This window comes from Embiotoca jacksoni, unplaced genomic scaffold (genome assembly GCF_022577435.1).
Source record: "Embiotoca jacksoni isolate LCO1_2020_lvr unplaced genomic scaffold, fEmbJac1.0.p SCAF_16, whole genome shotgun sequence".
NCBI classification, from domain to species: Eukaryota; Metazoa; Chordata; class Actinopteri; family Embiotocidae; genus Embiotoca; species Embiotoca jacksoni.
In genome coordinates this window covers 10,965,131-11,037,219 of record NW_027185296.1, presented here as the reverse complement: position 1 = coordinate 11,037,219, position 72,089 = coordinate 10,965,131, and the positions used below count along the sequence as shown (strand labels likewise).

Here is a 72,089-nt window from a genome sequence, read left to right as displayed (position 1 = left end):
TAAAATTACCCCACAACAATGATTTCTGCAACACAGTCCATTAAAAATGCCTCTCTACATCAGCAGCCAAAGCACCTTAAAAGCACTAGGCCATATTGATACTGAAGCGGGGCTTTGCATAATGGCAAGAGCTGCATTAGAGAAAAGGGTGGAGGGGACGGGGCGAGGTGGAGAGATTGCGAGGACGAGGGAGGGTTCGCGAGGATCTGTGTTGTGTATGTGAGTGTGTTTTGGGAGGGAGGGGGATGGGGAGGTGTGTGTGAGCAGGGGTGGAGGCTGGGTGGTGGTGGTGGTGGTGGCGGCGGCGGCGGTGGGGGATCAGCCAAATTACACTTGGTTAATTCAGAGTAACAGATCTGGCCCCAAGTGAATTGAAGGCCTTGAATTAATTCTGTTATGACAAATCAAGATAAACGTTTCCCCTAAATTGCATGCGATTTAATTAATTTCTGAGATCCCGTTTTTTTTTCCTGCCCTAATAGTTCATATTCTCTTGTGCTGTCATAGTGCTTGAGTGGGCAGACTTCAAAGTGATATTAAATAACCAACTATTAGATTTACCTCACACGTTCTATTGGAAAAGTGCCATTTAATTACCTAGGCTTATTCAATTAAGGGGACAGCATTCTCCCTGAATCCAGCAGCCACAAGTAAATTAATTCTCCCTCTACGAGACGCCCACAGAAATAATATCACCTCCAGCCTAAAACAACATGATCCCCACAGTAAACGCAACTTTGGCGGCTGCAAGTTAGAGCTTGTGGTGACGGCGCAGCGTGAGAAACAGAGAGGGTAATGATCTGTTCCTACGTGACGGAGGGTAGATGGGTGTCATCTCAGCCTCGACATACACTCCACTCAGCGTTCAATCAGAGGAGCGTTTTCATATCAGCTGAATTAATATAAAACTGGAGTTACAGCTGAAAATGGGCTGTTTGACAGTCTGTTACAAATATGAGTCTACCCCTTTAAAATGAAGGGGGAGGGGGGTGGGGGGGTCGGCAAATGGCCTTCACAATAATCCCTCTTCTCTATCTGTCTTTCTCTCTTGCTCTCTCTCAAAAGCCAATTTGGTTAATTAAATGTTTTGTTTGCAGTGTGGCTCTCATTCATTTCGGACACGTCATTGGGAGCGGATACAAGCCAGGGACCAGATCTCATTAGATAAAACCCATCAGGACTAAAGGAAATGGAGGGGGACTATAATTAAAGCATTTAATTGTGTAGACTCACTGTCAGATGTTTTTTCACCGCTCCAATCTTTATCTCTACAGAGATCTCATGGTTCCATAATATGCGTTTTAGCTCTTCCACCACCAAGCATGCTCTCATTACAAGTGGAAAGGTGTATCCACATTTCCCCCCCTTCCAATTTTAATTACGTTATAGTCCCATTATAAATGAAGTACCCCATTGACTTCCCCATCCTTTTTATGAGGTGGGTTTGAGAGCGCACAGGCGCACTTCAGATTTGGAATTATCCGGGCAGATTTGATAGCACTGTTGCATGTTGACTGTAGCGCAGTTCCATCTTTTACAATATGAATGCACAGCAACATAAATCCACTTGTATTTCAACTCAGAACAACAGGAAAATTATACTTTAAAACCTGTGTTGCATGAAGTCTTTGAGCGTAATAGTCCAAACAGCTAATGGATAGACTTAAAATCAATACCATTCTTGCACCCCAGAGTGAGTGAAGAAAGCGTTTGAACTTTCAGTAAACTGTGCCTTGTCTCGTCACATCAGACTGCTCTACATTACCAGAATGAGTGTCATCAACAAGCTCTGGTTGGGTGTCTGGCACACCTACTAGAATATTTAAAAAGGCTCTCTTTGCTAATTAAATGGCGCTTTTCCATTATATATGAAAAGACAAAAAAAAATTTTTTAAAAAGACAATCTGTGCCCAAACACTGTACACGCACGCCACGCAGAGCTAACGCAAGTCATTTCACTGATCATGAAAACAGACAGGCAGCGAGGTGACCTGCAGAAAAACTCCTGTTTTGTTATGTACCAACACGGCACTTTGTTAAGCGGGTGGGGGAGACTTCAACCAGGATGCTCTAAAGAGCACTGATCATGGTAAGACAATTAGAGACACATGTTCCGCAGAAATACACCCCCAACTTTGCCGATCATTGCACGACCAGCAAACATCTACGTTAATTCAACCCTGCTTTTAACTTGATTCAATATCTCTGCTTAATATAATCCAGAACTTTTACAAGACTTCTGTGGTTTATGAGAAATGCAATTTTCTTAAAAACTCATGCAAGATGTTAAATATATTTAACTTGTTCAGTAACATCAGAACCGGGATTCCTTCAGACAATCTGTGATAATAAAAGTCGATGATAATTTCCGGAAAAATGGGACTAATCAAAATAACACATGAAATCATAACAATGTCTTTTTCTCACCTGATATAGTCATTTCTACAGAGGATCATGCCACTTTTTGTGTAGCACGACGTGCCGATTTCGCCCAGCTGGGCCTGGCAGCAGGAGCACTTGAGGCATCGGCTGTGCCAGTAGCTGTCCATGGTGTAAAGGAGGAAACGGTCTGCAATTTTGCCCCCGCAGCCTGCACACCGCTTCCAGGACAGAGAACCTGTGCCCACCGGTGGTGGCTGGCTGCTGCCTCCGGGATTCACCATTGTCCCTGAAAACACACACAAGAGAAGAAGACGTTAGGTTGCACACGTCACACCCAGAAGGTTGCTGTTCCTACTTTTAACAGGTAAGTATTGTTTTGTACACAAAGGTTACCGGACATGTGATGGGTCACAGCGCTACGTTGAGTTCATGTGATCACGTTAACCACACACAACACAAGTGCAATAATGAATCAAGTTATCAAATTGAAAAAAAATCCAGCTTCTTGAACATATCGTTGCATCTGAAGCTGCAGACTGGAAATAATACCGAGGCACAATAACTGGTCTCACAGAGGGAACAGTTCAAAGTCCTGGTCTGCTGTGAGACAGCTCCGAGTCATTTAGTGAATTAATCTGCCCTTGATCTCTGTCTCGTCCCTGCACTGTTGCTTCATTGGACCTCTCATGATGAATGTCTGTTAACTGATAACATTGGGGGCCAAAGGAACAATTGTGCAGCACCGACCTTTGTTGAGCCGTCCTAAGAATTTCTAAATAGCACAAGACTTCACCAGAACAATTCTTCACTCTGTTGCAGTTTGAACGGCTGTATAGAGGTGGCGGTTATTGTAAAACACAAAGGGAGCGTGTATGAATGGGCTGAAACAGAAATGACTTGACACTGACATGTGAAACAGTTTGGCATGTTGGTTCTGTGTTTACCAACACTGGATGCTGTCTTGGCCTTTGACCTGGTTAATGAATATAATGTGACTATAAAGAGACATTTGCCCTCCAGCATCGCCCTGATATACCACAGACTTGTAATGCTGTTAAGTGTTCTAATCTAATGAAATGCAGGTATTTGTTTCAGTCGCAAAATTAATGTGCGCTCTTTCAAATGTAATCCTCTCCAATTTGGTCAGGCAGACTTGCCTGGATGAAGCCAAATCTTTGTTGAAAGGCAGGTAGGCTAATTAGAGTTGGGAAGAGGGAGGGTGTGGGGGGGTAAACAGAGAAAAGCATTCAGTAAGCCCATTAGCGATGGCTCTTAGGGACAAACCACAGCGTACCTTAGTGCTGATTAAATCTAAAAGGAGATGAATCAAAAAGCCGACCTGAAAGTGACTCCCTGGATAAACAAGACGGGCCATCGTCAAGTTTCATTCAGAGAGGAGTTTCTTTCTTTTTTTTTTCCGCTGAGGGATGGAAGGGACAGGAGGGGAAGGGGAGAGGGGTGGCTTTTAACTTAAATGGGCTAACTCAAGTAATTACACGGGCAGGCAATTTGGGCGCAGAGACCAAGTCATGGAAAGAGAAGAGAGAGAGAGACAGAGACAGAGACATAGAGAGAGAGAGGGGGGGGGGGGGGGGAACATATCAGGCAGCCATGTGCTAAAATGTCCTGTCTGCTGCTTTTTAATGGAAAATAAATGAAATGGAGCTTTGCATTGGTGTTATTCCGGGCTAAGTGGTTGGTAAGGAAAAGGAGGAGGGAAATAATGTCGGCTATATATATATATATAGATATATATATATATATAGATATATATATATATATATAGATATAGATATAGATATATATATATATATCACCGCAAGCATTCTTAAAAGAAACACACCAAAAGGACGCAACTAGACTCGCCCAGGCTAGTTTACAGTCTTAACCAGCTATAATTGCAAATAATAAAGTAGCCTACATGCTCACGAGTTACCGTGTACCGCCGCTGAATAAACAAACACCCACCTCGTTTGTCTCTTTTAAGTGTAATGGCTGTAAAGTTGACGGGTCGAAGGCTGGAAAGGTAAACAGGTAGGCTACAACAGTCCCAAAAAGTACCGGCGAAAAGCGGACGCACGACCGCGCGCGGTCGGCCTCCGAGCTCCGCGCGACAGCGGACCCTCAGCGAGGTCTCGAGCTCGGCTGTTCAGTGGCAAGGAGCGGAGCGCCGAGCAAATGGAGTTATCAGATAGTATTTCCACTGGAGGGTTCCCGTTTTACTGTGGCCGCTTTAGTGCTCTTTTTTTCGCTGCAACAAAAGGAGTCCATTGCAAGACGTGATTACAGGTCTGTGCGTGCAGTAATTTCCTCAAAGCCGAGAAGTGCGTGCTTTGGCAAAAAGAAAGGAGAAAAAGAAATGACGAGGCAGGCAGAGAGGCTGTAATTGACTGTCCTCTGGTCTGATGTCTGAGTCCCGTTAGCTGCTTGTTCTACATGTGTCGCTGACAGGAAGAAACCTCCAGTAAAAAACCCCTTTAGCCGCGTGACGAAAGTGCCACCGCAGCCAATCCCTGCGCAGTTCATTTAGGAGGAATAACAATTCCAGCCAATCAGAAGGAGGGGAGATTGACTTGGACACGCAGACACAGAAGGATGGAAACGGAGGTGCGATGGAGACAGCACTCAAAAACACGAACGGGGACAGCTTAGAGGGACTTAAACACATCAAGTAAACACCTATAAAAAAAATAAAAAAAAACTATGTTGTCCAATTAATGAGCTTCAATAGTCATTATCTTAATAATTAAGTGTAATAATGTACAATCTTTTTTTAATAGTCTATAATATTCATAACGGGAGTTATTGGCTGGGATGGCTGAATATAATCGTTCCAAAACGATCCCTGTCTGAAGTCTGAATAGTTTCCGACAAGGTCAGACAAGTTTAAGTTGAAAACAAGCTGCATGGCAACATCCAGTCTGCACATTCATCTCACGTCTGAGTTGAATTAGTTGATATTCAATAACTACTTCGTCTACCAAGGGTGACTCCAACCTCTGGGAAATATCAAGGCCTAATAGCTGCGTGGTGGCGCCATCGTCTGTCACTGAAAATAATGGCAGCGAGGCCTGTTGTCGTTTACAACCTCATTAAGCCTCAGGTCATTGGTTTCAACACCTATTAAGGCTAATCTGCAAGACGTCGATTTGGCTGAGCTCCTTTAATTCATTCAGTCTTACAGTTTGAGTTTTTCCACATCACGTGAAACATCAAAGACAAGATAAACTGGAAGCAACAGCACCACCTTTTAATGAAAATATACTGTGGTGCAGACATGTTTCCGAACATGATGTTGAAAGAGAGTAGTTTTGATGAAAAAAAACAAAAAAAAACTGAAGTCCTGCAAACAAGTGACGTCTTCAGCCAAAAATGGGTTGCTATTGGAGAAAAGTTGTCTGAAAGAAAAGTTGTTTGAGATTCACCAGGTTGAGTGGTTTTACATGACAAAACGGCTTTCTTACAAGATGCCCCCGGCTTCATTAGAAAGACGTCAGATGTACAAAGATGATCTTTTTCTTGACTTTAATTGTGTAATTATTCCTGCTGCTCCAAAGAGATTGTGATGCATCAAGCTGATTTCCCTTTGGCAAAGCCAGTGCTACTCCACCTTGGTTTGAGCCACATTCTCTTGACATTCTCATCAAGCACCTCAGTCACTAGAACAAAAAAACCCACAGAAGATTGCAAAGAATATCGTTTCCACCAAGGAATGATTAATTGATATAAATGATTAAAACAGAGGGAAATTATGAAATGAATTTGAAAAGAGGCCTCACAGGAAAAGCTTTGTTTGTTCCAGGCCTGCTTTAATGAGCTTTTCATGACTGGGCAAGAGAAATTACTCTGCGTGTTCTTTTTCTGAAGCTCCTTTGCAAAATAATTATGGCTAGCTGAAGTGAAGAGGAGGCGGTGGAGGGGTCAATGAGATGAGGAGGAGGGTGAGCGGAGGGGTTCCCTCAGAAATTGATCACCTCTTTTCTCCGCTGAGATCTTTCAGTCATGTGGAAGTTTCCAAGCAGCTGCATTGTGGAGGGAAAAAAGCGGCACACAACAATATGGAGGAACACTATTTCAATGTTTAAACAGGGACAAGAGAGCGTCAGATGTGGCTCGCAGTGTTGATACTCCCCGCGGGGGTGATCTGAGATGAAAAGGAGACCACGGTGCTTCATAATGAAGCTCCCTGTCCTGTGGGAAAAAAGCAGGAGAGACACAATCAACATGGCGGCTAGCTTCAGATCGGGATTGGCTCGGTGTTGTTCTGTTGACATGGCACTGAGTCACAGAGAGACCGGTTTTAGCCTGCAAGTTTACACACCTCAGGTAGTCTTCAAATTAAGCAATATGCAGGTCTCTATAATTTTCTCTCACGCTCACATTCAAAGATGGCATTGGATTGTTTACAACAGCTACTTGTGGCCTTGTCGGTGTCTCCGTATAGCTTCACCACATCTACAGTGTGTGTGTGTGTGTCTGTTAGCGGTAATGATATTCAGTTAGCTGAGTCGACTGATAAGGGAAGATTAGAGTTCAGATTATCCACAGATAGACAGGACCTGCTCGAAATTGCAGAGGATGGCAGGAAGATCTCTGAGTGAAATCTGCTAAATGAGTAAAAGGCTACTTACCTAAAATCATAGTTTCCAAAAGCTCCCTTTCAATCAAAAATGTGTTTTGGCCTGTGATACTTTTCTATTCCGCAGAAGGAAGTATGACACTAAATTCTACTCCTGAATGTGTCATGACAGTTCCTCAAATAGGATTTGTGACATCATAACTAGTCTGGAAGCCAATCCTGCAACTTTGTGTGTGATGAGAAAGCCTACATTGCACCTAAATTTGAAAAGGTCTTCGAGTGATGTAGGAGACATTTTATTTCTGGTACTTTTGACCTGTAAACTTTTGAAATAAGGAATATTTGCATTTTCATTCTGGATTTTTCAAAGAGCAACAAGATGTACATTTTAAGAAATTCCGCCATGTGATTAAACTTTTTAATGGGAAATAGCATCACATGCATTGGAGTATTTTTACATATCATCCAACATATTTGGGGGGTGACTTTAAAGATTTTGGGAAATATACTCATTTACCAAGAGTTGGATTAGAAGTTTGATACCACTCCTGTTTGTCCCAGCTGAAGCCAGCAGGCAGTTAGCTTATCGTAAAGAATGTAAATCATAGACGGCTGACATGATGGAAGTTAAAATATCGTCATTGTCCCCTGGTGGCTGGTTGCAGTACTCACGTTAGCGGATGCAACATGAACCCAAGAACCTAGAAATAAAGAGAACAGCTCAGATAACACTTTATGTCACATAAAGTGCTACTTATGTATATGTGAAGTTTTTCTAATGTTTGTTCAAGAGTAAATTTTTCTGATGAATCTGTTATAGATCAGTTATTTGATGCTTTAAAAAAAGGTGTACATCGTCACAACTGAGAGCTGCTCCCTTTCCACAACTGCTGACGTCAGCCTTGAAATAGTTAAAATAATTTATGTAATTATACGTAATTATTCTAGAATAATTCCAGGGTTCTTCTGAACGTTTATAATGTCACTGAAATAAATGGATCGAATTCTGATAGTGGGGAAAAATACTTTTTGGGCCAGTGTCCATCACATGGTGAATACAAACGTGTCGGCCATCCTTATATAATGTCTGTTGAGGAAACAGCTAGCTTGGCTTTGTCTAAATGTATAAAACTCTGCCAACCAGATCCTCTAAAATTATAATTTTATCTTGTTTGTTTAATCCGTACCAAAAAAAAAGTGCAAAACGACATGTTTTTCGCTGACCTGATTCGGGTCTGGTAAAGTAACATTTCCTGGAGACTTCTTGTCGCTGTGAGGTTGTTTGGCCAAGAAATGGGACTTTTCAGCTACATTTCATTTTCCTCCTTTTCTGGGAGGCCAATTGCGTTGCCTTTGGACAGAGCCAAGCCCCCTTTCTAGATCCTTTATGCTAAGCTAAGTTAACAGGCTGCTGTCTGTACTTTCATATTTAGCGTATGTATGAATCCTTTTATCTAAATCTCATTAAATACAAAAGAATAATCACCTTATATTATATATCACAAGTTTATTGAACTCCTCAAACAGTAGCACTTACAGGCTGGTGGTAAATTAGAAAACAAACATAAATCACACTCCAAATCCATCCAATCCTTTTCAAGGTTATGGGAGACTACAGTCATGCAATGTGTTGCATAAATGGCATGAAAATAATCACATTCAGAATGACTCAATTTGTGTAATTAGCCCCTTCAATCTGAGTTCCTGACTGTGTTGCTTTGTTTTGTGGTATGTTCTCCGTACTCCCTCCCAACTCGACTTGGGTCATGAAACAGTGAAACAGCCGGAAGTGTTTTGGTTGATATTCCCCCCTCACAATACATCTCACTTAATTTATTTAGTGGCACTCATCTCATTCATTTAGCGCTTTGTAATTAAACAGAGAACAAGTGAACTTAAGTAAACAGAAATCAACAACTCTGAATAAATGCCTCATCTGTGTTAGAGGATTTTCTTAAAGCCTGTTCTTTTGCTTCCTGATTTGATCAGCTCCGGGCACAATCTGAATAATGTGTCAGGACCAATACAGTGGGCTGAAGATTAAGAGATAAAATTAATTGTGTAATCACATATCACTTACAATAATGTTGTACTCCAAATGATCTGTGAATCTAACACAGCCTATTGTGCTTTGCGTTTTAGACATACAATATAGTCACATACACACAATCAAAATGAGTCAGCAGAATTCACAATCCAAACTCCAGTGTTGCCAGTGTTACCAGTATTTCTTTTCTTTGAAGGTATAACTCAACATTTTGCAAAGTATATTTTCCAAGAATGACATTAAATGACTTAAACATGGAGCTGTAGTCAGGATGTCCTTAACGAAATTTATCATGGGACAGAAAACAGGAAAGAGCTACTCAAGTTATACCTCGTTGAAAAATAATAGTGAATCACCTCAAAAAGGGTTGTATTCGGTGTATTTCAGTTGTTAAACCTGTAATAGAAATGTTCTAAAGTTCATAAGCAGAAGTTCGGTGCTAAAAGTGTGTCTTGACAAACAACAATAACTAATGAGCATAGATATGACTATCGTAATGTTCTGCCAGATGCATTTGGTGAGCACAGGGTTTGTTGTTGGTTATCCTTGCAGGCACAATGAGATCAAACCTGGCAACCTCACTGGGGTGACAAAACTTAAAGGATACTTGTGGATACTCTAGTAGTGCTATGGAGATGGTATTCAATGAGTTTTGTTTATAGCTTGTACATCAATGATGTTTAAGCATTAGATACAGGACTGAGTGACAACACCCATTCTTTTGGATGAAAATTGCTCGCCCGGTGCACAAGCCAAAACGTTTTGCTCTTTTGTTTGCTTCCCCCGTTACAGCACATGTGCATTAGACTGGACATTAGAGTGCATTAGGGACTTTCTTTCTCTGCTTTAATCTCATGTCTACAGGATTTGGGTTTCGGAAGGAGTCTTTTTTGTGTGAAGTTATATAATGAAACCATCTTGTATGTCATGACATTTTCTCATAATTGTAATGAATTTTGTAGGTTTTTGGTAGATCATAGTGTGCATTTCTAAACACAACAGAAGCCCTTGACAGTAATGAATGTGCACAATAGAGCCAGAAAACATTTCAGCGAGGGCGGACAAAAAAAAAACAAACGATGTGAAATGACAGAATTCAGAAACTAAATGACAGAGGAGCAGAAACAGCCCTCCCTTTAAGTACTTTAATCGTTGGATAATTGCTTCTACACACTATTTCAGACTCTCTGCATGCGCACACGTACAATCACAAACAGAACACCATGTGCTGCCTCTAACAACGTTGCTTTAATGAAATGTCGCAAATCCTTAATGAGTCTCAATGTCTTGTGATAAATTTCCTAATTATTCAACCCCACACAACTGGAGCGGGAAATTCATCAGTCAAAGCAAATTAGTTGGGATCCATTAGGGTTCAGTGTCTTGTAGGGACATTCACTTTATTAGCTCCTTACACCCATTGCCATAATTGGGAGCATATTTCATTTGGCTTTAACCCCACTTTATTGAATGACTGCTCTTTCCCTTTTTATTTACAGCGACATGCTCTGTAGCTACTGTATACTTTGCATGCAGAGCAGTGGGAGATGATTCTGTTTGCTGTTTAAACTGATTTCAGGAGTTAAATTTCTTCAACTTCGTCTCCTCAAATTGTTTCTCTCAATGAAGCATGAAGCTGAGTCTACCAGCTCGGTCTTTACCGATTCATCTTAAACTTCAAATGAAAGTAGTGGAAAGAAGCAGTGATTTCTGCTCTCTTTAATGAAGATTAGAACAAGCCAATAATGAAAGAGGGTTTTGTCTTGTTGCAGTCGGGCTGTAGTCGGAGCACACAGCTCCTTGTTGATCAGTGGCACACAGCGGAGGGGATAATTTCTTTAGGATGACTGACGATGGCTTCCACTCACAGATGCCTCTCTTGTTTGTCTTGGGGCTGCCTTGCGGTTCGCCTTACCCTCACTCCTCTGTCTCTTGCTCTGACAACCTGCAGACATCTCAGATGAGTGGCATTCTTCCCGCAGAAACACCAAGTACCAGACATGAAGGAATGAACAGGAAAAGGCTCAGTATCGAGGCCATGAGAAAATGATGGTGGAGAAAGACACTGATGGTTCAGGAGTTGGTTGAGTTTAAACAATTACAGACTAAGAAAAAATGTGAGTCAAACTGTTGGGCTCATTTGAACTTTAATTTGAAAGATCTTAACTTGCATTAAATTGCAATTAATGACTTTACACTTGGTAATCAATTTCAGCCGGGTGATGCATTTCTCCAAAAATGTAACACTTTTTTTTTTTTTGTGCACACATTTGTGCATTATTTATTTATTTTTTGGGAAAAATTACTGCATTGGTTGTTTGTTAAAATGCTTGAAAAAACAACCTATGTTCACCTGTCAGGGGTCTTTAGTGGCTGTTTGAATTATGACTGCAGTCTTTTAGGAGTAAAGGTAAACGTTACAGCACTGCAGAACCTAATTAGGAGGTCAATGTGATTATAACACAGGAAACAGGTTTTCTGCCTTTTTTTTAACCATGCCCACAAACTATTTTAGCCAAGTAGTTTTTTTTTTTTTAGTTTTTTTTTTTTTTAACTCAAATAATTTTTTTTCCCTAAACCGATACATGGTTTTAAATGATATAGTGTTTTCCGTAGTGCGGCACCTGTAACCAACTGTTTTTGACCTCGTTTGCCCTAAACTGAACCAAACTTGATCTTTATCTTTAATATAAATCATTCATTTATATTGCAGGACGTGTTGGTATTTGTGTGCTGGTAAAAATGAAAATCTCATCAGGCTGACAGCTACTCTATTAATTTGGTATTTTCATAGCTTCATACAAACCTGTTTGCATCATGGATGAGTGGGCAGGAGCAGCAGAGGTTGGGTTTTCACAAGTCCAGGTCAAAACCAAGTACAAGTCTGAACCATGCATAAAAGGCTGGTGACAGATTGGATCAGCGGTAGGGAGGCTCTGCCTGTGATTGGTTGTTACGTTGTGGTAGGGTTAATGTCAGGGTTAGGATTAGGGATAGGGTTCAGGATCAACAGTGAAATAATCAGTCACAGCAGCGTAGAGTTTAGAGTGCACTTTCCCCTGGCTGATCCAATCTAGCATCAACTTGTATGAACCGCCCGAGGTCTTTATTTAAAACAAAAAAAAGCCTTTTAATTTGAAACGGATGGAAGCCGCTGTATTCATCTGATCAATGACAAATTCATCCGTTTTATCATATGAACTGCCAACAATTTCCAGGGAATTACACAATGCCCTTTTATACATCTAGCACACAACAGTAGATTGTCCGTGTCAGACGCATTCTCACCAAATACTCAACAATGTTTGGCTTTGGCGAAGGTTGCACCGAGGTGGAGCATGCAGGAGTGCATGATAGAAACATGATCAATACGCTCACTCTTAAATTTACTGTTGGTTAAACCTAATACCAAAAACTAATCACATCGAAGATCTGCGAAAATAATGTTTAGTTATTGATTAAACATATATCTTCATTAGTTTCATAATTAAGTACAATAAAGAACATTTCCAAGTATATCTGGACATTAAGTTAGCGTGTCTGTCTACTTATTATGTGAACCAGTAATGTTGGCAGTTCCACACTGACATCATGTGGATATATTTTTCATTTAAGTAAAAAGGATTGTCGGACAAGACGCTGCTCAAAGTTGAAGGGCAAACTCATTTTAATCCTGAAGCATTTCCTGACTTATCAGGGGACGCTGAGTTTTCCACAGCAGAAGAAGGCTTTTCACTGAGGCCTTGCTGTAGTGTCTTAATCTCATTCTACCCACATCATGGCCATGTTTGTCCAAAAAGCCTCTGCTGTGGTGCTGACCTGATTGGAAGGTAATAAAAATCTAAGTTGAACAAAGGAAAGAAATAAGCTACATTCAAGCACGCATGCACACACACACATAAAATGGCACCCTTATCATCCCTGTTTCATTTAGAGTTGATTGCTGTCGGATTATAATGCAATCACCACGCTGTGCGAGCCGTAACTATGGGAACTGGTTTTAACTGTTTATCTTGCCAGACATCTTAATTTAAGTTTGAACACTCTGGATCACTTAGATGTGAGAGACATGGGAAATTGACAAAAAAAGAGGGCAACAAAGAGAAGGGAGGGAACGGGAGCTGTGGAAGAAAAGGGAGAAACAGACTCTTTCTTGTTCTTTCTGTTGTATTTCATATGCAATTTAATTTGTCTTTGAGAGAAAATCAATTTATGATGACAATCCGCAGGGCAGTAATGAAAGCAGCAGAGTTCCTTTGCCATGGGAAAGTTTCTGCTGGAGAATGCCACTAATCTTGGCAAAATGAATCATTCACACTTTATTTGGACATCTGTGTTAACCCCACTCCCCCTCCTCTGCACCCTCCCTCCTCCCTCTCCTGACTTTCATTCATTTGTGACAGTTTTATTACAAGTTGTGCAGGTGGCGGGAGGCTCAGGAGTCGGAAAAGAATGCCGCATGGAGATGGTCCAAAATGTTAAGGAGTCAATATTCTTTGAAAAGGCACACCGGACCAAAAACAAGCAGAATTTTTCTCCTTGCCTCCAACTTTGCTGCAAACCACTAACAAAGATGTCTGTTCTTTAAGGTGTGAACAAACTCAGATTAAAGGATCTGAGGGTATGACTTTATGTAAGCCTGAACTAACTCCATCCTAAATCCAGGAAATTGCACATTCTGCCATAGTATCCACAGTGTAGTTTGGCTTAGAGCTGGCAGAGCTATCACCTTTTTGGCATTCCAAGAATTTCTATTGAAACAAGCAAGACCATAGCTCAGTAATTATTCAGCAGGTGTCATCTTAAGTTATCATCTTAAATCGGCACTTCTTGATATTTTTATCCTTACCAAGGATCAAATAAATATGTTTAATGTAAAAGTGGTCAATCATAGTGGAAAATCTACAAATAATTATTACTGGACTCCTGCCATCGCCCTCAGCTTTATAAATATTTTTGATTCGCTCGTAACTTCATTAGTTTGGTCCTCCCTGTTTCAGCAGCAACGGCCAGCAGTTTTTATTGAAAAAGGCCTGATAAACTAACTTTATGACCACCACCCAATCCCAGACACTAGATTATACTGCCATGAACAATGTCAGAATCAATCGTTTCAGGTAATGTACAAAAACAAAGTATGTTTTCGTTTAAAAGGGACTTTTCATGGTTTTGTGACATTTTGTCTTTTACTGTTGTGAAATCAGAAGTCTGTGGTATACATCGTCTAAGTTTCACTTTTTATTGACAGTTCATATGCCCATTGAACTGATGTAAGATGCTTCACACATGCCCAAAAAAAATTTCAAAAAATAATCAACTTTGTTGCTAAGGTTCTTCAGTGGGTTGTTGCCGTTGCCCACTTATATGTTAAATTCACTCCCACTACTCCGCTCCTCCGCTCCCTTCACTGGTTACCAGTAGCTGCCCGCACCTGTTTCAAAACATTGGTATTTGCGTACCGCGCTGCGAACAGATCGGGTCCAGTCTACATCCAGGACATGGTCCAACCCTACATCCCAGCCCGCTCACTCCGCTCTGTATCTGCCAATCTGCTGGACGCTCCCTCACTGCGAGCTAAACACTCTACAAAATCACGACTGTTTGCTGTCCTGGCTCCTAAATGGTGGAATGACCTCCCCAACGACATCAGGACAGCAGAAAGTCTGTACATCTTCCGCATCTTCAAACTAAAAATACACCTCTTCCGACTTTACCTTGAATAGGTAGCACTTTAGTAGCGCTTAAAATGGCACTTATTGAAAGCACTTTGTAGTTTGGCTTTCTTGAAGAAATTGTATTTTCTTGATTCTTGTTGTTCTGGCTTTGTACCCTCATGGTTGAAATGCACTTATTGTAAGTCGCTTTGGATAAAAGCGTCAGCTAAATGAAATGAAATGTAATGTAATATACCAGATGTGAGCTGAGTGATGTCATAGAGCGAAAAAGTCCACATATGGAATAAGTCATTGTGAATGGATGAGTCAACAAAACATCCAAAGACCACTGCTTGTTTCCCGCTTCCTAACCCTTTATTACTGTAACCTAACATTAACCAAGTAGTCATTTTAACCTAAAACATGGTGTTTCCTGAACCTTAAAAATGTTCTAGTCTGACCCAAACACCAATAAAACTTGTGAGTGTCAGATACAAAAAAAAAGAAATGATGTGTCCCTCTAGAGGACATGGACAGTACAATTTGTCAGGAAACACAACTTCCAACATTATCAATGCTAATGCAGTCTGGTAACCCATTGGCTTTTGGTCTGATGATGATCTAGCCTCTGACAGCAACAGACAATTTTTCCGGGATTCCAGTGTAGCCAGGCCAAGACTTCCTCTTCCATGTGCTGATTAGAAAAATCGAGACATGTAATTGAAGTTTGATTTGAGAGAGGACGTCATTTAACATTTTAACATGATATTTTGTCACCACATGATAGCTGATGGATTTGGAGATTGCATTTTGGCCTCCTCTGCCCTCCACATACATAGAATGTTTACCTGCATCATGCAACTTACAATACATTGTTTTCCAAAATATGTGCAGAATGTGCTTGCGATTATTTCTGTGAAGCCCTCGTGTATGGTGGCCCGTAGAATTAAAACAAAACATTTTATAAAAACACAACAACATTTCACAAAATATAACAGTTTAGATTATTTTAGATTACAGAAAAAGGTGGGACAACACCTGGTGGGTTTGTGGTTGTGATCTCCAGTTTCCTTGCTCACATTTTAAATTGAGTTTCAAATGGAAGAGGAGGTTGAGATCGTAAAGGAATATTTTAACATAAGCCAAACATATGATGTGATACTCGATATGCTTTGAACATATCTTGATATTAAAATGGCCCTGAAATCACTCTTGAAAGAGTTAGGACTGAGGAGACGGCACGGCTACTCTTCAAGAAGTGACATTAGAAGGGCCATTGGCTAGCTGTGGCTGAGATGGTACAGTGGGTTGCCCACAAGTCAAGAGGTTGGCGATGTGATACCCGGGTCCTCCTGTATCGATGGGAACACACTAAACCAAGTTGCTCCCGATGGCAGTCGAGCACCTCGCATGGCAGCTCTGTCGCCATTAGTGTGTGAATGGGAGAGTGGGTGAATAGGAGGCAAACTGGGAAGCTCTTCAAGACCGTTAAATTAAAAAAAAAAAAAAAAAAAAAAAGCGCAACAGAAGTGCAGACTATTTAGCATTTAAGGGATTTCAGTGTCTAGTTAACTTGATCCAATCGCTAGATCCAATCCACTGTACAGTACCAAATCCATTGAATAAACTCTGTATTGACTTGGGTTCTGTGCAGTCACAAACAAGAGTGTTGCCCCATTCTTTCCATAGTCTGAAATGTCATTGTGCTTTTTGAAATATTGTGTTTTCAGAAATGCTGTTGAGTTTTGTGAAATGTTGCTGTGTTTTTGGAAAAGTCGTGTTTTGACCCTCAGGGCCACCATATTTGTGAATGTAGGCAGGTTGGAAAACTGTGTGGAAAGTCAGACTTCACCGTCAAGCAAAGAAAGCTATCATGCAGAGAAGCAATTACAAAAGCCGTCCCCTTAAATGGCTAATGCTGGAGAAGCACCAGACAGAAATAGTACTATAAATTAAGTTTGAATAATTGATTATAATTATTTATGTCATTGATTGACTGTTTTTTTTGTTGTTGTTGTTTTCTCTCTTATGTTATTGGTATATGAAAAAGATTCCCATACTGTAGGTTTTACAATTTTCTTTTAGAGTGAAAGAGTGGTGACAGTCATGACACAGTACAGTACCCTCACTGAGCACATCATTAGGAACACCTGTAGCCTTTTCTAATGATATAAAAAAAATGTGCCCTCACTTACTTTGACAGTGGCGTGATTGTCTGTTCCAGACAGGCAGGAGTCCTTCTGAATCAATGGGCCCTCTGGGAATTTCATTCACAACAGTTAATTTCTGAGGATTGGAGAGGTCAGAGGAGAATGGCCAGACTGGTTTGGAGACGACAGAACCGCGACGGTAACTGTCAGATAAACACTCTTTACCACTGTGTTGAGAAGTGTGGTGAACAAGAGGATGAGCTACAACAGCAGAAGACCATGTCTGGTTCCACTCCTGTCAGATAAGAACAGAAGTCTAAGGCTGGGTGGGCACAGGCTCACCAAAACCAGACCTTAAAGACTGGAAAGACAGAGCCTGGTCTGATTAATCTCCATTTCTGCTGAGGCTACAGATCAGAAATTGTTACCAACAGCATGAATCCATGAACCTAACTTCCCTTGTGTCAACAGTCCTGGCTGCTGGAAGTGATGTGGGGGATGTTTTCTTGGCACTCTGGGCCCCTTAATACTAATCAGTGAGGGTTTGAATGGTTTCAGTGGCCTCCCCGGTCACCATATCTGAGCCCAGTTAAACAACTTTAGGATGTGGTAGAACAGGAGATATGCAGCATGAATGTACCATATTATTACTATTTCCTACACCAACTTGTCCTTCAGAGGGTTGTGGGGTGGGGCTGGAGCCTTTCCTAGCTGACATTGGGCACCTTGGACAGGTTGCCAGTCAGTCACCCTCACAATAAATCGTACGGTCAATTCAAAGTCACCAGTTAACCTAACATCTATGTGTGTGGGGAGAACATGCGAACTCCACACAGAAAACCCCCAAACACAGGTTCAAAAACAGAACCCTCTTCATGTGAGGCACCACTACGCCAGCATGCAATAGGACCTGAAGGATGGTGAACTGTCGAGGCAGGGAGAAACCAGAGGAAAATCCTGGGGAGGCCTGTAGCTTTTTATGCAAATTGCTCATTCAATCTGGGTATCGAGATGAAAGACTAATCTAACCATCCAGTTTCTGGTTCCCTCCATAGCTCCAGGAGTCTCAGAAGTCTCACCGTTTTAGAGGTACTGGGGCCAAAGTGATATCAACCTATTCTCAAGTTTTTAAATGGGGAAGAAGCGCCGGGTTAAGGTGCCCAATCCCGACACTCATCAGCATGAATGTGCAGATGAGAAAGCTCCAGGAATAATGTGATGCAGCCAACGTGGACTGAAACCTCATCGGAATGTTTTGAACGCCTTGTGGTATCCGAGAACCAAGGCGGTTTGAGAGCAAAGGGAGGTGCTACCCAATACCAGTGTGGTGGTCCTGACGAAGGGCTGACTGAGTAAATAGCTTATAATTCGTTTTTTTTTTTTTATTATTATTATTTTTTTTCCCCTCTTACTTTTAGCTCCTGCCTCCCTAAAGTTTTTTTTTTGGTTTAAAATCTGATGTTAACTGATTGAAAGTGTTTGTGTGCGATTTCTGTGTGCTGTATTCATCTAGCTTTACCTGAAAATCTATGTACATTATTTCTCAGATTTTTTGCTTTCATGGATCATGACATTTTAGCTTTAAAAGGCAGCTCTGATTAGGAGTGAAAAGCACAGTGTCAGCCCTGTGAAGAATCCATAATGTCCTCCAGCCTCTTGGGCCTGCTGGACGGGTCCTTGAGCTAAAGCCTGCATTTTACATTCTGAAAAACCCATTATCAAAACTTACATTGCTCTGAACATCCTGATATTAAATTCACTCCCACTTGACCTCACTACTCATGCGCTGTATTTTACCAGAACACAAGTTGACTGAATTGTAAACTGATGTGTGAAATGGAAATAAGTTGAAGTGGCAAGGTCAGCGATCAATGGAAGTTAATTAATGAAGAGTATGCAATGTTGTGTAAGTATGGATTTCTGAATGCCTATGACCGTGTTCCAGTCATTGAAATGTCATCAGCATCTAGGAAAAAAACAGCCTACCTTTAATTTATCTTGAATTACTAATCTAATAAGGAAAGATGTTTTTTAAATTTTAAAAACATTTATGTAACAAAATTCCATTCAAAGATGTTTCAACAGCTGCCTATGTATAAAGATTGTATGCATTTATTTAGAATGAATTTTCTTTGGTCTGATGATATAAAGGGAATAGCAGTTCTGTTCTGTGAAAAATGCTTCAAATTGGGAAATGAATAGGCAGGAACATCTACTGTATATATGTTTAAGAAAATATGTTTAATCGTGCAGAGAAAGTTGAATTTCTGAATTCATTATGTGCCATGTTTAAGACAGCTACACACTGAATATCCATATTCACTGACCCATATAGGTGTAGTTTGTGTCTCTGTGAAAGATCACTTTGAAAACAGATGAGTGTATTTTCCATCACAATGTAGAACATGGCTGCAGTATTGTTCAAGCTATAAAAGTTTGCGTGAGAAAAGTTGTGCTGTGAAAGAGAACAAGGATAAAAAATTAAGTTCTGATTACAATTACGGGACGTGACACTTAGCTGATTTCAAATCAGCGAGGCCAAATTTCACAAAGCCTGTCAATGGTAGCAGCAAGCTCGCCAGATCCCTCCCCAATCAAAAGTTTGCTCTATATAATTTTACGCAATCAGATTTCTCCACAGTCATCCAGTGCAATCAGGTAATCAGAGGGGAGCATTAACAAGACAAATGGGGTTTAAAAAGTGGGTGCACTCTGTTTGCAGGAACTTCCTATGGAGAAGCCCCCTCCTCTCCTTGATTACTCCTATCACCCTCATACAGCGCAACATCCCCGCTAAATAGCTTTCTACTACAGTACAGGCAGAATGTGCAGGAGGAACAAATGTGATTGACTTTACACGTAAAATTCGACAGGTAAATTGTTACTCTTAACGCTATTTATGTCAAGTGTCTAACTGCTCCGACCAACCGTTTCACTGAATGAGTCATATTTTGCACAGCGATGGCGCTATGGTTTTTTGCACACCTTTCATTATATGTGAAATTCAGCGATCCAGATTGCACAGTGAGGAACTGTTTATGCCAATATGCCATTTCTCTCCATTTATGTATATGTTGCAAGTCTGTGTGTAAACTGGATTTGAGAATGTTCTGTGTTATCTTATTAAATACAGTTTCACCCAATGAATCTCCATGTATTGTATGCATGAATCCATAGAATGATGCTAATACAAGAACTTGTTACGTTATTTGTAAATCCATTTATGTTTATGTGTTACATTCTTAGAAGCTTGTTTAAAATGAGCAAGTAAAGACGAGTAATATATGTAAACAGAAAAAAAAATCTAAAATACTCTATTACTTATAGATTATAATTGCTAATATCACAAACTGTAAAATAACTGACAAAAATAGGAATTTAGGGAACGATATAAATATACCTGTCCAAAGTAGCTTAACATGTACATGAAAAAAGACGTATTTCAGAGTTAACAGTATTTACTTAGCATAGGCCATATGTGGCAATCTGATTATGCTAACCTAACCCAAAGTAATATTTAGTCTGATTGCTGACTGCTAGTTATACAGTGGGTTTTTTGTGAGTTGAAAATGTCAGTTACATCATTACTTTGATCAAGAGTCTTGGTAATATTCCATTTTACCTCGTTTATAAATACATATTTTATATAATAGTCAGCTCGCGTTACTTTTGTCAGTTTGCAACTTCACAGCTCAAAATAAGCAATTAGACTTGTAAGTGAAACATGAATATGGTCATGGTGTCACATAGACACATTTAATAATTCTATTCTCTTTCTTAAACATATTTATCGTGAATTTGTTAGCCTTTATTTTTTTCCTTTTTCTAGCAGTGAGCATTAGGACTAGCAGCCCACCTCCTTGTGTTACACTGCACATAACTTCTGTAGTCTATGAAGAATAAATGGTTGAATCCATGAGACTTACTAATCACATAATTAAACAGGTTGCTAATGATTTATTGAATGTGTATTTGTATTGGGACAAGTGGGCTATGTAGCGTAAATCAATGCCACACACCACAGCATTTATAGCCCAAAGCTAAATTCCAATGACCATCCCTATGGGCCTTTAAAACACATTAAACTCAACAACAAAATGTACAGTGGACAGTAAAAAACACAAGCTGAAAAATATAGAGCACATATATTGAAATATAAATGACAGAAGTGAAAAAGAAAATTCCTAAAGAAACACTACAATATCAAACTATACAAATACAACTGACAATAGATCTGGGAATAGAAACGTTTGGGATCAGAAGTATTAATAGTTCAGTATCAATTCGCACGCGACTACCACAGTTTAATTTACCTCATGGCTCCTGTTTAACGTTTGTTATAAACTGTAGCAAGCATGTTTTAATTCCACTGGAGTGACAATGGAAATGTTGTGGCCAAAAACTAGTTGATATGAAACTGAACTTCAATGCAGATCAAACTATCTGCATCTAGAAAAGGACTGCAGCTCTATAATTTTCTTATTCATAATTTTCCTGCTCATAGTATAATTCATTAAAGTAAAACTTTGGCAATTAACTTTGTTTTTGAAATTTAATTGTAAACCATTAAACCTTAGTGCATAATAATGTCATTAAACTCTTCTATATAATTAATGTATTTAGCAATAAGTTGTATTGGTTGGACAGACACATTATGCATTAAAGATATGTATCCGTTGCTGCACCTTATTGCAAACAGTCTTTTCTCCCAAACTTTACTTCTTCCTCTGTTTTAATGACACATTGCTGGTTAATCTAAGAGACTGACCTCTTCAGACACCTACCCAATCCTTCCAGCAGCTTTTCATGGCTCTGAAATAATTAGGGAAGACGATGTGAGGATGACAAAAGACAACAGGAAAATGAAATAGGCCCTCTCTCCGGGCCCTCAGGGTCTTTGCAGCAATTCTAATTAAGCCCATCCAGAAACAGAGGAGCTGGATTGAGGCGGTTTCTCATCAGAGTCCCTCCATGAGCCTCTTTTGTCATGAACACACAGCCAATTACAAAGCTCAACAATGGAGTGGGGAAGTCTTATACCCTCCACAAAGACTAGACTACGGAGAGCTACAAATATCCATAAGCATGGAGTGACTTTGTGAAAAACACTCTCACCTTCCTGAAAAGTGAAATCAAATAAGCATTCTTTGTGCGTGTGCACGTGGCCCAAATTGGTGGACATGAGACTTGCTGTTTCAGTTCCCTGTGGCTTACATGCCAGAGTCATTGTATGTTTCCAAGGGAACACTACAGCCCTACTAATAGAGTGGTTTTCCGAGTATGTGTGTTCCACTAATTAAATGTATACAAATTTCAGGGTAAAGTAAATCTGGACAGCTCCCACTCTATATCGAGACAAGCCAAAGATACCCTTACTTGTTTATCATCTTCATATATTAGTCTTAGCGAATGGTACAGCTCGTCAGACCTTAGATTGTGAAGCCGTCTCTCATTTTATTCATTGTGCACGGAGAGTAATTACCCAGAGATAAGTGTCCCTCTATCAGGGTCCAGTCACATCGCTTCGAAAGCAATCTCCTCAGACATGGGTCCCGTCCCAGGCTATTTGGGCGGCTCAGAGTAGCAAGTGGGTGAACTTTGTGGTTGCCTGCGTTCGGATGAGGCCTTCTGACAGTCACGGCCAGGTGGGCCAATCTTTCAATCAGACACCCTATTTACCATTGCAAAGCTCTACTGCCCCGCCTCAGTTATAGCCGTTCAGTGTGCTGGTGATGAGAGCAGATAACATGGTACATCCACCCTCCCACCTCTTTCCTCAAATGTGAGTGTGTGTGTGTGGGCAGAGGTGTGTGTGTGTGTGGGGGGGGGGGGGGTACAGACAGGTCCTGTATCAAAAAATCTGATGACCAGATGATCATAAACTGCAATTACTCTCTGAAAGTGTTTTAGTTTCTGTGTAATTTGTGATGGGGATAAGTGAGAGAAGATCAATGTTTCTACAAAAAAAATCCAGCAGAAGATAGATAAACATATTCTTTTGTGTTGTGAATTTGCACCCCAGTCACAGAGAAATCAGTGTAAAGCGAGGAAACAATCCTTCCGGCACATGGCTGAATGGACAGGCCTACATAGTTTAAAAAGGCCAAATTAATATTAGATTTTTACAGAAGACAAAAAATAAGATAAACATTAAATGGATGATGAAAATTAAGAATGTTGTTCCTTATATGAAGATAATAATGAATATATATATAAATTATATTACATATTACATAAGAATATGAACATATTTCTCGCCTGTGTTTACACCATTAACTGTATGAACGTGGAAGTAGCATGCAGGTCTGAAAAATGAGGCCTTTGTGGAGGTATCTGAAACTGAAATACCACCAAGGGCCACTAGGGTTTGGCTACAAAAAGGCTCTTGCACCATAGAGTCCCATTTATCTTCACTCATGAAATACAAAGTCAAAAAAATATTTTCCATGAGTCATAATGGTGTCATTTGCCAAAGTCACTCTGTCTTATGCCATTATAAGAAGGAGTTAAATAATCATTAATTCGTCTCAAAAAGACCAATCTGTTTGATTGTCAGGCCTGTGGTGCAATCAGGTTTCTGTTACTCGTGGGTGGGTGTAATGTCCTCAGGTTTCCAATTAGATTGAGTCAGATTCACCACTGGCTCTTCCCCAGCTCATACAAATATGGTCACTTCTGGCTCCAAAGCATCAATGGGGGTTGCCACGTGGTTTACAAACCTAACTGACATTAACTAAGCTTTGGCAGCATCAGTAAATATGCCCATGTGTGTCAGTCTCTGTATTCATAGACCTGTCAATCAATTGGTTGTGATCTGACATGTGTGGGCATTGGTTCTGCTGTGAGCCTCTGTGACCAGAAGTACTTTCATCATTTGCTCAAGTAAAAAAAAGGCTAAAGTAATTTGATGTGATAATGCTCTTAAACTCCTCTTTATATATATATATATATATATATATATATATATATAAATATGTTTTTGTTGTTCCTACAGTTTAATGTTTGAGCTTCACTGTGCAGAATGACGTATATGCAGAGTTTGGTTCCATGTAAATCTGCTGAAAGCGCAAAATTACTCTTAGCTTCTCTTAAATTTGACTTTAGCTGGTGAACCGATTTTGGTCCAATACTAAAATTTTACACAACTGCAATGTGCAAACTTGAAACCTCCCGGGCACATACTTTGACAATAGATTTTACAGTGAAGTATGAGACATCTTTTTCCAGCAGTTAAAGCTCTGAAATGTAATATATAATGTATTTGCATATTTAATAAATTCTGGAATTTCAAAATTCACCTACAGCACCTCTAAAGCTTGATATTTAGGATGTTAGATCTTATGTACAAAAACAAAAATGTAAAAAAAAATTGGTTAGGCTTATAAAAATGGAAAAATGACTTCCTGGTGTCCTGCTGGTGCTGAGTTTGCCACGAGCAGAAAAGCAAAAACTCCAGGAAGTGACTGCTCCTGGACAAGAACTGTGGTGCTGTAGGCCCCCTGTTGTTGTGGTTGTTTAATTTTTACCATAAAGACATGAGAGTTGTTTTGATCCTCTCGTCTAACTCTTAGCCAGAGAGGAAATAAACATAATTCACAATATGTCAAACTATTCCTTTAAATGGTCTCCTTTGAAATGTAGTTGGGTGGATGTATAAAGTGAAACTCAATTTGAACATACTGTATGTACCCAAAAACAGAATAAAAAAGAACAGTACCTGAGTAAAAGTAATTGTGGTTGCGGTTGCACATCCCCCTGTGTATAGAGCCTGGTTGTTTTTAGTATGTCAACTTTACCCCCACCCCCCCACCCACCACTACCACCCCCCCCCCCCCCCCACACACACACACACACACACACACACAAGTGGTCAATGGACATCAGGAGACCTTATGTGTGCCACATCAGAGTCAAAAAAGGAATTCTGCTATGACTCTCTTAATGAATACCATTGAGGGAAAGCTTCTGATTATGGAAAATAAACATCTTACCTCTGCACACCAAATGGACCCACCGCGTCATTCAGCCCCCCTTCACGGAAAATATGTGCTGCAGCCTTACCTCATTGTACATTTACCCCTTTACATGAACGGGATGAGATTTACCATCTTTAATGTAAATCTAAGGAAAATACATGACATGTTAATTACCATCCTTCCCCCAATTCAAACTGTACTTTCTTTTGTTGAAATTGTTGAGACTTTGCAGCTGCCTCTTAACCCACCAGCACATGGTCACATGGTATAGAGCAACAGTCACCAACCTTTCTAAGACCAAGATCCTTGACCTCGGTCTCAGTGAAAGAAAAGAGCTGCCTATTGAAGCATTGAGAGAAAAAGTCTCCAACTTGAGGCCTTTCATTTAGGCCAGTTGTATTTGAATAACACAAAATGCTCTGTTCCAACTTTCAAATTTATGCTAGCAAGAAAACACGGTAACTAGCACATCAAACAGGCCATAGCTGTCTTGTTTAAGACTTTTGCCATCATGCCTCCATTTCAAAGTTCCCTATAATTTCATTCCAACAAATAAAATACAGGCATGTTGCATTTTTCTCATTTGTATGAGGACATTATTTTGTTCATTGTAGACAACAAAGAAAAACAAATCAACACACTTAAGTATATCATATGAGGTGCCATTGTTTACTGTTATGCTTATCTACTGAAGCGTCATGCAAGTTAGTACATCAGTTCTGAGTACATTATCACGTTTCTTACTTTTTACTGTCATCAGAAGGAAAAACTGCTGTAGTCATGTTGCTCACTCAAGTCAGAGTAATGGCTGTGACTGAATCTGTCTGAGTGCTTTGTACTTTGACTCACAGCTACAGACAGCCGGTCTGAGGCAGTCTGCGAGGTATCTGTAAGGCGGCTCCTGTGCTTTGATTATTTTCTGAAAAAAAATAAAAAAAAAATAAAATCATTTTACAGAAGTAAGTGGATTCAATGTAGGCCCTAATATGGAGCTAATTTATTGCCAAATAAACAAAATATGTTTTACAAATACATTACAATTCGCTAACAAACAGTGTGGTACAGTACAAACAAAAGAAATGACGACGGTGAAAATGCCAGACTCGAGGCTTTAAAGACATCAGGTTACAAACCATGAGGTGACGTCATGGTGGGTTGACACTTGAATTAAGCTCAACTCTTGGTCTCTCCAGTAAGTGAAAAAGAGTGAGAAACTCATCCTTTTTTATGGAATCCTGCAAAGCCATGAGCTGTGTCTACTACATCCAGGGATTCATCAAACTGTAGCGAAAAATATTAATGGATTGACAACAGCTTTAACACTTGTAGATCCACAACCTCTTACTGTCACTCAACTCTTCTTGTCACCGTTCCAGGGCCAAGTGGTAGACCACTAAGTGAGATTTTGATGTCTGTGCTGTAATGGCTGTTGCTGTCTTGAAAAAAAGAAAATCACAAATCTGTTAAAAGCTTCTTGTGTTCAACCAAAAGGGGACTTACACGAGATGATGCTTCAGTAGCAACATTATTTCGAGCAGCAGGTTTTGTGAAAAGCAAGTGCTTGGTCTCTAACTCTGATTTCAGCTTGTCAACTTTCCGAGCACAGATTGTTCTCTTTGATGGGTAGCTGTCATTGAATTTCTGATCGTCTGTGTTGTGATACCGCTTCAGATTTCTTCTTTTTAGTCATTGCTTGTGTTTGGTGGCACAACATACACACTTGTCATTTCATCACGGTAAAAAGAAATTGGTATTCCCAATCTAGATCTGTTAGTTAACTCTTAGGCTGTCACCAGCCAGTACCGGATATTGACGACTGTGACAGGTTGAAAGGAAAATTCGCTGCTTTGTGTGTAGATTTCCAATCAGTGTGGATTGTATAGTTTGTAGTCAAGTGAAGCAATACATTCTTCAATAAGTTATGTCTCTTGGAAGCACCTGTAACAGCTGTTGTTCGTCCATCACCACCGAAACAGAACCCTGTTTTTTGTTTGTTTTCGCTTGTACTGCAACTAGCTATGTTTCTAACGTTGAAAAAAAAAAAAAAAAACACTCACTCCAACAGAGCTTCGGCATCTGCAAAGATGGGACCACCTGATGACTATCTCAGATCAATCAGAGGTTTATGGCAGAGCAAATAAATGGATGCTACGCTTGCTAAGGAAAACAATTCTCATGTCCGGTGAAACAACACTTGAACTCTTTGGGCAGAACAGAACTCCAAAAACTTTGTCTGGTGAACACCAGAAACTCTTCATCACCTGCTAATACCTTCCCTATGGTGAAGCATGGTGGTGGTAGCATCATGCTATGTGGCGCTTCTCAGCTGCAGTAAGTAAAGTAAAAAGTTTGGTCAGAACTGAGTTGAAGAAAAGCATCCATTTTTTTAATAAAATCTTCAACCCAATAATGAGTGCCATAAGTGAGGAGCTCTAAATGCTTCCTGAAGTAACTGTATATTAAGTTCACAAGTGTTAAAGAGACTCTTCATGTCTCTTATAGCAGCATCAACACACAGATTCTCCCCTATTGTACAGAGTTGTCCCCAAAACTAAGCAAAGTCGAACTAAGGACATTTTCTTTACACCGACCATCTCATTTTCTGTGTACCTCTGGGCATTTGCCTCTGATGATGCCACTGAGGCCAAATTTGTCTGACTGTGTCACTTGGGCACCCAGAGCAAACACTGGTAGGGCAACCGTCCCTGCGGCTGGCTATATTTTACCTTTATTTATCATGGGAAAGGTTTTGCTAAGCGTGCATGTTCTTTTTTTGCTCTTGCAACCGCAGATGTCTAGTTTTTGGCCTTTGAGCAGCATTAGCGGAACAAATGGGAGCAAAGTGGTTGTTTTTGGAGGCAAAAACATTACTCATTCCTTTTCAGCAGTGAGATTTTCCCAGCTGGTGTGTAGAGTCCAACAGATACAAACCTACTTCTTTCATTTTAAGGCGACTGCTGCTTCAGGAAAAGTTCATCCAAAACTTACTTTGACCATTTAAAAATTGTACTGGGAGCAGTAAGATAAATGCATTTTTGTTCTTATGTGTGGAGTGTAAATCCATTTATATTGCATCTTTTGTAAGTCCAGCAAAAAGCAAGTTGCTTTTGTTCCCTGCTGATTCCATTCTGTCAGACTGGTTTGTGAACAGCATCATCACTTATTCCCCATGCCAAAAAAATACACTCCTCTCAGACAAGAGAGTAACAGCACCAAACTATTTCCTGGTGTCACATGTTTCAACTCTGTGAGGCTGAAACAATTCTTTCTTTCATTGTAATGAAACACGAGATGCCAGATAATCTCATAAATATGAGTTGTATTTCTTTTTCTGCACTCGCACTGCTTGGGAGAAAGAGGCAGGCCTTTGTTTTGGGCTTCCTGGGCCACAGGAAGTGTTTGCAGCAGGACAGTGAGGGACACTCATCTCTTGGAACGGGAGAATGCTGGAAGACGTATCCCTTTTTGATCAAGGCTTGCTGACGGATTGCCCGGAGAAAGGCAAATGGGGATCATACCGAGGCCTGATGACAAGAGGCCAATTTTGATGTCCCTTTTCTCTCATTGCGGTGCTTCTCTTTCAAGCCAAAATCTGCTTGAGCAGCCTGGGAAAATGGCCTTTTACCCACCTTCCTAGTTGCACAGTTGACAGGACAACTAAGCTAAATGGAATTTAGATGAATGTTGAGACTAAATGTAAAATGAGTCCTTTAGCTGCAGTCATTCTTTTGTCTTTATGGTCATAAAAAGACAAAGGAAAGGGAAAGTTCTGTCCTGAAACTGCAGAAAAAGCAGACAAAGTGAGGAATAAAAGCTGTCTGTGAGCAAAAACAAGGGCGCCGCTTCGTTTCATCCCAGATTGTTTAATTCAAAAATGTTGACCCATGTGAGAAACATTATATCTGAGCAACATCAAGCTCCATATTCAGAGTAACTAGAACCTCAAAGGCCACATGTTCTCGCAGTGTTTATAATGCATTAGCGGAACAAACTCTACACTGTACTCTCTTTACAAATCCCACCTGGCCATGTATCAGTTGCAGATGTGGCTCTCTAATTCATAATGAACTAATAATGGTTTTGTTAGTGCAAGATTGTTTTCCTTTCCTCCCTCGCACACACATCGATGGAGCTAATCTGTGCTGGAGGTGTGGCAGGGCAGGAGGAGATATTGCACCCTGCATGAAACATAGACTTTGGAATGTGTTGTTGCAAGCTCGGAGGCTTTGAATTGTCCTAATGTGACTCACTCATCATGAATGGATCTCTATCATTAAATAACCACTTTTTTTCCCCTTGGAAAGTCACATTTCTTTATCCACCAAGATTACAAAGACTTAGTGTAAGTATTAGCTCTGCTATATACACAAGAGAAACCACATAAGTTCAGCTCCTTGTTTTATTGAAAGACTTTGACTGCATTTGCTGCAAAAGAAACTGCATGACACGGAACTGCAAATTAATAACTCCATATTTTGATGAGGGGGTTGATAAAAAGGAGAGCTCAAGGACTAGACATGCGAGATAAAGTACAACAAAAGATGGAGATCTAAAGGCCTGATCCAGCTTTTATGTCAAAGACACCGCACTTACAAAAAAAAAACGTATTTTTGCATCTGAACTCACATTGTTTTATATGGACTACATTAATGTACATGAGCTTCACTTTAAAATATTTTCAATATTGTCTATATTTTAATATTATCTTAAAATGTGTTCCTCATGAACATTATGAATGCTTTATATCCATATGAACACTGCAATTATTGTATATCACAGCCAATGTTGAAGCCAGTTAGTTGAAAACCAAATATTACACATTAAAAAAATTACCACATTACTAATCACTCTGCTTGAGTTAAATTTTCAAGTCTAGCATGTCCCAGTTACTGTATATAAGGAAGCATGACATAACAGCTCCCAGAAGTGAAGCCCAAATATCTTGATTGGCCCCCTGGTGGCTGGTTTGTGCACAAGCTCGAGCCCACAACAGCGAATATACCTTCACTAACGGCTGTATGTTCTGTACTCCCCTGCTGAAGCTAAGAAAAGTTCATTAACAAAAGATTCCTTTTTGTGTGAAGTGATTTCCATCCACGCACATCCAGACGAAGCACCCCAACTTCCTTCATAAGGCCCAAGCACGACATTATTAGCATAATAATAAGTATGCTATTATTATAGCTGCTCTGAATGAAGCAGTCGTTGAGGTACTTGTGGACCTCTGTTTGGGAAATGTACGGAAGCATTTCCATTTTCTCTGTGTTCCAAACCACAACATTTTTAGTGAAGTTTGCTTTTGACGGTTAACTTAATGAGCCATTTTATAGCAATAGCAAGCAAAATTCACACACTACAAAAGTAAGTGTCCTAACATGCAAGTGTACTTACACAGCATGTGTCTGCACAAAGCCAGTCACTGATTGAGCTGCTAATAACGCAGCGGTGGTAACTGAGAGGGCGGCAGGCTCTCTGCCTTATCTTTCCATGAGATTAGTAAACCAATAACTGAACTGAGCCAAGTAATTTACATTTCCACCTCTGCCACCCATGATATGAAACTGACTTTGTTTGTCACTCTACTAGACTGTTGATATCTATCCTATCTATCACTAACTTAGCATGAGGTGCACATTGTTGTTTTCAGATAAAACCTTTTCAGATATAAAGTCTCAAGTAAAACAATCAGCAATAAGAAGCTACACTTAACCAAGGAATGGTGACTAAGGATTATCTTATGAATGCACTAACCTCGGGATGGTACTGTGTAGCATCGCAATGTTGCTCGCTTAGTAATTGGAAAGCTAGTTGCTCGGCCAGGGATGCATTTGACCAGCATTGAAATGCTTTCTCCTCATTTGAGCTCCTACCAGACTAACACGCCCCGGACTAGAGCTCCTCTGAATGCGGAAAGGCCAAACTGACCAACCATCTGACGCCTCTTAAGATAGGGAACAAGCTGAGAAAAAGTCAAAGTACAGCAGTTACATGCCAGGCTGTAGGTTTGGTCTCAAGCAAGCAGCAACCAACAGTAACTTCACCCATTGGTTTGTGAACTGCCGTTATAAAGCCTCGAGTTCAGATGTTGGCTGTCGCCATATTGCTAGTTGGGAGTCAGAAGTGAACATATTTGGACGAGCTGGGGCGAAGCGAACAGCGGATCTGACATGATCTAATTGGAAACCCAGCAATACTACGTCCCACCCACCGATAGCTGTACCTTGACTGCACCACAGGCCTGTCAATCAAACAGAAACAGCCACAAAAACACAGCTTTTTGAGGCTTATTTTCTAATTAATGAAGAAGGAGCGACTTTAGCTAACAATACCAAAATAACTCGCGGAAAAAAATCAATTGCCTTTGTATTTCATGAGACAAGTTCAATGGGAGTCAATGGAGTCTGTGGATTTTTGGAGCCACGGTGATATTGCGGTTTCGGACACTTCCGCATTCGCCTCATTTTTCAGACTTCACTTTTATATACAGTCTATGATCTCAAGGGACTCAACAACCCAGCCACCCATGACCCTGGAACAGGGCCTTTAATAAACACCAGGATATAGCCTGGCTCAATAAAGCCGAAGCTAAAGCTTCAAACCCCGTGTTGAAGTCAAAAGTAAAAGAACAGCATTGTTTTTGTGAGCTGCTTGTTAGCCCCAGTATTACATAATGTGGAGTGCGATAAAGAAAAATGAAAGATCAGACTCATTAATTTTGTTCTGACATAATCCAGTTTGGAAATCTTACAGAAAAACAGGAGTGTCAACTTCCCCAAGTCATTAGAAAGCTGCTTAAAGCTACAGTGAATCCTGATATAAAACCACCCAGATTTGTCTCCCAGGCAGTGCGGTAAATATGACACCGTCTGGCTTTTTCCAACTTGTTGCCTAACATAATAAGCTTGTTAGCCTATTAACGTTTACAGTTTACATTCGGGCTATGTTTGATCCATTCTTTGCACTTTTGCCTTTGTGTTTCTACTTTTGTAAAGGCTATAAAAAGACACGCCTTCAAAGTCTTCAGTTACTGGGTATTGCCTTTACTACAGCCCCATAAACACTGTGATCGGCATAGGGAGAAATCCCAAAGCTCCACAGACCCGCCATCAGTTGCTAAGCCATCTAGCAAATGGTCAATTTTATGTCAATTTCATGTCAGGATCAACTATCAATATGGAAATCCCTCCTCCTGCACATGCTGCCAAATGTAACATCAGCCTATTACTACTTATGAAAAAAATCTGCTTATGATTTAAAAATGCCACAGATGATGCCAAACGCTCCTTCATAATGTATTAGGTATTGAGCAGCTTATTTTTGTGATTTATCTGTATGGATTCGGGCAATCGCCTCCGCTCAAATCAAGCTCTGAGGAAAATGGAGGAAAGCCCTGACCATGGATCATGTTTTAAATTTATATCCACCGTGTCTATACAGAATGACCTCAGTTGTAATAGAAACAATGCTGATACTTCAAATATTGTAAATCATATCTACAGTGTAGTTAATACAAAAGGCCAGGTGTTTTAGAAATCTCTCAAATTTCCATATTTTTTTCTGTTGTGTGTAGTAGTTGTTCACACAGACTATGTGCGCTTTGACAAAGAGAGGCCATATTATACAGAGGAGCATGTCATCCTCCTTTCAGGTTATTAAAGGTTGAAAAGCGTGTTGATGACGTGTAAAGAACAAAGCCGTAACACGTGCAGCACAAAGTACTAAATTAAAACGTCTCCCTGTTACTTCCCTCAAAGATTTCACCTCACCACTTTGATGTCTGACCTGTGAGGAAGGAGGGAATGAAGCTGCACGCTCTGCATTATTGCAGCATATGTGTGTAGAGATGTAGAGTCTCATTAGGGAATTTTACCCGTGCAAAAGATTTTGCAATAAGGAAAACAAGAGTGATAAAGAAAATGAAAGAAGGAGAGAAAGCAGGAGGAAATCCAGAGGTAAGGAGAACTGAGGATATTGTAATTAGTTGCACCTGTTTCCTTTAACCCAGCTCCAGTTTCCCCTCTACAAACGCATGCAGATTACCCATCAAAGCCTCTCTTTGCTGCCTCTGCTCAATGGCTCCTTTGTTGCCAGTTGTCAGGGAGGCGGCCCACAAAAGTATGTAACACAAGCAGGCCACATTGCTGTGGAACTTACAGTACATGCAAGCCTCTGCCGGCCACAACAAGAATAAAGGGAATGTTTGTGGACACGAGTCGGCATCACTTGGGTCTGCTTGTGAGACATGGTTGGGTTTTTTTTTCCTTTTTGAACGTGTGACCACAGTTTGCAACATCTGTCAACACTCTAAAACGGGTCGGTATTGGCTTTGCGTTTCCAAGCCTGATGTCAACAGTGGAACAATTATATATATATATATATATATAGTTTTGTATTTTATTTATTCTTTATCTTTTTTTCTTATTTACAAACTAAGTAGTGGTTAATGGAAACGTTTATACAATTATCGCATTTTTTTTTTTTTTTAACTCAAACTATCTATTTATCGTTCATTCATCTTTTTTTTTTTTTTCATTTATTAAATGCTATATGCTACTGCCCTTTGTCAGTTTCGTGACTCCACAATTGAAGTTCCAAATGTTTCCAACTTTCTAAATCAGATTAATTACCTCTCACTTGTTTCAGCCACTGAGCTTCTTCATTTTCAGTTAAGCATCATCATAATGTAGTTCCAGTACAGTGTTCATTGCACTTACAATTTTGTTCAGTTATCCTTTTTATATTGTACAGATTGGGCAGATGCTCATGATTTGAATTACTTCTCTTACTAAACCAGTGCAAACTGTTTTGTTTTGAAATGTTTATGCTGCTGTTGAGACATGAACACAGTGCATCAAAGAGCTCAGTCATAGTGGACATAGAGCTCCTGGATGACGGCCTCTTTCATCAATATCATGTATGGATTTGTCCATGTTTCAATTTGTCAATGATCTGTATCCAGGACCTTTCCCTATGTTCACCACATAATAGAAAACACAGGACTGACATTTTGTTCGCAGTGTTCCTGATCCCAGATCAGCTGGTGCTCTGCACAGCTGCTGCAGTCTTCTTTCATTTAAAGAAACTGTCCTTGATTAGGTTATAATCTGAATCATTTAACATTCCAATGAGAAGAGGAGGGACGGTGATGTGGTGGTACAGAGGTATTCTCTGTCATTGAATTGGACGCTGATAGGTTCACATGCTCACCTCATGGAATGTATCTGACAATGAGTCAGTGAATCGGTGGAGGCAGGAGGAAAAGGAGGAGAGACCATTCTGCATTCAAGCGCTAATTAGAAAAATTAGATCTATGAAAGGCAACGAGTGATCTAGGCCTTCAACCTACGTCTATGTACCGCTGTAGCAGCACAAAGAGGAGGCAACAATGAGCACTGAGGAGGAGGAGGGGTGGGATAAATAATTTAATCCATTATCTACTCTGCAAAGCTCATCAGCACTGCTACACAATGGCCACGATTGAATTGCTGATTGCATTTCTCTCCTACCCTCCAGGAGAAAATGCCCATGCTCCGCTATGTTCTCTCAGCCTGCCAGCACAACCAAGAGCAAGAGAAATACAGAGGGAGGAAGGGAGGGAGGGAGGGAGAGAGGGAGAGAGGGAGAGACAGAGTAGTGTAGAGTGTCTTCCACCAAGGTCAAACTACAATACAGCAATCTAATTAAGAGTATCAGAGAGTTTCCTGTATGGGGTCAACCTCCCTGTTGTGCTCAGACGCTCACGTCCATTATGTGTTACATCATGTACTTCTACATGTAAATGATGGGTGTGAGGCTGATTAAAGCTTTTTACTTTATCTTCCTGACAATATTCCTTTTAAATGATAAGAGTGACTCTTTAAAACGAGTTGTAGCTCTTGTCTCTGTAATAGTTTAACCAGAAGTATGCCTGCATAGATTACTGCTTGGATAGAGTAATGGCTGTGATCAGCATTATCAGCCATGTTTTTTGCCATGTCAGCCGTTCAGTCGGTCCACCACTTTGGTCCAGACTGAAATATGTCAACAACTTCAGGATGGAATTACAATGTTTTCATACATTCGTGGTCCCCAGAGGATGAATCCACAGGCCAAACATTTGGGGTTTTTTTTGTGATTATTTCAGCAACTATTGGATGGCTATTAAAGTTGGGAGTCCCACCTGCTCACAGTTTTCACTACCTTACAGAAAAAACACGAATTCTCCATGTTTTCCATATAGGACACGTGATCACATGTATGACACATGTTTACCACATGTCTGATAACATGGGGAAAATATGTGGAAAGGTTTTCACATGGGAATCTACATTGGCTTAAAATGTTTCAAAACCACGTTTCCCATCTTATGTGTATGAGCACATACACGTGATTGTGAACACGTGATCACAGAAGTCTTTACTCATGTGAAATTCATGTCGTTTTCCTCCGAGGGCTTATCCAGTAAAATAGATCAACATCCACTCAATAGATTGGTATAAAATCTTAAACAGATATTCATTGTCCCGAAAGGGTGAATCCTACTGATTTTAGTGATGCCCCAAATTTTCCTCTAGCAGCACAATTGGGTAAACAACTCGGTCTTTTGGTGAAATATTGCAACAACTAATGGTTGGATTGAGGAGGAACCTTAATGATTTTCGTAATCCACTGACTTTCCATCATTTCTCCTGCTCACCGTTCTCACTTATCCAATAGAATATCTAGAACATGTACACAATAGATTGGCACAATAGTTTGTGCACACATTCACAGTTCCCAGAAGATGAATCCTATTGACTCTGGTTATCCCTACACTTTTCCATCGTCCATGTTTGTGGTTTTAAGTGACATGTCTTGACAGCTCGTGGATGAACTGACACGAAATTTTAAAGAATTCACATCCTCCACAGGATGACCTTTGACTTTAATATTGCTACAGGAAAGGTCACGGCATCACCAAAGTCAATAGCATGGTAAATGGTCTGCACCTTGGTGGTCTCTAAGCGCTTTACACTGTTTCCCATTCACACACCAATGGTGCAGAGCTGCCAAGCAAATTCCAAGTGTTCGCTTGCCATCAGGAGCAATTTGGGATTTCGTGTCTTGCCCAAGGGCACTTCAGCATGTGGACAGAAAGGTCCAAGGATTGAACCACCAACCTTTTGATTAGTGGGCAACCTGCTCTACCATCTGAGTCACAGCTGCCTCAATATCTGGACTAACTCATTCATTTTCATCCGACAAATACTGGATGGATTGTTGGATAAAGGGATATTTCGTCTAGTTTAAAGATGCCGTAAAGCAAATTCCAAGATTTGCTTCTTAATACATTATATACGTGTGAAATGAGTTGCTGAAAGCATGTGCAAAGCTTTTAAACTTTGTTGCACTGAAATGTGGAGTTAGGCCGTTAAACAGTTTCTCACCCGTCTTCAGCTCAGGTTTTTTTAGGCGGGGCTAAAACCCTACCTATCTACCTCACAACAACCTATCTACCTCACAACAACCTATCTACGTCAGATCACAGCCGTTTTTATATAACCCTATACATGGCTCCTCCTCTCACATGGCGAAACGCTATAAAAGCCTGGAGCTCATTTGCATAAGAGGTCGTCCCACTGGACTTCAGTTGCGACTCCTGCCGTAGTCAGATTGTTATTGTACATCAGCTGGCTGCTACAGGACATCTCCCTCCACCCGCAAGTGCATCAAAAAGATGGTTTCACCACGTGCCATTTTGTCTTGCTGAGACGAAACCACATCAAAGAAGAATAGTCACAGGAAGCAGCAGAGGCTGAAACGTCCTAACTTTTAGCCCATGAAACGGCTCTAGCTCGAAATCCTTCAGGTAAATGACTTCTATATTCACAGCAGGCAACTAACCTTGATTATTGATGCATTGTCACATTTGAGTCACAGTGCTAAGCAGCTGCTTCTTCTGGTGGTATCTGAACAGCCCAGGTCATTCAGCGAGACGTATTGCTGTTCTGACAGTGTTTCTGGAATCCTGAAAAACTCCCGCAACCATCTGGACAAGAAAACCCTCTGTTCACTGCGTGCTGTTTGATGGATGACCATGGAACTCACACACCTTACCTTTTCCTCTGGTGTCACCTGTTAAACTAACGGCATTCCTACCAGCCTCAACTGTACTTCGTGGTTAGTGCTAATCAGCAGACGTTAGCGTGCTAAAACACTGAAATCATAAATAGCCTTCAGTATTATACACGCTAACCATCAGTTCACTTTGAATCCTGCATGCTCGTGGACTGATGTTAGCGTTTCGCTCAAAGCGCTGATGTTTCTCGCCCCAGTTTGTGCCTCTCATGTATTAGCATCACATTTGAGTTACAGATCTGAGAATCCTTGTGTCAGAAAAACAAATAGTGATTACTTGAGAGTTAAACACTGGAGGCATTTTTAGAGTATTTTGGAAATATTCTCAGACTAGCAAAGAGTTTTGTTAAATGACCATGTGGGTTTTTCAAATATTTCCAGGTATTTGTCCCTTGTGGAAATGGATACTCAGCTCAGTGACTTGAATGTAAAGCTACGACCTGATAAGCACACACATGGACAACATTGTGTGGCCTTACATTACTGCTAGCACGACTTCAAAGTCTTTGTCTTGTTCAGCTATCTTCTTCACATTGTCAAATGTCAACGTGTAACAGGCTCGAAGGCAAGAAAGCATTAATGGATGAATCTGCCGATGCTTTGTGATGGTGATGGCTTCCATCATTTTCTCCCCCCATCAACTGCAATCCATCATCTGCACCAGGCTCCAGTAAAGTAGGAATATTAGGGACACTTGAGATTTTCTTGGCCCAGTGCCTCTGACATGCTGGCTTAATTTTACCTTCCATTTCAGCAGAGTGCATTTACATAAAACAGAGAAAAATAGTACACATAATGGTCCCCTTTGGCCAAGCGCTTAAAGGTCCTGTCCACAGTCCCAGTGAGGGGCAGTCAAGCTGCCTTTGCTCTGCTCTGTTTGTTTTATGGAGCAGTAGTGAAACCACTTTGAGGTCAGCTAGCTGCAAAAAAAACTGTGCTGGGTCTCCTATGGTCTGCTTAAAAAGGCTCCAAAACAAATCCAGAGGGCCATTTCTAGAAGTCCAGCCAACTTTCATTGACAAAAAGAGGTCATTATTCTGCACACAGCTTCAGCAATAACAGGATCAAATGGTCTTGACGGGATTTAATGGAGACATTTTACCTATGTTAGAGCTGCTGATCATTTCCTCTTGCAAAGGTGGTTCTATAGGAACCATCTTTTAATCTTTTAAAGGAAAAAAGGCCCAAATGTCCCCTTTCACATTATGCAGCAATACGGGAACTCCATTCACACACCTTGAATTAATTTGAGTGCTGTCATTATGCAAGTACAGAGCAAATTGTCCAAGACCAAGTGAAACTATTTATAGCTATCCTGAGGCCTGAGAGCCAAGTGTGCCTAATGGTGTAATTTGTATTGTTAATGGTAATGCACTATTAGTTTGTTCCATTTGGCTTTGTACAGGTGCATTAATGGGGGCCTGCTGAGGTGTTTCAGGCAGCCCAAGCACCCATGCGGCTCTGTGAAAGACTTTCAGCAGGACCACGGCTCCCTCTAGTGGATCAGAGCACTCTAAACACCAGCTGGAGTCAAGGTTAAGAGAGGAGCCGATTATTTCAGCAAAAACAAGCCAACCTTTTGTTGAACAAATAAAATCAAGTCCTGTTATTGTGACGGGACGACCTGCACCGAACCAAAAAGTCAACAACAAACAGCTCCCGCAACAGCAGCACACACTTTAGAAAAATTGCGTTCCTAATTAACCTTCAAGCTCATCAGCCACAATCAATATGGAGTGAAGCCTTTTTTTTTTTTTTTTTTCTAATTGAGATGAAGTAATTATCAGACTGTATTCATCTCGTTAATGAAACAATGTTCCAATATGCCTGCAGCAAAACTGTTAATTGAGTTCTATTTTCTGAGACAGGCAGCCTCTCCTTGTGTCCATGGCCACAAAGCGTCACATGTGGGTTGGGGCCTTTGTGCTCGTCTCTGTGTAGACACAAGAACAGGCTGTGGACTGGTGGAGCGTGCTAGTGCTCTCTCCCCACAGACTCTTCCTCCCTCCTGTCTATTCTCCCATCAGAGAGGAGGCGAGAATTGGTAATATAGTTAACTTCAGCAGATCATCCCATCCCAGTCTGTTATTTCACGGTTTCAGTGGTTAAGTACTCCCTGTTGAGTAAGATATGGCGAGGCAATTATTCTGTAATTATGGAGCCAAAAGACGAGAAATGCAGTCAAGAGTTACTGGGCTCATGTAAATCACTGTAAGAGATCCAAAAGAGTGCAGACAAGGTTGAATTGTCCACATATGCACAGATACAGTCCAGACCACAAGTATTTGGACAGACACATTTTGTTCTCGATCCACTCTGAACCATGTGTGAGCTCTTTCCTCAAAGAACTAATTTTGGAAGAACACATCTGCCTCAGAAACAAGTGTCCAATTATTTTTGAACCCTTGAAATGAAGGCACTAAAGCACATTATTTTCCACACACTTACTTCTATATTGATGTAAACCATCTCCAATTGAAACAGAGACTTGGTACTTTAATGTAGTATCCATTATTCTATTTCATATTGAATGTGTTGAAGCACAAAGCCTAAAGAATGAAATGTGTAACTGCAAATACTCGTGATCTGCATTTATATTTAGGTAGTAATGAAGCCAAGGTCAATCAGGAATACTATCTTTATGTTTCATTCTCCCCACCTCTTCTAATCACCTGATTGTGGGCATTTTGGGTAAACCTATTAAATTTTGCCACAATCTCAATCAGCCAATCGTTTCATCGCTGTCTTTGAACTTTGAATCTGTTCTTCTCTCTTCCCCATCAGCTGCCAGGTCTGGGCGACCCTCTGCGACCCTCCTCCACCCTTCCACCTCCACCCATCTGTATCCACTTCTTATGTCATCCAGATCCGTAGCCATGGCCACCACCAACCTACCCAAGTTTACTGTTGTGTCTCCCTGTGCTGTTCTTTCTCTCTCCGATCTCCCCTCACCCTAACCGGTTGAGGCAGTTGGCCGCCCATCACAGAGAATGGTTCTGCTAGATGGTTTGGCTAGATTATATGCAATTTATTTCCATTCCATTACCACCACCACCAGTGTCTAGACCCCGAGGGGGGGTTTCCTGTACTACGCACTGCTTTTCCCCCCTTTAAAATCTGATGTCATCACAATAGGGTATAGTCGCCAAAGATTATCACATCCCTCGCACTTCTATCTGTTCCTTAGCTTGTCAATCACATTTTCTATCTATTCACTTAAATCGAGTCTCTCCTGATTGAAATAGTAGTAGCAGTACTTATTTTCCCCATAAAAGAGACATTTCCACCAATGCACAACATTCCATTCTGGTTTGCGAACCTAAATTTGAACACTTCTGCATCTTTCCACCAAAATAAAGCAGCGTTGGTTCTCATTGGGAACTTCACAATAGTAGGACCTGAAGTCACTGGGTGTGTCTTTTTTTTTTTTTAAAGAGTAAAGCAATAGAAAAGGTTTGCAAATAAAAACATTTTACATACCATTTGTCTTTTGCTGTGTTCCAAATTGGCGTGCTCACATACTAACATTCACTATTCTGAGTGCATGAGTGTGCTCGCACTGAGAAGTATGGAAACATGCAGTGCACTACAAGTACTCAGATGATGCACTCAAAACGGTCCAAAAAAATGAGTGTGAAATGCTAGACACTCTCCACTCTCCGCTCTCAACAGTCGCCATCATGGCTACCGACATGAAGAATTTACAAAAGAATGCGTCGAAGACAAAGCTGCAGCTGTTGCAGAGCAATGCACAAAAGTCTTTATTTTTCTACTACCGTACTGCACAGAAGCCAACAGTGTGTTTATTGATCTTCCACCGCGCAGAAGATTATGAGTCAGAACAGCCAGAGTAACATGCCGGCCTGCATACTGCAAAATACGACCGGATGCAGAAGAACATGCTGGTGCTTTTGGCATTCTACGTCTAACATACTAAGTATTGGGAGATACTAAATCTTTTTCTGGCATACCTAAATAGTATGGTAGGATGGATATCAGAACGCAGGGACAGTCTATGTCTGCACAGCATCCAGAATTGTCTCATGTATAGTAACTTGTTTGGACTGAAGTCAATATTTGTAATAAGATGCTAAGCGCTTACCAACACGAGGTCCGCCGTATTGTTGTGCTGGTTCACAAGCTGGGGCCCTTTGAGAAACACCTTTTCTGTTGGAAAAGCAGTTACAATAGGCCACTCCTCAGGAAGTAAATATTATATATATAGAAATATTATACAAATACTAAAGTCATTTTTGGTGTTTCTCTGTTGGGTATGGGGTAGTGCTGAACTGTATCTAATCAATTAGTTAAAAAAAAAAAAAAAATGACCTGGAGCCTAGTTTGATAGTCGATTTAGTGCTTCTCTGACTTTTTCTTGCCAAGATGACTAATATTTCAGTTTTCAAAGGTGCATATTTTTTTTGTTTTTATTTGTTTAATAGTACTGAAAACATATTTTTTTTTTTTCATTATTTCCAGTCATTTTTATAAAGCAAAGAATTCCTCAGTTCATAAAGAACGTTTGCAGCATATGAATTGATAATGAAAATAATCTTAGTAACAGCTTTCCTGGTGTGAATGATGTAGACATTTACCAGACTGATGAAGGGCTGTTGGAACAAGTTAAGGATAAGTCCTTAAGTTTTGCTCTCTGTTTGACTCTGAAGATCCTCTGAGTTTTCATCCAGAGCCACCGTGAGGTTGACATTTCAAGTTTTGAGTAAAGTGTTTCATCAACTGTTGGATGGACTGCTGTGAGGTTTCCTACCCATTCATATTGCCTCTCTGGATCTTCCTCAAGTGCTACCATCGGGTCAGGTTTATGATGAAATATATATACATTTAAATATATATAATATATATATATATATATATATATATATATATATATCATTATATAAATTGTCCTCTGCTGCCAGACTCAGGCAATTAACAGCAAGCGGGGCTCGCTGCATTATCTCATGTTAAAAATAATGTTTTAAAAATGTATTATTTCAATTTTGGTGGATAAAGTTTTTGGTAGTTCAGACAGAAATCCAAGAAATTGGTAAATATTAAATCAAATTTTAATAATTTACAAGCATAAATGGTCAAAAAAAACCAAAACAAGTACAAGTTGAATCTTTTCAAGAGTAAAATTAACAATAAAGCTGATTTTAAAAAGCATTTTCACAGTCAAGTATCTAAAAACAGTTTATTTAATTGTAAGGATGGACTTAAAAAAAAGTACCACTTAATATTCTGCATGAGAGCTAATGAGCTAACTGCTAACATATTAACATCAACCAATAACAAAAATCCCTCAATCTGCTGAGCTGTGTGCAAACTAGGTTCTCAACACACTTGCACTTACATGCTGTCTGTCTCTGAAAGATGCCGGGACTCAAACTGCCGTCCCCTTGTTGTCCTTTCTTACTCTGAAGCGGCGTTCGTAGACCACTGGACTATCTTCAGCACTGGAGAACAACCAGCAGCAGAGAAAGTGGAACATGAAACAGTTCACACAGAGATCAGCACTGCAGTAGTGCAGAGGAGGTGGAGGCAGACGGAGGTTTGTTATGACGAGGAGTCACTTCACCTACAGTTGCAGGTAGTAAGAGTCAAACAGTTTGTTTTCCACTGAAACAGGTGGATCACACCTGACTGCAGGGGCAGCCTCCCGTTTCCTTGGCTGATCGGAGGGTTAGCTCAACAGTGAAAGATTGTTTGTTTCATCATAGTCGGGATTGATGATTCAAATTTCACCCTGTTTTATAATATGTGGTTTAAAATATTGAAAATCACTATGGACTCACCATTTGACCAAACTGAACCCTTTTGAAAATGATATTTCCTGTCGAAAGAATGCCTGTGTCAGTTTTGGTAGCATTTGAATAATTATTTTTGAACTTATAGATGTTAATTGATTTTGCATGTTTTGAAAAATATAGTGATGGACTTCTTAATGGATCATAGGTTGCAGCGAGACAACGTTTGGTCACAATGCAGAGGATGTCCTGAACAAATTTCAGCTCTGTAAGATGTACGGATGATTGATTGTAATCTTTTGGAAGTTTGGAATGTGATATGGCAAAACAAAATTATTTGTTAATATAGGCGAGACCCACTGTAATCAATCATTGCCAAATTTTAGGCATTAACTGAGACATGACCCTAGATCGTGTGATCTGAATTGCGCACACATCCGTGTAGTGTATAATGACAAATATACTTTTTGTATTTGTAGCGCCCCCTAAGGTCAAAACATCTTGAGACTGCTCAACAAAGCTTGGATTGGCCATCTGAATATGTGCAACGTTTAGTTACATTTAGCTCAGGTGATTTTGAATTATGAGCATTTATGTAAAATTGAAGTGTATTGGAGCGTAGATGCAGATATTCACAGACTCGAATAGTGAAATCATGTTGATTCTAGCCCAAGCCATTTTTGAGATAATTGCATAAACATATAGTTGATTGTTACATTTAGTTTCATTTTTTGTGCCCGAGTAGTTGGAGCAATTTGCAACCTACATGAGCTTTCACCGTATGAGTTTTGCTGCACAAACACTTTTAGCAGAGAAAAACAAATGGAAGTGGAATAATAACATTAACAAAGACAAGGTTTTGCGCAGCCATGCTCCTTGAAACCCTAATGACAGATCAGATATAATATAAACATCAGAGTCATTGTGTTGCTTATTGTCAGTTACATAACCATCTTAAAGATACTTGGACTTGCGTGGAGCAGCAGATTGTGATGAATTGTGGAATATAACTCAGATACCATGTTAAAGGAGAACTTCAGTTTTTTTCATCCGGTCATATTTTCCGTTTTTGTGTAGATTTCGGATGATGTGTGGTGGCACTGACAGTTCAAGATACCAAATGCAGGTATTAGAACAGACCCTCGGGAATCTGTCAGACGGGGAGGGTCTAATAAATAATGCTGAATCCAGGAATTTTAAAGTTTGATCTCAGAATTAAAGTCAGGGTTCATATTTCAGTTACGACACAATGAGAAATTAAAGAAAAATTCTCTGTCTCTTGCAAGTCGTCAAATTTAATTAAAATGAAAACCCCTTCAAAAGAAAACACACACACACGCACACAGGATTAAATCAGGAAACTCTTGGAGAAGAAAATGAGCATTAAAGAAGCCAAACCATTTGTTGTTATGTGTTTATGTTCGAGCTGTTAATGTGATAAATGTCAAACACAACAGAAAACAAATAAGAATACACCAAAATAAGAGGATATGAGACTGTGGGATCACTGGAAAATGGGGGCTAAAAAAAAGTCCTACACATGATAATAAAGGCACTATCAGTCTCTTTCTGCCTTAAATGACCCTGTACTCACATATTCTAGTCAGTTTGGGATTAGTAGCTCTCCCGGCTTGTAGTCCCCTCACAGGCTAAAAACAGCAGCTGTCTGATATATCAAAGGTGCACATCACTGTCTCTGTGATAAAATACTGATGCGATGTGTTAAATGTGTAAAACATGAGAAAATCTCTGGGATAAAAGAAATCCTGCTTTACGCCCCACAGGATGCAACCGTCCAATCTGTTCTCTTGTGCTACCATTTGGTCCAAAAACATGTTGCCTGCCGGTTAATACATTATATACAAACGCAGCCAGTACAATCTGAAAATTGTAAACAAGAATTGGTGCACGGTTAATAAAAATATATCTGCCAGATGTCCTTTTTCCAGAAAATCACATTTAAATACAAATTTCAACTTGTTGAACCAGTTGAGGTTTTGCTGCTGTTATTTTGAAGGTCCACCCAAAAACCAAACCCAAGACGTAAAAAATGAAAGGCTTCTTGTGTTTGGATTTTGAGATGAAGCACAGTCAGTCACTATTTCAGCCGGTCTGAGGAGAAATTGTGTTTCACAGTTCAGGTTGATGGTTTAGTTTTCTCTGCAGCTGCACCAGCATTTAAAAAAAAGAGAGAAAAATAGACATTCCTCATAGAAATTTCACTTTACAGACTGAAATGTTTCTTTAAGTCCCAACAGGTCTTTTGTGTCTTAGTTGTCCCAGTGTATACGACTTCTGATAGAGTTCTTTGAAGTTCCTGCGCAGCCTCGGCTACACTTTTAGTTGACTTTAGGATAAATCTTTTCATAGAAAAAGCTCTGGGCCAGGACGTAGAGTTCTCCGTCTTTTTCCCGGACGGCGTGGGCTCGCACAAACTGAAACTGTTCGAGTGCAAACTCGTAAAACTCGTTTTCCATTTTCCAGATGTTGGACTGCTGCAGCTTGGTTATTGTCTCTTTGGTGGGGGGTTTCTTCTCCGTGGTCTTCCTCAGGTGGGACTTCTTCCCTGGAGGAACACATGATGGTTTCAGTCTGGGCCACACATGGTTGGTACTACTACTAAAATGATCCCAAATGAAGTGCAACGTAATACTAGCGTGATGATCCCCACAACGACTCCGCTCAGCTGAAAGACGCCATAAAACCGACCGGTGTTTTGAAGTAGCAGACTGTGTGCCGTGTTGTTGCTACCTGTTCTGTAGAGCTCTGTGGCTCCCTTGAAGAAGCGTGGCAGTGCTGCCTCCAGGATCATGATGAAGTCCTCCAGCTCCTCAGTTACTCCAACCAGCAGGTACTCGTTCACCAGGTTGTATTTGGCTTTTTCCAGGGCCCATCTACTGCCTGCATTCCTGCATGCAAAACAGCACATAATACAGAATTTAAAAAAAAAAATCAGAATGTAGAGCAAAAAGAAACCTCGCTAGGCTAAGCCAGCAGCTTAAATCCAGAGTCTGACGGGTGAACCAGGCAGAGACAGAGAAAGACTGGACGATATAACGGAGCTGAGGGCGCGGCCCACTCACCAGCACTCTAAATGGTGGCCGCAGAAGAAGGGGATCTGCAGCCAGAGTTTCTCAGGGGCACAGTCCGACCCCCCCGACGACACGCACTCATCGAAGGTCTGAAACACAACAGAAACACCTGTTATCATACCGTCCAGGTAAAAACAAAAAGAGGCTTGAAGAAGACAGGTGAGCTGCGAATAAGGACCTTCTTGTCTCCTTGCTTCCTTCGTCGAAGGCCTGGTCTGTAGTCGTCTCCAAAACGTAGAAAGTAGTAGTACGACACCAGGCGCTCGATGGGATCCCGCACCACGTTTATGTACATCGGCTTACCCTTCGCTCCATATCTGCACCGACAGAAAGAGGCGGACGTATTCTTTAAAGAATGTTTTACGCTGAACGGATAACGTCCCCGTTACAGCAGACCATGAAGCTGCCTTCTTTACACAGGAACTCGTGGTCACTCATCAGTGAAAACGTGGCAGCATCAGGGAGACGTTAACAGGATCCGTCTCACTGAGAAACACTCAGACCATCAGGATAATTACCTGCGATCACTGGGAGGATGGTGTCAAGGGACATAAGGACAACACGGCTATTAATCCACATTTTAGCAATCAATACATGACCTCCCGTTATCAGACTGTTTAGAACTAATCTGGATATGAATGGTATTACAGGAAATGAAGGGTGTTACTTTGAGAAGTCCAGATAGGCCACGTGGCCGTGGTAGAAGCCGGGCTTCCTCTCCCTCCACGACGTCACGTTCCTGACAAAGCGCACCTGGAGACAAACATAACGGAAACCAATGATGGAGCAGCAGCACAGCAAAACTGTTAACTATGCGGCGTATAACTAAACTTTACTTAGTTATCATGTAGAGTTAAGATAAAAGGTGCGGAAGCCTTTTCTGATTAATGGAGGAACATTTTCTTTGATATTTACTGGGGCGATTGTAGCAGGGCCGATCAAGGCATTCTGAAATGATCTTACCGGCTCCTCTGAGCTCCATTTAGCACCGATCCTTTGTTGTACATCAACTGCAGCATCAGTGCCACAAACAGAGAGCTTCATTTGTTGCAGTGAGTTCACTCAGGTCAACGAGACAAAGTGTAATTGTGATTTGTATTTGTTGTCTGTGAATGTTAAACTGTTACACCATCTGCAAGTGGAATTGTGATTGCAATAGTCATCCTGAGTATGTTAATACTCCGCTGTACTAAGTGGGATTGATAATGATTGATGAAGTGGGATTTGAGTTTATTTATGTGATTATTTTCTTTAGCAAAAATATATGAAAATCAGTGCACTCAGTGGAATAGTGATAAAAATGATTTCTGTTTGTTTACTTCGTATTTTGTAAAAAAAAATTGCTTTTTCTTTGTACTATTCAATCATACACATTGGATTGATGTTAGTACATTTTAATGACCTTAAAGTGTGCAGATTGTGCAGGAAAATACAAGCATGAGATCAGAAATCCGTATCAACAGACGTTCAATATTAAATGACTTGAATTGGGATCGGGGGCAAAAATTCCTAATATTTACACCATGAGCTCATTTCTTATGACAGAGATGACGTTACAGTGAACACTCTGCTGCACACTTACCTGCCTACAATCAGACAAAATGTGTTTGTTTTTTTTCAGGCAACACTTTGTTGCTTATAACAGAAACTTGTAACTGTTTACTTCTACAGAGTGTTTTCACCAGGACAAAAGTTTTCCAGACTACAGCTGGCAAAAAAAAAAATGAACACGAAATCTTTCTTTCTCTGTTGAAACACTTGTGACTTTAATTAAGTTAAAACAATGATTACCTTCGTGAACACAGGAAAACTACACGTTTGACAACCAAACATCTCCATGACTCACCTACGCTCTGTGGTAAAGTCGTTTTTTCAAACTTCTAATTGTGTCTTATTGAAGTCTAACAACTTCTAGACTATTTGTCTGAACTAACGGTTCGTTAAATGGACTGAAATTACTGAAGCCTGAAAGACAAATCTGGGGGCAAAATGAAAACAATCGCAGCGGTAAGGTAAGGTAGGAATAAAAATAAGAGTTTGAAAAGTCATGACCCTGTAGTCCCCAGTGGAAATTACAGCCTTTCTCAATACTATAAAACCTGTCATTTACAATGTGGTTTTTTTTGCAGTTTGAGAGAGTAAAAATATCATAACATCAAACATATTCCCCAGTTTTGGCAGACCAGATGCTGTTACTGGATAAATATGTGTGTGTTACTGTAGTGAAATGAGTTGTGGGCTGTGATGTGACCGCAGCCTGAATTCTTCCCCTCATCTCTGTTTGAACAAGTTCAGAGGAAGCTCAGTCAGTGTGTGTGTGTGTGTGTGTGTGTGTGTGTGCGTGTGCGTGTGTGTGTGTGTTGTGAGATGGCAGACAGGATATTACCTTGGCACTAACAGCCAGAAATAACACTAGTATGGCTTTGGGGCATTTACACAGTGAGCTGCACTGACAACCAAATAAATGTGCTCCATGTACCAGGCGCCGCATCAACATATTGAGAACCACAAAAACATTTCATCAGATTTCATTATGTTAAGGGTGGAAACAAATACTGAAGAGGTGGAAACGTATTAGAGCACAACAGCAACAGAGGTTTTCCTTCTGTAACCACGGAGATTGTTTTTATAAGGTGACATTAAACGCGTGCTGAACTTACAAATGGCTTCAACTGACGAGGAGCAGAGAAGAAACGCTGCTGTTCAACAGGTGAACATGGATGTAAACAACGTTAAACAGGGTTCCAAGTCAAATGTCAAATTGCCCGACGTTTCCCTGACTTTCACTGAATAAAAAGCTGAAACTTCATGACCTGTAATGAACAGAACAACCGGCAGCCGTTATGTTGAGCAGACAAGAAACAAGCACATCATTTTGTTCCCATCAATTTGAAGGCTGACGGGCGTTTTCTCGACACAACTTTTCACTACTTACACCCACGGCACAATGACTAGGCCTTATAAACACACTGACTCTTATGCAAAAAACAATTAAGAAAAGATATGTTTAAATGAGAACGGTAAGAAAACTGCATGCATTCTTACTGTCGGTGTGGCAGCCAAGCGCTCCCTCTGTAGTTGTCTTACAAACTTTACATTTGCTGTCATTGAATTCATCATTTTGAAGCCAAAACCGTTGAATTGTACATTTTCCTGCCTTCCTAAGCAGGTAAAAGAAAAGGCACATCTTCACTTGTTGACGAACGAAACCATAATAAAACCACACATGCAACACAGGGAACGCATGAAATAACATGATGAAAAAAGACAAGGAACTACAAGGAAAATATTACTATATTATTATTACATATGTTGTATGTTATATATTATTTATATTTCTATAAATGGCGACAAAAATTCAAACATGCAAATAAAATTCCCTGATATTCCATGAATTGGCCGCAAAAATGATCAAATCCTTGACTCTGGACAAGAGTTCCCTGATATTTTCGGACATTCCCCGACCCGTGGGAATCCTGGTTACATGTTCAAAATCGGCTTTGCAAATCACGTTATTAGAGCTGTAATTTATTTGTATAGTTCAGTTGTTTACGTCATCCCTGCCCTGTGCAATATTTGTTTACAAAGGCAAACAGAAATGTAATTTTATGTTTAATGCTAATGAACTTTGCAGGAATTAAAACTCAGTATGCAATAAATACTGTATTATTAGTACCCAGGATGGGTCATGATTTTTTTAAGAGTCTTTGAAAAATAGAAATTTTGCCCAGCTGGTAGTGATGTGTTACTATCGCCAGGGGGAGGCGGTAATACACCTAAAAGTTGTTTGACAACCACCATTAAACAACAAAAGAGGACAAGAAGAACATGTTACAACCAGGGGGGCTTTTGAATATTAAACGAATAGTTCCCAGCAAACCAAACAGTATTTTTGTTTGAAATGCCCGGCCGTAATTAGTGCCAGGATGTGACCTCGTGTGAGAGGACGAGTCACGTTTCTGTCCGACGGGTTTGTGGCTGGAAATCTGCAGAAAGGTTCAATTCAGATCTTTTACATTTTAACAGGAAGTCTCATGGCAGAGGTCTTACCTGGTCCTGTAAAGACATGACGGGGTTGTTTTTGGTTGTGTTGATGTGCAGGACGTGGAAGCGATTCTTCCCGCACAGGTCGTAGGCGATGTTGGTGAAGGATGTGCTGGCCGTCTTCGGCACTCTGTTGTAGATGATGACCGTGTCGTCTTTGTCGGCCAGCGCCGACGGTTCTCGCCCTCCGATTTCTTTGCTGTGACGCTGCTCCACTTCGGCCACCTCGTGTCTGGCAATGGTGCGTTCTGACCGGGAAAGAAAACACGACATCTGACATCACTGAAGGGATTGCGTCAAATATTTGTGATGTGCGATTGGTTGGTTGTTTGTGCCTGGTTTTTTTAGATGCTATTTTCATGTTACATGTTAGTTTGCGTTATTTTCGTGTGTGCCTGTCCGCGACGGTCTGCGTTACTTAAATTGTTTTCATCTGAGAGAAAAATTTGCTGACTGTTCATTTGCCAGGAAAAAAATCAACTGGATATTCTTTTCATGAACATGTACAGAACATAAGTTATATTATGTTCTGTACATGTTTTCATGTTTTCCAGCCAAAAACAATAAACGGAGCAGCTCTGCTTGTTGTCAGAAGGTCGCCATCATGTATCCCAGTCCACATGTGTGGGACACACATCTGCACAGACACACTGTTGTATGCTGCAAGTCTGCTGTTTGAAGTTTGAGTCCCCAGCTGTCGACAGACACCAACACCATGAATATGCCATTATTATTACTCTCATTTGACACAATAAGGAGGAGCATGACAAAATAACATCACCATTGATGTGCTGACGTCATATTAGAGTTGCTGTAATTACCGGTTTCCTGCTTTTAAACATCTCTCACATCTGGATGGAAATCGTAACCACAACTGGGTTGGCCATATTTTTCCGGATGATCTAATACATCCGACTTGATGTCCAGCAGTTCAGAGGGTCAAAAAGAAAACATGGACGCCTCACGCCAGTCAAGTCTTTTGTTAAACACTGAAACTCAACAGATGCAGCGCTGCACCGAACAAACACAGTATTTCAACCCTCACACGTCAGTAAATCCACCGTCACTTATTATTATTAGACTTTGATCAAATGTACAGCAGCCTTCAATAGTACTTTTAGTAAACATTATTCCTGCTAAGAAGCAGGAAGTTGTCTGAAGACATGTAGCTGACATTTATGTCTTTCTATTTTTTTTTGTATTGACTTATCAAAAAGCCATAATGAATAAGAATCAGCAGCACGAGCAGACTGGCAGCTGCCATCTCGAGCTGTCAGATGAAGTGAACGCTCGCAGGTCGTAAACATGGGAATCTTCCCTCCCACGTGAACGTGGCGGAAGGCCAGCGAGGCTTGTTAGCATGCTTTAATGAAAGAAAACAACACAGTCCTTCAAATTACAACAACACTGAAACAAGTCATTAAGCTTTGGCTGATAATATTGACAGGAGGCATAATTAAAAAGTGTGTTTCCTTGCCACTTCGATTCTCCACCGCGAAGTTAATTAAAGTCAATTACAGGAACGGCCTCGCATCCCTTGGACCGGCCGTGTGGCGCTCAGTGGGCTGCAGCTTCCTGCTGTCCAGCCATGAGGAGGATAAAGCTCAGGAGTAGGCGGCCATGTTTCTGCAGGAGGTTTGTTTGTCTCCAAAAGGCAGCAGACGGACGGTCCCTTGTAATTACTCTAATCTTAAGGATTAAACACAAAGTGGCGCGCCTGTCTATTGTTCAGTTTGGTATGCAGCTCATTCCACTCAAGACTCAACACTCAACTACATTATGGGATGTGTTAATATACAGCACTTTCAATTTCATATAAATTGAGTTTAGTTTGAGCTACTAAACCAAAACCAGCTGATTTCTAACAGTTTAAAGCGTCCAGTGTAAATGTCCTTCTGTCTGATAGACCTGCTTGTATCACAGCTGGTTCTGTCTAGCAGTGTCATGTACAGTATGTCATCCAACCGTGACGTGAATATAAACGGGAGATGCCCGTTTACTGCACATAAAGTCCTGTGCAAAAGGTTTAGAGCACTTTGGATGTTTAGATTCAGACCTATCACTGATCTTATCAGGGAATCTGATTGGTACCAAATTCATTCTGCACGTAAACACGTCCTCCTTCTTTGTCCTCTTTAATCTGTTTGGGACAATAAAGTGTCAACGAGGCTGCAAGTTTAGAAAAGGAAAAGCTACCGAATAAGCCCTTCATTTACTGCAGTACAGTAAAGTACAGTGGGCTCCATGTGCCAATAATCTGGACTAGCTGCGTGTTAATGTGAAACCTCTGCAGGTCTGAACAGACAGACGTTTTCACAGCTGAATGACGTGTGTGGAAGAAAGTACAGAGCGGCAAACGATTCACGGCCAATCAAAAACATCATGAATTCTGACGTGCTGTTTATTGACGGTTGTGAAAACACTTCTTTATCTGCATGTTGGATATGTTGAGACACTTACGACTGCAACGGAGGCAGATTCTCATGTTGTGCAGAAACATATTGGACATTTATCTGCTCTAAAGTAAATCTTGGTGTCATTGTTACAGTTCTGCCTCCAACAATACGCTGGCAGTGACGTGTACCAGGAGTTTAACTCTGTATTTTCAGGTGTTTTCTTTATCTGCGGTTCCAGAGTTCCCACATTTAAGACTTTTATGTTTTTTAAATTTCACACAGACTGCAGTTTAGGATCATTTTCATGATCATACCCATCAAAGAACGACCCAACATGACACAGATAACATATAGACAGCTTCTGTTTATTGCATGATTGTAACTAATAATTTCTAGCAATAAAATGTGATATTGAAGTGATCTGGGCCCGATTAAGGTAGGTAGGTAGGTAGGTAGGTATTTACTTTATTAATCCCCGAGGGGAAATTTTTTTTCGCTACAGCAGCATACAGAAGCAATAAGATAATAATAGAAATAATAGAATAGAATAATAGAAAAGCAATAAAATAGCAGTAAATAGCAGTACAAAATATAAATATAAAATGCACAGTATATACAGTACATTATATATCTATATATATTTCTGTTTCTATTTCTTAAGTGGTAGATATAGACCATTTTAAAATATGCAGTGATGGATTTATTTATTTAGATCATTTGACCAAATCCACTGTGATCACAATGTACATTTTAGAAGTAGAATTTAATCCCTTTAGTTTTTTTCAGCCATAATTTGTCCCTCAAGTGTATCATGATCGATTATCTTATTATATACCACGTTAGTATACATCTTGAACCGGTCCTCTGCTGTGGTCTCACCTAGTTTAGCTCTCGAGTCGTCCAGTTTGTGGATCTGGTTCTCGATCAGGAGCATGGCCACTCCAAATGCCAAAACACCCAGGAGCTGGATCTTCGGCGGCATCGTGACCCTGAACATCCCCATCAAGCCCGCAGAACAATCATCCCGCGGACCCGAGCAGCTCCACGGCGAAGATCTCTCACAGCAGCTGATCGAGGTGGACTGGGACTCTTTGATTGCCTTTAAGCGAATCCGAGTAAACGTGGCTGAATAAATGGCCGCAGAGATCAACAGCTGTCATGAAGGATCAACGCGTCGCCAGCAAAACAAACTAGCAGCAGCTAGCTTCTGTGCTAACACCAACATAAGAGAGCCACGCAAACTCACGCGAACGTCATCTTTAAAACCCAAGACGGCGCTCAACTCCGCGTTTTTACCCTCGTGTTTAATTTCGATAAACCCCCACGAGTACGCGATGAGTCCACAAACATGCATTCATTGAAACGCAGCTCGAATCGGACCCGTCCAAAGTAATGAGGTTCTCCTGATCTGCGGCGACTAGCATCATTGTGGAGTCGCTTCTTCTTCGCTGTCTTTGGTTTCAGTGGAGGATCACTAACCGATTTAAAGGTGAATGTCGCCACCTGCTGGACAGCAGTGAGTATCGCGTACTGCTGCCTTTCAAAGGCGGAGGAGGACGGGGAAGCCGAGTTTGTAAAACAGATGTATAAATTATAAACCCTTTTTTTTTTTTTTTTTTCCAATATATATATATATATATATATATATATATATATATAGCTATTGTTGGTCATTGCCACTGGCTGTCTATCCTGTAGAGGTTCCTGGGGAATGAGTGGCGGAGTACACCCTGGTCAGGCCACCAGTCCATCACAGGAACAAGGCAACCATCCACACTCACATTCACACCATGCCAGTTGAAAAACAACATGCATGTCATGTTACACAACAACTGCACCACTGCGCTGCCCTTACTGCATATATTCAGATTACATAGTCCTGTTACAGCAAATGTTATACTTTCAAATGACAACTCATCATTTGCTCTTAGAATATACTTTCTTTATGTTTAATATGGCTGAGACTGCTCGTATTGAAATGGTCTCTCCAACAAACGCTGGTTGTTCCTTGGTGTGGACAACATTTCTCTGGAAATACATACCGTGAGGAAAAGTAGAATAAAAGCCTTGTCAAAGGCAATAAAGGGCATCAGTTGTCCTCATAGAAATCAGTTAATAATGTTTAATCATATCATAAAGTAATATGTATTGTATTATATTGGTTTACTTCAATGTTAGTTTTATTTTCAGTACCTGTTTGCCTGTTAAAGATTCATATGAAATCCATGAAAAGATTATTAGACAGCAAAAATCAGAAGTTCTCGCACTTCCAGGTTAAATAGGATTTCCAATCAGATCTTTTATCGTACAGGTTCCTTCTCTAGAAGATATAATTGTTTTCTTTAAAACCCACAAATTAAAAGGCCAACGTTTATTTAGGCACAAAGACTTTTTTTGTCAAACTGCTGAACGATGATTACACTGCACTTCTCCGTGTTCTTTAATGTGCACATTGTTTCTGAGCAGATTAACCTAGCTAACCTTGATGCAGCGTGTCCTCCACCCACAGCTACCCAGCTCTGCTGTTTCACCACTTACCTTCAGGGTTGATGGTGCCGAAACACAACTGCTGTCTGAACTGGAGCCATTTTACCACTGACAGCAGGACCTGTAACTGTAACTTAATCCATGCATTACTGCATAGGTTCCTTACTGCTACAACAACATGATACTTTGCTATTGGAGATACAATAAGAGGTCAAAGTTTATATCCTGAACAGAGACAGAATTCAATTCTGTATCACTGGACACACATTAGGGGGACTTTCTCTATCCCGACAAATTTCTTCATAAAAAAAAAAAGGGAAGACATCTGTGAAACTATGAAAGATTAAATGACACATATAGAGTTATTGTAGGGAGCAAATTAAATTGTAAACAAATATTTCAGATTCTTCAAAGTAGTTACCTTTTTGCTTTGCTATTAGCGTTCTCTCAGCCGGCTTCATGACATCGACACCTGGAGCACTTCTCGTCTTGTCTTGAAGGAGTTTCCACATCACCTGAGCACTTGTTCGCTGCCTTGTCTTCACTCAGTGGTTCAACTCATTCCTCACAAGACACGTCGGCTGGAACAAAAGATCTGTGGTTTGCTGTCCATTAATTGTGTTTTGTGGTCCAACAGTTCTCTTCTTCTTCATGGTCTCCCTACGTAGTTTGACCATCAACGCCACACATTCTCCTCCCACCAGCTGATGTTGAGATGTGTCTGTTACTTGAACTCTGAAGCAATAATGTGCGCTCAAATCAAATGTGCTTCTATTTGTTGATTTCTGAGGCTCATAGATCTACTGAACTTCTCTGAGGTAGATCAGAACTCATAGTCTTCCATGGAGTCCTCATTGTCAAGGAAACTCTATTGTTTAGACCTGACATACTATGAGACTCCTCTGATTCCCTGAATGGGGTAAAGATCCCATAAAGGACACCCCGACCCCAGGAACTAACTGTCCAGGATACGTGTTGATTATGTCTGGCTCTCTGTCTGACAGTATTCAGCCAAGGACACATTGTTACTCCTATCGTAACCAATGTGTTCCTTATAGTCGAGCCCTTGTGAGAGGACGGCGGAGAGACTTAGCAACCGGGCCCGACCACACGTTGTGACCTCTCTTCTCCATCGAGCTGCTGCCAATAAACATCACTGCGCTGACACCCAAAACGGTCTCCTCTGCCTTCTTCACCTCATCTCCACGATTTCCATCACACTCATGAGAGTCAGTGTCATGATCACAGTGTTTGATGTTTTTTGCGACTTCACTTCAAGTCACTGTCAAAGTTTTGGACATTTTTCTGGACTGACTTATCTTAATGTTTTTAAGTGACGATAGACTGTTGTTTGTCATTGCTTAAACGAGAAATAAATAAATCCATTTGTATCATTTCATAGTTTGGATTTCATCACTTTTGTTCCAAACTGTATAAATGGTATAAATAAATAAAATCTCAACTTTTTACTATTTATTTTGCACCTATATCAACACTTTTAATACTTATAAAATCATAAGTGTCTCACTGACCACAACTTTAATAAATTTGTCAAATATTTCAAAAAAGTGACGTCACTCCCTTTAGCAGCAAACAGCAGTGTTTCCATTTCCAAGCCGTGGCAAAGGTTTCTTAGCAACTTAAAAATCTGTACAACTGTAGATCTACGTTCCCTTGAAAACAACCAGCCGCACTACTTTTAAATATTAATTTCAAAAACCTCTAAATTTATGCACACTCCCAAAAGCAGTAAAACAAGCTACCTCTTTCTGACCTACAATTTCATCTGTTGTTGAACAATTTCTTACTGTTGATGCAATGAAGGCGGGCTCATATAATAAAGTAAGTCTGCGATAAACACGAATGTCTGTTCATGTTATTAAACCACACTTCTCTCTTACTCTCAGATATTTCTTTGCTGATGCCTAAAAGCGAGATTTAAAACTGCTTTATCGAGGATGGAAATGTGTGGTTTTACTGTGAATTGAATGTATTTGTATATTCATATTCATAAAACATATCCATAGTAATGAGGAAAAAGGATGACGCTTGTAAGACAGAGGAGGACCAAGGACGCTGCAGCATCACTGAATCACGTCCCACTTCAGTAACTCAGCAGCGATGTAAATCTGATCCAGTAGGTGGAGCCAGAGTTCCAAGGATGACAATGTGTTGGTTGATCAACAGTGCGCGTACCTCCCACTGATTGTATTCATAAAGTGTAAAATCCCAACACAAGTCATCTCAGGGCACTTTACGTAATAAAGGACAGGAACTTACAATATTATAGACAGAAACCCAATGATTCAACAATTCCCATGGACAAACATTTGGTGACTGTGAGAAAGAAAAAAACTCCCTTTTAACAGGAAGAGACCTCCAACAGAACCAGACTCAGAGGTGGGCGGACATCTGCCTCAACTGGTTGGCGTGTGGGGAGAGCAAAGAGAGAACCAAACAGCAAAGAGAAAACAAACAACAAACAGCAGGTTTGCTGGCCCTGGAACCGACGATTAGAAACATGCAGCTCCGGAGACGGAGACACCTGCAGTACAGAGAGTGAGGACAGAAAGGGAAAACCGTAAACTGCAGGAGAGAGAATAAACAAGTGGATCTCAACATGTTTGCCAAACTCAAGTCGACAGAATCTGCCAGATGTGATAGCTAGAACTATTGTGGCCCAGACAGATGACCTCATCATCCCCCTGAACATGATTCTTCATGTCTGAGGGCAATTAGAAACACATTTGAAATGCATTCTTGAATTCATTCCAATGAATACACCTCACTTTTTTTTTTTTTTTTTAAATTGTTTGGACAGTTGAGAAACTTTTGTCCTTGAGATAGAAAATGTCAAACTCAGATTTCTCCCTTTTCTTTGGTTGTTGTTTGTTTCTGTTTTAGATTTCTTTCACTGGTAAATTATTTGAAGGCTAGATAAGCCCCAGACTTCCAGGGGAACGATGAGCTGCGTATCATTTCAGCATACCTAATTAGATTTATTACGAAGCCGTCAAAAACTTGCACCACAGAAGTACAATGTGAACTCTGATGTGTCCCCCAACCCCCGACTTGCGGCCCCAGACTTGTGTTGTTGGAGGTTTTCTGACCTGTAGTTGACTTTAGTTTGTCAAACAATTAACACACATGGAAGAAGTCGTTTTTCAAGAGGAGAACAGTAAAGTTGCAACCAACACTTTTTTCCATCATTATTACATCTGACACAGTTTTCTATAACAACCATAGTAATTGATCCTGTCGTGTATAACATTTCTGAAAATATTGCAAAGCAACTATTATTATTCACTGAAGCCCAAATAAACACGTTCAGATGTGTTTTGTTGTCTGACAAACAGTCAAAAAAAAAAAAAATACATTTCGAGTAAACAAACATATAAGACTGGAAAATCTAGCAAATATTTACATTGGAGAAGCTGAGTTTTTGTTAATCAACTAATACTTCTCACTGTAGAGTACTGGTGGTAAGTATCCTGCTGTCATTGGGAAAAAATAACCAATATGTATTGTGACGGTCATAAAATCAAAATATTACTTATAAGAGTCGTCACAGAACTGTAATACATGAGAAACAACAAACTGATGTAGGGTGAAGAAACATTGGAAGTTAGTTCTATCTCACTGCTCATCTCTTAAATCTTCTTGCTGGCCAAATTTAAGTCTATTCACAACCATTCTCCTGATTGTTTTCTCTGGAAGAGACCTCAGATCTTCCATAAGTTGTGATTTATTAGCAAATATCTAAAGAATTCCCAGTGTGCCTTCGCCTGAACTCTCAGCCACTGAGAAAGACAGGCAGCAGAACAATGTGTCTTTTTTTACACTCTCCTTCCTGTTAGAGGAGACTGTGTGAAGCCTCAGCAGGGAAGGAGCTTAAAAAGGTTTGTCACATTATTTCAATGTAAAGTCATTTACACTTCAATTAAAACAAGTAATCATTCACTTTTACTTATTATTTCCATTAATTCTGCTATCAAGAAATGGGATTTCATGCAAATCAGAAAAAAATATTTTTCTGGGAAATAAGAACATATCCCAGAGGACTAATGTGTCACCCTGGTATCACAGAGCAGTCCAGATACAGAGCACAGCGTCTGACCAATCAGCAAGGCTCACACCAGAGATGCAGCATCTATCTGAAGGGAACCATTTACTTGATTCAATTACCCTGAGACAATTATTTTATTTATCATGTGGTGCTGCAGGGCCACAGATAACAGGTAACCACCATGGATAAACTGATGACCACTGCATTTTCTATTGATAACACTAATAGGATAAACAACAACACAATAATCAATACAAGTGTGTCAGATGGTTTGATCATCACTTGCATGAAAGGTTATGCACCAACTGCATCCGTTTTGGGGGAAAGACAAATATAATTTAATTTCCTTCTTCATTTCTTTCAAGTATGGATGTTTTTGTCACTAATTTCAAAATGTACAGAATATTTAATAATGTTGATTAATGATTTAATAATGTTCCATTAACTACACTGAAATGGGGTCAGCTTGTCCAGCAATCATAAATATTAGTTTTACTGATGCGCCTGTGTATTAAGAAAACACTTTGAAAGCTGCTGAGAGAGCTCAATACTCACGGCATTCACTTTCAATTAAAATGAAAAAAAAAGGCAGGAAAAAAGAACATTGCAGTTATGTGTTTTTTCTTCCAGCAGCAATGATGTAAAAGTCATAAATCAAAGGACCATGTGGTGAAACATATTGAAATGCCATCTTTCAGTGTCCTGAGATATTGTACCTGTATTATTCTAGATTTAAGCCTTTAAGACCTTATGTACAATATGCTCTACACTACATTCAGCTGTTAAGTACAGAGTGTGGAAATGTACTTTACATTGTGTGACACTCTGGTAAAGCTTGTGCTTGCTCAGCTAAGCTTTGGATGTCTCATCAAATTTCCATTTGATTCCAGAGAGACACCATCTTTTCTGCAGTCGACTGCATTTTTATGCGGAGTGGGGGGTGGGGTGGAAAGAGAGAAAATCTGCCCTAAAACCTCCCAAATATTCTAAAGTACCTTCCGAGGTCCTTTGGAAAATGTTCTCCTTAATCCGACATGTGGAAAAATATTCGATAAACGTCTTTTTCTCCCTGAATTCTCTTACATGGCAGTCCCAGGATGGTAAAATATGGCCTGCAACTGTGTGGTGCCGTACGCAATACTCACAAGTTCCGTGAACCAGAATAGGTGTAAAACATTTCTTAAAAGCTTGTTCTTGTAAGCTCCACATGTCCATTGCCATTGTAACTGATAATAAGAATTGCCCCAACGTGGACAACATGAACCCTAAGAACCGAATCAGCCTTGTTCCAAACTGCGTTCCCTCGCACTAACACTTATTATTTTAAGTGCGTAATGTTACTCTCAGGAATGGAGACCTGCAGTGCACTACGAGACTTTTCACGCTCAAGAGTTGCCATCTTGGCTTCGTAGAGTAAAGGGAGGGTCCACCGATTTAAAGTATTTTTTTTAAATTGTGGCGTCTGATGAAGCTGCAGCTGTCGCAGAAAACAGTGCGAAAGTGTTGTTTTTGTATTAAATGCGACCAAACTGCTGTTGGATAAAAGCCATCAGTGTGTTTATTGTGTGCGTGAAAGAGAAGGCACAAAAAAATAAACTCATTTCTGGATAAAATAATTGAAGTCAGCAGATATGTGAAATGAAATGATATGAATAAAGCTGATAAAGCTGATTCTGATTCTGATATGTTGGCAGATGATGCATGACGTGTTGAGATTACTTCTGGTAAGTGCAAAACAGCAGTGTTTGAGTTGATAATACCTTATCAAACTTCAAGCACTACACAAGTTAAGTGTACTATCATGTGAGAGTACTGTATGTGAGTTTACTTAAGGAAAGTATTTGGAACACAGTGTAAGTTACCATCATGGATTCACGAAATGGCAGAGTTGGTGCTGCAGCTTCTGTTATGTATTCTTCGATATGAAACAGATTTCAGGTGTTTACATAGTTGTTGTTTTTTCCTGAGGCAATTAGAGTTCCTCCTCCTTCATACAAGACCTTTTGTCATTATTTTCCCATCGTTATGAGGAAACACTGATCTGAAAGGTTTTTATTGTATTGTTCCTCTTCGTCCATTATTTATTTATTTATTTTGCATTGGCAACTTGACAAATAAACTGCTTCCATTAACAAGCTTGCCCCTCCTTTTATTTTCTTAGAGATCAATAAGGAATCTTCATCCCATTCATCTTGATATGTGTTACTAATAAATTAAAGCATTTATGTCCGGTGCTCTGTCAAGCTGGAGCTCTGCTGAACACAAGACCTCCACAGACTGCAGTACGAGCACACGGCCGTGACAAGCTTGTCAAAGAGGTCTTCTGATGCCTGCTGCTCCATCCCTGTCGCAGCAATTATTCCACCCCTAACAAAGTCAGGAGGAAGCCCATCACCTGACACAGGGCGGCTGGCATGGTGCTGTCTTTTCTCTGCTGCTGGTACTCTGTCAAGAACTCTGGGTTGAGCCTGTCCTCAGCACGGCGGCTCTGTTTGAATCAGATATTGGCAGGTGTGAAGTCTAAGAGAACTGGACCGGTGACCCTGCCTGTTTGCACACAGCCCTGCTTATGTACAGAAGAAGTAGGGTGGATGATATCAGGTTTAACGAAGTATGATTAATGCTTCCTAATAATACTGGATGGTACAGAGTTGACATGATGTAGCCGCTGACTAATCATCATTCAGAGGGTTTTGAACAGTTTCAAAGACCTGCAGAATGAGGACCACAATGCATCTCTGCTGATGTCATGTCCTGATGATGGAGAGCCTGTATGTGTCAGTAGCAGAAAGCATCCTGGGAGATGTAAATATGTTTCTCCCACTAACTACTTATTGCTGCCTGTCATTCGAGGCAGCACTCACAGTATTCCACTGAGTTGATTCATTTTTCATAGTTCCTCAGGATTATGAAAAAAAAGAAAAGAGCCTGCCTGAAATATAACATTAAAATGTGTTTTGCTTTTGTCAGCTCAGATCACACGGCACTTTGGAGGTTTATTTTGAGCATTGCTCTTTACACAACTGTGTCAAGCTTTTTTCATTTTAGCACAACATTTGCAGATTAAATATTGTTCTATGCCACTGCCAGGCTGTTAAACGATATAACATTGTTGGGCTCGGTCGTCCATATCGTTGTAGCACCAGCAGCCAGTCAGGCAAAGTAAGTACTGATATGATTTTAGTGAACTGAAACCAATTTGCCTGTGGCTGATATGTTGAGGAGAACATGAGAGACACCAGGGCTGAAATGAAACTGGGTTGGAGTTGTTCAGTGTAAAACACAGCCCAGGCTGCTCAGAATTTACACATGAAATAAACACACAGAATATAAACACATAGAATTGTACTTCTGCTACACTCATAAAGCAATGTCACTTGTGTCAAGACATTAAGAGTCATGTTGTAGGTTCAGTTTCCCCACTTTATTAGTACAAAAAGTATTCTCTTTTTAATCTTTACATTAAACTTTAAAAATGCTCGCAAGTTGTTATTTATTTAATTTAAAATGTTACCAGCTCATTTGAATTAATTAAAAAAACTGTGAGAACATTCTGAGCTTTTACTCTTAGTGCAAACACAAGATAATAAATGATTAGGCTAATGTACCCTTACGGGACAAACACATGAGTTTCCCTTGTTTTTTTTCACATGGGATACATGTGATCACGTGTTTGACACGTCTATCAAATGCTACAACATAAAATAAGTGGAAAAGGTTTTCACATAAGCATGGGCATAACACATTACACCATGAAAATGTTCCAGAACCATGTTTCCTACTATCATATGTGAAAACATGTGAAATTCATGTGGTTTTCTATGAGGGTACATGCACATAAGAAAAATAGTTTTGAAAAAAAAAAAAAAAACTACTTAAAGAAACACTCTTAGATCGCTCTTCACAGGAAATTACTGATGGAACCATCAGGAAAGATGTTCAGTGACCCACCCAGTGAAGCGTATTCTTCTCTCTCACACAGGCGACCTGATTTGACCACTGTCAACAGAAATAACAGTAGCCTGCTGCATGCTGTGCTAATGATTTCCACTGTCTGCTGTGCGAAGCCATTCATCCCCCAGCAGGACGAACCTTAAGCAAACTACCTTTCCAGCATCTGAGGGAGCCACTGTTGACTTATCATGAGCTGCCCAAAGAGATGCACTTGAAAAGAGAAGCTACTTCGCAGAGATGTGTTCGTTGTAAAGATGTTCGTTCCGCCGTGAGTAAGACAGCCTTCTTAAGTATTGTAAGAAACAGTATATCAATGCTGAGTATGTGTCCATATGTGGCTGCCCGCCATGCAGGTCAGCAGCCATGTTTAACGACATCAGTTAAACATTGTTAAAATCCCCAAATTGTATTTAATGATGCACAAGTTGTACTTTTTATCTTTTAATGAAAAGGTGCATGAAGTCTACGGTTTAGTGTAAACAAACGGATCCAGATTATGACATGAGCAGACAATTAAATCATTTCAAAAACCTGCATTCATTGATTTTTCTTTCCCAAGTTGGAAACATTATTGTTACCTTAGAAAGTCAAACATCTGCTTATCAGCTTATTTGCAGTAGCGTGCATGAGGTTGGTGTCCAAGATTCACTGTCCTTTCAGCTCTGTTTCGGTTTCAGCAACCGTGGAAAATACAGTATCTGCACTTTTACTCGCAAATGACATTATATAAAAATGTGTTAGGTTGAGTAATAAACTTCCCAGCATTTGTACCTTTGCTGTACAGAGTTTTACTGTGTTGGATTAAGTGCCTTTTAACTGATTATCTACATTATCAGTAGATATGGACGAGATCTAGACTCCTGAAAATAGCTGGCAATATGAGCATTAAATGATTCACTACATTTATCAGCTAGTTACTAACTGTGTCTGCTGGTGCCCCAATTCCCTGTTTGAATATTATAGAGCAGCCTTTAACTAATGATCAGAACTTGATCCATTTAGCCTGATCAAATTTGGAAAGTCAAGAAAAGTCCTAAAATTATTATATTTTTTAGACAGATAGACAGATAGATAGATAGACAGATAGATAGATAGATAGATAGATAGATAGATAGATAGATAGATAGATAGATAGATAGATAGATAGATAGATAGATAGATAGATAGACAGGCAGGCAGGCAGGCAGGCAGGCAGGCAGGCAGGCAGACAGACAGACAGATAGATAGATATACTTTATTGATGGTGAAACAAATTTACAAGAGGAGCTTTAAACCTGGATTGAGACTCCTCACTGATGCTGCTCCACAAACAGCGTCATACAGTGTCATCTGCTGCTGTCATGTGTTTCCAGAGTAAGAAAAGCAACACCCTGCACTCCCTACTTAGAATGACCTGGTCATGCTCGTGGCTCTGTAAGGCCAGATAAAATGTCTTGGGATGAATGTTTGTAACTAAATTCATGGCAATCCATTTAATAGTTCCTTCTGCTGTTTTTTTTTTTTTTTTTTTTTTTTTTTATTTTTATTTTTGCCCATTAATTCGAAACCATAAATGTCGACCTAGTGGTGGCGCTAGAGGCAAAGCTACCAACGTCGTTAGGATTCATCCTCTGGAAACTCTAAGGGTTTGCTATTGCTGTTAGCATGGTTAAAAATAGTTACTCCAGCAGACTTAAAACGTGATAGTGACTCCTAGCTGATGCAGTCCCATAAACAGTCATAAGGCAGGGCGTGTAGCATAATCTGCTGTCATTTTCTCTGACTTTGAATACAAAAAAAAGTTTGGCTGACAGACCTTTAAAGAAAATTTCCACCCCAACTTCTATTTTGAACTCCAGTCAAGAGCTCCATTACCACTCAGGCTACAATAAGAAAACACTAGAAAGAGATGTGCTGAAATGATGAAAGGCTGTCTCAGAAAATGGTAGAAAAATGGCCCATTTACTTTCTTCCACCTTATGGGAGTCAAAATGGATTTTTATTCAATAATCAGCGCACTGCCGCCTGACAGACACTAGAGGGCAGAGTGAGTGCAGAGAACGCAGGCGTCCTTCACAGCATGGAGCAAACTTGCTGGCAGTGTGATAAGGAGGCCTTTCACGAAACAGGGCCTGCAGTGAATGTGAGGTTTCTCTGGGGCCATCAGGAACTTCTACAAAATACGGTCAGGTCAGAAGGAGGACAATCGTGCATTTTCCCTCCTGTAAATAAGGCTGCATATGAGCGAAATTAGTATGAATTAACAGTGTTGTAACATTTGGTTAAAACAAACAAAACAGGTTTAATGTGAGCCAGAAGGCAGACACGCTGGTTTAGCTGTGGTGAATGAGTCATATCCTCACCAGCTTCAAACCTCCAAACAATAAACACTACCTGGACAGAGAGGCCAACGCAGCCCCCACAAATCTGCTACGTTTGAAGAATGAGAGAAAACTTCAAAAATCCCTGAGCAATTAACCAATCACAGTCCAGCAGGACAGTGTGACAGAGTGCACACATCATTGGTCGACAGGCTCGCATCCGTTATGCTTTCAGTGGGGCGAGATCTAAATTAGAGAGCCAATTAACTCTGCTAATAGCCCTCTCCTATTTAATCTGGAAGACAATGGGGATTGAAGAAGAAGCTTTTACAATATCCTCTTTCTGCCACGATTCTGAGGGTCTGCATTTGCCTCCTTGTTTTCACTTCAATTAGCCCAGTGCTTTCTATGATTAAGTACCTATAATTATTTTTCAATTAAGGCTTTGATCTGGTGTGTACTGTATACAGCTCCTTAGCGTGCCTGGAAGAATGAGGATGAAACAGTAAATTTGTTCCCTTCTGTGTTGTGTTGATGAGGGTGCAAGTGAGATTAAGTTTGCAGAGCGGCTGCAGCCACAGAAGTTGATCAAGATTATTTTTTGATTTGTTTTTTGTTTTTTAAGTTTTCTTCTGTTCTTCTGCAGTACAAGAGCTGTTTATTGCATCAGTGCTGTTTATGGTAGCATCATATGATATTTTAATTTTTCAACATTTACTGTTCGTAGTGCTTTCACAGTGGAAAAAGAACAAAATCAAACATAGTCAAAAGTCAGGATTCATAATTTAAAATGTTTGATTTTTGAGTTGTGTTGTTGATGGACAGTATTCTCCCACAATGCAATGCATGAAGGAAATGGAAGAGTTACTCAGCAACCAAAAATAACATACAGATGATGGGAGGGAAATACGTTGGAAAATAAAACTTTAATTTTTACTAATTTAAAAAATAAGTTTCAAGCTTGTGCTTAGGATCAGTTGTAGTTTTGTGTGTTCTTAATTTCTTCTTGTATGTATTGTGTGTGTGCTCATTGACCTGGGTGGTGAGCTGCTGCATACTACTGTAGCTGCAGGGATAAATTAAGTTGTACTGAATCTAATTGTATGGACTTAATTGAATTTAATTGAGCATCATCATTGTGGTCATTTGCATACAACTACTAATAATTACAACACCATTATAGTATACTTTGAGAATTAGTCTATAGCACAAACTACATGCAGGAAGCAGTTAGACAGATAGAATTGTGACACATTTTGGCATCTCGTGTTCGTCTCGTGTTTGCCCTGTTAATGTACGTTTGTGTTCTGATAATACATCTGATGGCTATTATCAGCCCTTTTTAGCAGCTGTTAAGTATAAACTGAGAGAGCTATTGCAATGACAGACACTTGTCAGAAAACCTCTATAAGCAAAGATGTCAATACTGTATATCATTCTACTCTATGTTTACAACTACTGCTATTTACAGTTGTAAACACATGTATGCAAAATGTTGCAAAATATGTTACATATGTACATTAATGTGCTGGCAGCATTTTAATGTTAAAGCTGGGTGTATTTACATACTCAAAGTTTCTTCTATAACAATCTGTTTACATGTTTTGCAGGTAAAATGTTTGGCCTATAATGTCAAATAAATATAAGTACCATACCAAAAAACAAATATAATGAACAATGTTTCCCTCTGAATGTAGTGGAGTAGAAGCATAATTTTGCATACAAGCTTTTAAGCTGAAATGTGACATGCACAGAGGACATCCTGTAATTTATTGGTGGTTTAGTTGTAGTTTGGCCATATAACTTACTTGATAAAAGTGCACTTTCGGGTGTTGCACCAAAGGTGAAGGTAGAGATCAGTAAAGAATCCAGTCAAACAAACAAAACAAGTAGAAGTGTTTGATCCTCTCATGCGCAACAAGGTACTTAATAACACTTATTGTAATTCCTCTGTTTACCTTTAGCTACCTGACCTGGGAGGTAGATCAAAAGCGGCGTTACGTGCCGGGTAAAATGACAGTCTGGGTTAATTATCTGTAAAGCTGCAGGGATTAAAAGCATTCCCAGTAAAATGCAACCCTCGGGGTGGTGGGGAAGTAAAACATGTTTTCTGGAAGGAGGGCCCAGGATCTACTAATAACACAGAGTCTCCCAGAGAAGAGGTTTTAAAGTCAACTTCGAGCGGTTTCAGAATGACTGGTTTCTATCTATGCATAAACAAAGAAGATCATACTTCATTTATCGTGATTTTACAGATGCAAAAGTGTCCATGACGGCTGATATATGTTTTTTAATGTTTTGTTAGAGTGCTGCCCTACACATTTAAAAAGTGTATATGTGTTAAGACCAAAACTGTGTCTTCTTGACATATTGGTAATCCAAAATATTCATTTTCACTTAGCATATACTGTATTAACGAGCAGCAGATAAACGAGTCTTGATAAAAGATTAGTTACGACTGTAGCTTAGCAACAGTAACTTTAGCTCGAGCGAACCAGTATCTCAGCCGAGACCCTCAAGGTTTGAAGGGTTTCTTCTTGAATCCTAAAGATAGGAGTGCAAAATGATTTGCATTGCATTTAATTAAGGTAATACATTTGCAATTTATCCATCTGTCACACAGTTTGGCCGACCAGCCCCTGAGCTTTAAACCCGTCTTTGACCTCAAGTTTGTCCTTTCTCTAGTTCCTGCTCAATCTTTGGAGGGCAGAATGGTTCCCAGGGCAGAATAGTTTATCTTAAAATGGTATACAACCAGATTAAAGGACTGTCCTTACATTTATGAGCATGTCTGTCTCTTCCTTATATTTAGGCCTACTTCCAGCATTTCAAACTTCTGTCCTAACGGAGGGTGAGAAGCTGAAATCCATTGAGAGACCAGTAATTAACTCCTTTACTGTAATTAAAACACGAAAGTCTCTAAAGGGTGTCAGGCTCCTAATGAGTTGTGACATTTTCGAAGCTCTGCGTACCCAAAACTGTACTGTCACCGCGCGCTACCAAAGGAAAAGGGAACGTTCACAGCTGGGCCGGGAAGGAAAAAAATAAATAAATAAGAGGAGAGGGGAAGAAAGAGGAAGATGGGACGCTTTCATTGCCCTCGAAGGGTAGAGAGTGGAGGAAATAATGAAATATAACGGCTTTGTGAAAAATAGAAAAATAAAAATGGGAGGTGCAGGTAGCGAGGAGGAGGGAGAGAGAGGGGGGGGAAGTAGGAATTGTGTCTGAAAGATTTTGTATGACCTCCTCCCTCGCCCATCCATCAGGCAGGCTGGCTCATTATTCTAACTAGCCAGTTCTTTTCTTCTGTTGCGGGACGCCATCAGCTGCAATCTGCATGCCAATTATCGGCCAGACCCCCTGATACCCCTGCATGGAAAATGATCTGTCAAGGAAGAAAAAAAAAAGGGAACGAAAAAGCAAGAAGGCTTGTGCACTGTAGCCCCAATCTCTCCAGCCCCCCCCCCCCCCCCCCCCCGCCCCCCACCTCCCTCCTTTTACGCTCTATTCCTCTCTCTCCGCTTTCCTGTACAGCAGTGACAGGGCTTCCTAGAAAATTAATCTATGGAAAGAGAAGAAAAAAATTATAAATGTAGCTATTCTCCCACTCCGCCTGCTCAGTTCTCTGGGCTCCGGAGGGCAGGGGAAGTGGAGTTTCTGATAATTGCCAGGGAGAGGGGGGCGATAACAAAGGGACACTCTTCCCCTGAATGTTACACTAAGGGCAAGAGGAGCGGTCATGAAGCAACTATCATGCTTTTTACGCTCCCAGGTATACTCTTTTTTCTCCTTTTCATTCCCATCTATTTCATCATCAAATTACAGATGAGATGAACTGCCATTTCTGATCACTCTCTTGATCTCTCAACTGTGCCGGATAGGCAGAACCACGGATAAAGAAATTTGATGTCAATGGGCCATGTGGTAATCACTAAAACCATGAACTGTGCCCCGCGACCATAAACAAAACCCAAATACGTTTAAAGTCACAATGGACCTTTTCTCTGAACCTAACTCCCTTAAGGTAGTGTTGCTGCACCGATCAGCTTTATGTCCTATCACTGCACATGTCATTTACCATATTAGTGGCAGATTGACCCCAAAAAAATTCTTGGATACTTGATATCAAACACATATTATACGTTAACGCAGTCACCAGATAGTGAAGCTGCCTCTTCTAATGCATGTACTGTATGTTGCTGCTTTGAATGGGGTTGTACTTATCGTGTTCATAAAAGGAGTTCATATGTTGTGGTATACACGGCCTTGAACATAGACGTTTTCTGACTGCTCTAAATTCTCCAGTTGTGATGTATTTACTGACGATTTAGGAAATGAAGGCCGTGGAAGTACATTTTTCATTGGATGGTAAGTTAATAGATTGTAATTTTAGTTGAATAAAGTTTTTTTTGCAATTTTATAATATGTCTGAGGAAAATGTTCAACTGCCTCATCATCACGTTACCCACCTGCTAGCTTGCTAAATCGTTAGCCTCTGAAAGATGTCGTTTCCCAGCAGCAGTGTTCTTATAAGACTTGAAGAGCTCATCAGTTCCATTTAAAGGCAGCACGTCCAACAGGACAGGAGGTTTATTCACAACTAAAATCAGCACAACTGGTTTCATTTTCTATTCTATTCTATTTTCTATTTGATTTCCAGCTGTTTGGTTTGTTAAAAATATATCACCTGGTTAAATAAAACATGCAGGTTTTCATACAAAAATACTTTGTTGATAGTAGTAGTACTATTTCTATCATACAATATTTGGGCTGAATTGCCCATGTAAGTCATTTCTAAATGTACACTTTAATTTTGTTGAACTGTAAGATGTCTTCTCTGCTTTTGTGGAACATCAGGTGCAAATAAAAGTCCAAAACAACTTGAAGCTATAATTTCACTTAAGCATTTACAGTTTCACTCATAAAGTCCCAATAGAAAAGCTGTATATATGAGCGTACACATGTAGCTGAAAAGAAGCATTAATTTCAATGATTTATCAAATTCAACATGTCCAGACCAGTAAAATATTATAAGAAAGCTGCTCACCTGTGACAGATTATTACCCATTGCTTTTGGCATTTCTATCATTAGATTATCTGTAACCAGCACAAAAGTCTGGTATTTTCTACTATTTGAAGAACAAATCATGGAGTGGTGTTAAATGTGCATTTGATGGATACTTGCATGATATTCATGCTAAAAGACTCCGTATAAAGTGTGCATCTTTAAAGGTTGATTAGCCCTGAAGAAAACGAGGTAATATTATCAGGCATGTGTTGCAGTGTAGTGGGTGTTTGCCATCGCTCCTTCAATGCTTAACTAACAGCATGTTAAATGTTCATGTTGAAATAGGTCTTCATCATGGAGACGCACTGTTGCGTTTGACAAATAGCATGATCTGAGCTAATGTCGGCGGAGGTCGCTGAAGTGGAAAGTTCTCCAACCCAATACAGAGCAGGACAGAGCTGCGAACTGTGCACTAAATCCTGAGAGCACCGCGGATCAGCTTCCACACAGGATGTACTAGTCATGAACTATGCCTATTTTTTTTAATTTTTTTATTATTGTAACCTCACAATTTAATTAAAATTACGAATGTGCTCGTTGGCCTTAGAAGTAAGAAATATAACCAAAGATGATCACGATTATGTGGAAAATAACCTGTTTAAATCATTTCTTTCAGTTTTGATCTTGGGGTTTTTGCTTTTAGACTGAACTAAACATGTAAAAGAAAAAACGGTTTAAACAGAGAGCATCGCTCTTATCTTCAACCCATAAGAGCATATAAAGAAATCCTAAACCAGGTACAGCCTCTTCGAGTCACTCGAGGTGTAGGTTTGGTCTCAACATTGTAGGGACACAACAACAACCCACCCACTACCTCATCTGAAGCCCTGAAGGTCCAGCAGATTCTCCCTCAACCTGCCCGACACCATCTTCACTTAACATACGAACATTTGGTTAAATTTGTGGTACCATTTTCAGGGCAATTTTAAATACTGAGTGAATAGAATCTTATGAAACAAGCTGATTCAGATGGTTTTTTCTACAGTAAAGTCTAGACCAAATATGATGACTTTCAAAGGTTATATTTGTTGAAGATCCTAAGACTGACTTCAATGCTGTTGTCCACTTATGATTCCAGACTATAATTCATAATTAGGAGCTCACCTGAAACCCCGAAGACGCACCTGTGTCCTCATCAGCCTGCTCCTCTTCTCCAGACTGCTGCTGTATTTTGCATCTGAAATATTGTATTGTTGGTGATTCATGGGATTTGAACTTAAATTCAACTCATAATTTTATACAATTGTATATCCTCCAATTTGATGCTTATGCCTGCAACCTGACCGCTAACCTACAGATGACAGGAATCAGGGTGTAGCTTGTTAGCACTAGCTAACATTGTTATTTGACATCAGTCTTTATTATTTTCCATAGAAAAAAGGCTGTTGACGTTAGGTTGCTGGCAGGTTTTCATTTTAAATCAACATGACTACTGGCTGAATAGTTTACCACCTAACATGCATCTTTTTATTGTCAGTGGCACAATGAGGCAACAGGGGAGAGGGTGTAAATCATCTGACGTATTTTACATTTCACCAATGCTTTAAGTACAGACTGATAGCCCCGATAACTCACCTTTAAAAACATACTGATCAACTCTTGCTTTTCCGTGTCTTTAAGTCATTGTGTACGATATTTGTGACTTGAGCCTGCAGATAGCTCCCTCCCTGTCAGCTAATCAAATTCTGCCATACCTATATTGGTTGTCATGGAGACGCAGCCTCTGGGAGCCTGATATGACTTCACTCCAAAGATAATGCAAACAAGTTCACTCAAATATTGGTAGGGACATGTCTCTTTTGTCCATATGCAAACTGCTGCCCATGCCAAGTTAAGCTAAGACTCGACAATCAATGTCCGATGGTTTATTTAGCTGCTGGAAAAATTCATTTTAATTACGACAGTATTTCTTTCTCATTCATTCATTCTACTTTTTGGGAAATGATGAAGAAAATCGTGACTTCTGAATGGATCATGTGATCAAACAATGGAACATAATCACGACAACACAAAGTTTGCCGTCTCGTCTTAAAGCCAAATCCCTGTTGTCC

The 72,089-nt window shown here is 40.1% G+C and overlaps 2 protein-coding genes across 3 annotated transcripts in view; both read right to left on the bottom strand.

Annotated features, from left to right (window-relative positions):
• Nucleotides 1-4,810, bottom strand: part of lmo4b (LIM domain only 4b) — a 14,434-nt gene extending 9,624 nt beyond the window's left edge. Inside the window, exons 1-2 of the mRNA XM_069150919.1 lie at nt 4,351-4,810; nt 2,428-2,668 (exon numbers count right to left, since the gene is read on the bottom strand). Coding sequence (XP_069007020.1) covers nt 2,428-2,663 — 236 coding nt within the window. The 5' untranslated portion in view covers nt 2,664-2,668; nt 4,351-4,810. The remainder of the gene's footprint in view (nt 1-2,427; nt 2,669-4,350) is intronic.
• Nucleotides 4,811-43,910: 39,100 nt separating this feature from the next.
• On the bottom strand, nt 43,911-53,599 carry hs2st1b (heparan sulfate 2-O-sulfotransferase 1b). Of its 2 annotated transcripts, XM_069150917.1 has the most exons (7): nt 53,043-53,599; nt 49,774-50,015; nt 46,391-46,476; nt 45,902-46,040; nt 45,715-45,812; nt 45,383-45,540; nt 43,911-45,197 (listed from the first exon to the last, which is right to left on the bottom strand). In XM_069150917.1, the coding sequence occupies exons 1-7, from the start codon at nt 53,164-53,166 to the stop codon at nt 44,971-44,973; spliced, it is 1,074 nt and encodes a 357-aa protein (XP_069007018.1). In that variant the 5' UTR covers nt 53,167-53,599; the 3' UTR covers nt 43,911-44,970. The 2 variants fall into 2 exon arrangements, with proteins under 2 accessions (XP_069007018.1, XP_069007019.1); XM_069150918.1 differs by lacking the exons at nt 43,911-45,197; nt 45,383-45,540 and having other exon boundaries at nt 45,711-45,812.
• Nucleotides 53,600-72,089: the final 18,490 nt, after the last annotated feature.

What these genes read in the sequence shown, in the direction of transcription:
- hs2st1b (XM_069150917.1), bottom strand. Translation starts at nt 53,166, where the DNA reads ATGGGGATGTTCAGGGTCACGATGCCGCCGAAGATCCAGCTCCTGGGT. An exon ending in GCCTATCTGGACTTCTCAAA is followed by an intron (nt 46,041 to 46,390) that starts GTAACACCCTTC and finishes CTGTCGGTGCAG; the next exon opens with ATATGGAGCGAAGGGTAAGC. An exon ending in GGCCACCATTTAGAGTGCTG is followed by an intron (nt 45,541 to 45,714) that starts GTGAGTGGGCCG and finishes TTTTGCATGCAG; the next exon opens with GAATGCAGGCAGTAGATGGG.